This window comes from Furipterus horrens, unplaced genomic scaffold (genome assembly GCF_987537825.1).
Source record: "Furipterus horrens unplaced genomic scaffold, mFurHor1.1.pri manual_scaffold_5, whole genome shotgun sequence".
Taxonomy (NCBI): domain Eukaryota; kingdom Metazoa; phylum Chordata; class Mammalia; order Chiroptera; family Furipteridae; genus Furipterus; species Furipterus horrens.
This window is the reverse complement of record NW_028327175.1, coordinates 119099543-119167295: the sequence shown is the minus strand read 5'-3', so window position 1 is coordinate 119167295 and position 67753 is coordinate 119099543. Positions and strand designations below refer to the sequence as shown.

The 67753-nt window shown below is 52.7% G+C and overlaps 5 protein-coding genes and 1 pseudogene across 9 annotated transcripts; 3 read left to right on the top strand and 3 right to left on the bottom strand.

Moving 5' to 3' along the window:
- The first annotated feature begins 2107 nt into the window (after window positions 1-2107).
- LOC150009524 (U1 spliceosomal RNA) lies at window positions 2108-2261 on the top strand (annotated as a pseudogene).
- Window positions 2262-10941: 8680 nt separating this feature from the next.
- Window positions 10942-16634, top strand: LOC150009523 (mesothelin-like). The gene is given in 11 exon segments (XM_090279375.1): window positions 10942-11004; window positions 11006-11065; window positions 14060-14122; window positions 14228-14327; window positions 14600-14778; window positions 14875-15030; window positions 15132-15274; window positions 15353-15480; window positions 15803-15897; window positions 16168-16354; window positions 16431-16634. Coding segments are annotated over 11 exon segments (1263 nt in total). The 3' UTR covers window positions 16520-16634.
- A 407-nt stretch (window positions 16635-17041) lies between these two features.
- On the bottom strand, window positions 17042-25263 carry LOC150009522 (mesothelin-like protein). Its single transcript, XM_090277344.1, has 15 exons — window positions 25248-25263; window positions 24288-24408; window positions 23172-23292; window positions 21777-21862; window positions 21502-21628; window positions 21232-21422; window positions 20774-20864; window positions 20391-20542; window positions 19840-20023; window positions 19602-19757; window positions 19374-19501; window positions 18574-18704; window positions 18400-18494; window positions 17887-18151; window positions 17042-17445 (listed from the first exon to the last, which is right to left on the bottom strand). Exons 1-15 carry the CDS (start codon window positions 25261-25263, stop codon window positions 17159-17161), a joined length of 2151 nt encoding a protein of 716 aa, XP_090133470.1. The 3' UTR covers window positions 17042-17158.
- A 2970-nt stretch (window positions 25264-28233) lies between these two features.
- RPUSD1 (RNA pseudouridine synthase domain containing 1) lies at window positions 28234-31704 on the bottom strand. Of its 3 annotated transcripts, none has more exons than XM_090277339.1 (6): window positions 31433-31704; window positions 30612-30779; window positions 30390-30513; window positions 30195-30297; window positions 29936-30037; window positions 28234-29408 (listed from the first exon to the last, which is right to left on the bottom strand). In XM_090277339.1, the coding sequence occupies exons 1-6, from the start codon at window positions 31588-31590 to the stop codon at window positions 28981-28983; spliced, it is 1083 nt and encodes a 360-aa protein (XP_090133465.1). In that variant the 5' UTR covers window positions 31591-31704; the 3' UTR covers window positions 28234-28980. The 3 variants fall into 3 exon arrangements, with proteins under 3 accessions (XP_090133465.1, XP_090133466.1, XP_090133467.1); XM_090277340.1 differs by having other exon boundaries at window positions 30612-30802; window positions 31433-31485; XM_090277341.1 differs by lacking the exon at window positions 31433-31704 and adding an exon at window positions 31322-31424 and having other exon boundaries at window positions 30612-30802.
- On the top strand, window positions 31667-40737 carry CHTF18 (chromosome transmission fidelity factor 18). 2 transcript variants are annotated; one of them, XM_090277338.1, is made up of 22 exons: window positions 31667-31946; window positions 32174-32350; window positions 32432-32582; window positions 32765-32933; window positions 33314-33406; window positions 33500-33552; window positions 33690-33819; window positions 34323-34532; window positions 35036-35133; window positions 35429-35552; window positions 35631-35782; window positions 35933-36026; window positions 36381-36479; window positions 36554-36684; window positions 36947-37118; window positions 37989-38213; window positions 38302-38451; window positions 38547-38677; window positions 39360-39504; window positions 39621-39752; window positions 40179-40236; window positions 40308-40737. In XM_090277338.1, the coding sequence occupies exons 1-22, from the start codon at window positions 31856-31858 to the stop codon at window positions 40442-40444; spliced, it is 2922 nt and encodes a 973-aa protein (XP_090133464.1). In that variant the 5' UTR covers window positions 31667-31855; the 3' UTR covers window positions 40445-40737. The 2 variants fall into 2 exon arrangements, with proteins under 2 accessions (XP_090133464.1, XP_090133463.1); XM_090277337.1 differs by having other exon boundaries at window positions 33485-33552.
- GNG13 (G protein subunit gamma 13) lies at window positions 40715-42897 on the bottom strand. 2 transcript variants are annotated; one of them, XM_090277343.1, is made up of 4 exons: window positions 42873-42888; window positions 41534-41577; window positions 41075-41206; window positions 40715-40890 (listed from the first exon to the last, which is right to left on the bottom strand). In XM_090277343.1, exons 3-4 carry the CDS (start codon window positions 41170-41172, stop codon window positions 40785-40787), a joined length of 204 nt encoding a protein of 67 aa, XP_090133469.1. In that variant the 5' UTR covers window positions 41173-41206; window positions 41534-41577; window positions 42873-42888; the 3' UTR covers window positions 40715-40784. The 2 variants fall into 2 exon arrangements, with proteins under 2 accessions (XP_090133469.1, XP_090133468.1); XM_090277342.1 differs by lacking the exon at window positions 41534-41577 and having other exon boundaries at window positions 42873-42897.
- Between the last annotated feature and the right edge of the window lie 24856 nt (window positions 42898-67753).

Sequence of the window (67753 nt, the reverse complement as noted above, 5' to 3'; positions counted from 1 at the left end):
GCTTTCTGCCAGCCTGCTGCTGCTGCTGCCGCTGCCGCCGCCACCACACTGCGTCCTCTTCACCCCGGCTCCACCCCTCCTACCTGTCTGGATGAGTATTTCTTCTTTATATCTTTGTTTGTTGGATTTCCATGCAGCTTGATTTTCTGGAACTTCTGGTTGTGCCTAGTTTTGAGGTCATTGTATTCCTTCTTAGTTGTGGAGGGAGATGCAGCGTGTCTGTCTAGGTCTCCATCTTGGCTGAAAGTCCCAAGAAAACTTTAAATAAATGACTTAAATATAGTGGATGACTTACAGTCCATTATATGACACTTGAAGCCACTGTATACTTTTTGCTTTTGCCAGGTACAATCTATACAGTAATAATTTAATCTGTGATTTACTTTTAAAATGGGTGCCTCTTAGAAAGTTTTCTTTCTATTTAAGCATTTCCCTGTTAAATGAAACTCTTAAGGCTAGCTGTAGTGGGAGCCTGTTTGCTTACTGACATTTGAATGTTATTTATTTATTTACTTTAATTTTTTTCTCTGCCGAAAAACATTTAAGTATTTTGTTATCTTTCTGACTTTAAAAAATATTTAATGAATTCTTGGTTTACTCCAAGGGACAAGGAGGAAAATGAGAAACAATTAAGGATCTTTTTCTTACCTATATCTCATTCTTGTTTGGTAATGGGATGGATTGGGGTGGAGAGGAGAATAATATGGGTAAAATTTTGAACTGTTTACAAAGTAAAATGTTGCATCGTTTTGGTCAATTTGAAAGAAAATGAATACAAATGGCATTTTAAAAAGTCTACATGACCTATGTAGTTATAGAATATGTTTCCTACCAAGTGATTGCAGATGATTTATGAGGGCTAAAAGATATTTAGCTCTCAATGTAAGGATTTTTTCCCCTAGACCTGTCTAGCTTTTCACTGTGTCAATCTGAGCAATTTCTCTATATCATTAAAAAAATAGAATGACACACACAGACTGAAAGTAAATGGATTAAAAAAGACATTTCATGCAAATGGAAACAAACAGATGGCTGGAATAGCAATATTTATTTTTTAAATATTTTATTTATTTATTTTTAGAGAGAGGGGAAGGGAGGGAGAAAGCAAGGGAGAGAAAGATTAATTTGTGGTTACCTCTCATACACCCCCAACTGGGGACCTGGCCCACAACCCAGGCACGTGCCCTACTGGGAATTGAACCTGTGACCCTTTGGTTCTCAGGCTGGTGCTCAGTCCACTGAGCATACCAGCCAGGGTGATAGCAGTACTTATATCAGACAAAATAGACTTTAAAACAAAGATTACATAATAAGAGTAAAAGGGCATTACATAATGATAAAGGGATCAATCAAATGAAAGGATATAACCCTTGTAAATATTTATTCACCCTATATAGGAACATCTAAATATATAAAGCAAATAATGATGGACAAAAAGAGAGAGATGGACAATAATATAGTCGTAAAGAGAACTTTTAACACCCCATTAACATCAATAGGTAGATCTTCAGACAGAAAATCAACAAGGAAGCAGTGGCCTTAAATGACATACTAGACCAGATGGACTTAATTGCTATTTTCAGAGCATTTCATTCCAAATGCAGCAGAGTATACATTCTTTCCAAGTGCACATTGACCATTTTCCAGGATAGACCACGTATCATGCCACAAAACAAGTCTCAATAAATTTAAGAAGTATGAAATGATATCAAGCATCTTTTTAAACCACAATGGTTTGAAACTAGGAATCAATTACAACAACAACAATAAACCCCTGAGAACACACAAACACATGGAGGCTAAATAACATGTTACTAAACAATGAATGGGTTAACAATGAGATCAAGAACCAAATCAAAGACACCTTGAGGCAAATTAAAATGAAAAAACAACCACCCCAAATCCATGGGACACAGCAAAAGAAGGGAAATTCATAGCAATATAGGCCTACCTCAAGAAACAAGAAAAATGTCAATAAACGATTTTACTGTACACCTGAAGGAACTAGAAAAACATCAACAACAAAGCCCAAAGTGAGCAGAAGCAAGGAAATAATAAAGATCAGAAGAGAAATAAACAAAATAGAGTTAAAACAACAACAACAACAATACTTACCTGTCAGGAGAGATACCATGATCATGAAGGTGGATTTTCCAGGGTGAGGCTTATCCATTGCACTTTGGATATACTGACCCCAAATGTGGGAAACTTAACAGCATAATTTGTGATAGTGGGGGACTGAGTTCTTGCTCTCTCCCTTGAGGTAAAAAGAAAAAAAAAAACACAACAGTACAAAAGATCAATGAAACCAAGAGCTGATTCTTGGAAAAGATAAACAAGATTGTTAAACTTTTATCCAGACTTCATCAAGAAAAAAAGAGAGAGGACCCAAATAAAATATGAAATGAAAGAGAAGTAACAACTGTCACTACAGAAATACAAAGGATATAAGAATACAGTACAAACAACTATATTCCAACAAACTGGACAATCTGGAAGAAATTGGTAACTTTCTAGAAACATACAATCTTCCAAGACTTAATCAAGGAAAAACAGAAAATTTGAACAGATTGATTACAACCAACAAAATTGAAGCAGTAATTTAAAAAATCTCCCAACAAGCAAAAATCCTGGACCAGATGGCTACACAGGTGAATTTTACCAAACATTCAAACACCTATCCTTCTCGAACTGTTCCAAAAATTCAAGAAGAGAGAAGACTCCCAAGCTTACTCTATGATGCCAGCATTATCCGAATTCTAAAACCAGATAAAAGATACTACAAAGAAATAAAATTATAGGCCAACATCCTTGATCAACATGATCATATTAACAGATGCAGGAAAAGCATTTGACAAAATCCAGCACCCATTTATGGCAAAACTCTCAGCAAAGTAGGATTAAAGGAAACATACGTCAACATAATAAAGGCCATCCATATATGACAGACCCACAGCCAACATCATACTCAACAGAGAAAAACTAAAAGCATTTCCCTTAAGATCAGGCATGAGGCATGAGACAGGATGTCTACTTTCACCACTCTTTTAAAAAACATTGATTTGAGAGAGAGAGAGAGAGAGAGGTAGGGGGCAGGATGGGTGGGTGGGAGGGAGAGAGACAGAGAAGTATTTATTGTTCCACTTATTTATGCATTCATTAGTTGCTTCTTATATGTATCCTGACGAGATTGAACCCACAACCTTGGTATATCAGAACAGCACTCCAACCAACTGAGCTACCTGGCCAGGGCACTTTCACCACTCATTCAACATAGTACTGGAAGTCCTAGAGCCACAGCAATCAGAAAAGAAGAAGAAATAAAAGGCATCCAAATTGGAAAGGAAGAAGTAAAACCAGCATTACTTGCAGATGAGATGATATTATCTATAGAGAACCCTAAAGATTCCACCAAAAAAACTACTAGAACTGATAAATGAATTCAATGAAGTAGCAGGATACAAAATTGATATTCAGAAATCTGTTGCATTTTTATACACTAATAATGAACTATTAGAAATTGAAACTAAGCCCTGGTTGGTGTGGCTCAGTGGATTGAACACTAGCCTGCAAACCAAAGGGTCACCAGTTTGATTCCCAGTCAGGGCACATGCCTGAGTTGTGGGCCAGACCCCCAGTTGGGGGCAGCCACACATTGATGTTTCTCTCCCTCTCTTTCTCTCTCCTCTCCCCTCTCTAAAAATAAATAAATAAAATCTTTAAAAAAATTGAAACTAAGAAAACAATCCCATTTATAATTGCATTAAAAGCAACAACAACAACAACAACAACCACCACCAAGGGCCTGGCCAGGTGGCTCAGTTGGTTGGAGCATGGTCCTGTACTCCAAAAGGTTGTGTGTTTAATCCCCGGTCAGGGCACATACTTAGGTTGGGGGTTCAATCCCCAGCTGAGGCAGGTATGGGAGGAAACTGGTCAATGTTTCTCTCTCATGTTGATGTTTCTCTCCCTTCCTCTCTCTCTAAATCAATAAAGCATATCCTTGGGTGAGGATTTAAAAATACCTAGGAATAAATTTAACCAAGGAGGTAAAAGACTTGTACTCAGAAAATTATAAGACACGGAAGAAAGAAGTTCAAGAAGATACAAATAAATGGAAGCATGTATCATGCTCATTTGTAGGAAGCATTAACATTCATTAAAATGTCTACACTACCCAAAGCAATCTATAGATTCAATGCAATTCCTATCAAAATACTAATAGCATTTCTCACAGAATTAGAACAAATAATTTGAAAATTTATATGGGACCGCAGAAGATCCTGAAAAGCCATAGGAATCTTGAGAAAGAAGAACAAAGTCAAAGGTATCATGCTACCAGATATCAAACTATACTACTATAGTCATCAAAACAACATGGTACTGGCATAAAAACAGACACAAAGATCAATGAAACAGAATAGAGAGTCCAGAAACACATCTACACAGTCAATTAATATATGACAGAGGAGGCAAGAACATAAAAGGGGGTAAAGACATTCTATTCAATAAATGGTGTTGGGCCCTGGTTGGTGTGGCTCAGTGGATTGAGTGCTGGCCTGTGAACTTAAAGGTTGCCAGTTTGATTCCCAGTGAGGGCACATTCCTGGGTTGTGGGCCAAGTCCCCAGTTAGCGGTGTGCGAAAGGCCACCAATAGATGTTTCTCTCACATATCGATGTTTTTTTCTCTCTCTCTCTGTCCCTTCCCCTCTCTCTGAAAAATAATAAATTAATAAAATCTTAAAAAAAAAATAAATGGTGTTGGGAAAATTAGACAGATACATGCAAAAAACAAACAAACAAAAAGAAACTAGACCACTTTCTGGTACCATATAAAAGAATGAACTCAAAATGGATTAAAGACTTAGATGTAAGATCTAAAATCCTAAAACTCCTGGGAGAAAACATAGACAGTTAACTCTTTGACATTGCTCTTAGTAATTTTTTTTAAATGTCTCCTTGGGCAAGGGAAACAAAAGAAAAATATAAATGGGACTACATCCAACTAAAAAGTTTTCGCATAGCAGAGGAAACCATCAACAAAATGAAGAGACAACCTGCTGAATGGGGGAAGATATTGACCAATTATACATCTGATTAGGGATTAATATCTAAAATACATAAAGAATTTGTACAACAAACTGAAAAACAAACCAATCAAATTAAAAAATGGGCAGAGGAACTGAATGGATACTTCTCCAAAAAGAACATGGTCAATAAGCATATGAAAAGATGCTCAACGTCATTAATCATCAGAGAAATATAAATTAATGAGATATCACCTAACACCTCTTAGAAAGGCTATCTTCAGTAAATCAACAAACAACAAGTGTTGGCAAAGATGTGGAGAAGAGGGAACCCTTGTGCGCTATTGGTGGGAATGCAGATTGATGCAGCCACCGTGGAAAACAGTATGGAGGTTACTCAAAAAATTAAAAATGAAACTTCTGGGTATATATCTGAAGAAACCCAAAACACTAATTCAAGAGAATAATGTATCTCTATGTTCATTGCTGTGCTATTTATAATAGCCAAGAAATGGGAGCAAACTAAAGTTCCCATTAATAGACAAGTAGATTAAGAAGTTTGGTACATATACACAATGGAATATTACTAGGCCATAAAAAAGAATGAAATCTTACCATCTGCAACAGTGTGGATGGACCTAGAGGTTATTATTCTAAGTGAAATAGTCAGAAAAAGAAAGGTAAATACCATGTGATTTCACTTATATGTGGACACTAAAGAGCAAAATAAACAAACACACAAAATAGAAACAAACTCATGACCCAGAGATCAGACTGATGGTTGCCAGAGGGGGCGGGCCTTGGAGAGTTGGGTGACAAAAGGGAAGGGCCTAAAAAGTACAAATTGGAAGTCACAAAATAGTCATGGGGCTATAAAGTACAGCAGGGAATACAGTCAATAATATTATAATAACTACACATGGTGCCAAGTGGGTACTTGAAATATTGGGGGGGGGGGCGGAGACCACTTTGTAGTGTATGATTGTCTAACCACTCTGCTGTACACCTGCAATCAGTACAAAATAATATTGAATGTAAACTTTAATTAAAAAAGAAAAAAAAATGCCAGACAAAGCAGATCATATTAATTTGTACTCCCACCAGCTGTGTTTGAGAGTTTCAGTTGTTCCACATTCATGCCAACATTTGTCATTGTCAGTCCTTTTAAATTTAGTCATTCTGGGGGGTGCATAGTGGTTTTTCACCATGGATTTGATTTGCTTTTCCCTAATGAGTGATGACGATGTTGGGCACATCTCTATGTGCGGATTGGTCATTCACACATTTTCTTTTGAGAAATATCTGTTCAAATCATTGACCTGTGTTTTAAAAACAGCTTGCTGAGATATTAGTATACCATACAACTCACCCATTTTAAGTGTATAATTTACTCTGACTGGTGTAGCTCAGTGGATTGAGTGCAGGCCCATGAGCAAGAAAGTCACAGGTTCAATTCCTTGTCAGAACATGTGCCGGGGTTGTGGATGAGGTCCCCAGGAGAGTGCGTGTGAAAGGCAACCGATCGGTGTTTCTCTCCTGCCCTTCCCCTCTCTCTAAAAATAAATTTAAAAAAATTTTAAACTGTACAATTCAATGTTTGTCAGTATATTCACAGAGAAGACCCTCCTTTAATCTGAATTATCAAACACTGAATATCTTTGGGATTTAACATTTGCTTCAGACTCGATAATGCTTCTTAATGAAGACACCCTAAAATTACAAGGAAAAATAGCACTTACATACAAAACATGTAATGGATTACCATTATATTAACAACTAATGTTATACAAATCACAGATAACATGTTTTATACATTTCCTGAGCTATCAGAGTTAAAACAAGAAGTGAACTCTTCTTGCCCACGCACGTCTGCAGTGGTTGTATCTTTTGAGCTCAAACTATTGTTCTCAATGCAAGCACAAAGGAAATTTCCACATTTTAAAATCCATTTAACTGTGCAGTTGAGAAGCTCCCACTTAACTCTCAATCGGAAGTGATTGATCCTGTTATTAAGCCCACCCAGTGAATTTTTTTAAATTCCAGAGTTTGAATTTGTCACTTCTAAAATTTCCTGTTTTGTTCTTTAAAAAAATATTTTCCTACATCTCCATTGATGAGAGCTTATTTTCCTTGACCTTGTTGGATGTAGTTGCAATAGCCTATTTAAAATCCCTGTCTGATAATTCTAATAACTGACTGACTCAACTTAGCATTGGCCTCAGTTGATCCTTTTCCCTTAAGGATAGGTCACAATTTCCTGCCTTTTCATGTGCTGAATATTTTTGGATTTCCTCATGAAATTGTGACTATTACATTGTATAGACGTTGAATTGTTATATTCCTGTGAAGACTAGTTCTTCTTTTGTTTTGGTGGGCCATGAACCTGGCTAGACTATAACTGGATTCTGCCACTCCAGAGGTGGGCAGAGATCAAACTCGGCCCATTTTACATCTTTGGCTGAGCTGTTTCCAGTATGCCCCGCACACACATGATTCAGGGATCAGCAAGAGACTCAGGTAGAGTCTGAGCACTCACATTACTGTGGCCACGCCTCTGGCTGTCTCCAGGGCAGAGTCACACACACAAAGAGATAACCACACCGTGCTGGCATCTTTCCCCAAATATCAATTCCCCTCCAAGATCTGACTTTTGTTCACTCCACAGGACCCTTGGGGAGTGGGGTTTTCACATTTTGTGCAGAACTTTGCAGTTGTTGTCTGTGGACAGGACTTTTTATTTTATTTTAAGTATATTTTATTGATTATGTTGTTACAGTAGTCCCAATTTTTTTCCCTTTGCTCCCCTCCACCCAGTACCCCCCTTCCTCAAGCAACCCCACCACCCCTCCTTAGTTCATGTCTATGGGTCATGCATGTAAGTTCTTTGGCTTCACCCTTTCCTATATTAGTAACTTCCCCCTGTCTATTTTGTACCAACCAATTATGCTTCTTAATCCTTGCACCACTTCCCCATTTCTCCCCCCTGCCCCCACCCAGCTGATAACCCTCCAAATGATCCCCATACCTATGATTCTGTTCCTGTTCTGGCTTACTTAGCTGGATTTTGTTTTTATTTTTTAGGTTCAGTTGTTGATAGTTGTGAATTTGTTGTCATTTTAATGATCGTAATTTTGATCTTCTTTTTCTTAAATAAGTCCCTTTGACATTTCATATAATAATGGCTTGGTGATGATGAACTCCTTCAGCTTTACCTTGTCAGGGAAGCACTTTATCTTCCCTTCCATTCCAAATGATAGCTTTGCTGGATAAAATAATCTTGGTTGTAGGTCCTTGCTTTTCATCACATTGAATACTTCTTGCCAGTCCCTTCTTGCCTGCAAAGTTTCTTTTGAGAAATCAGCTGGTAGTCTTATAGGCACTCCTTTGAAGGTAATGCTCTGTTTTCTCTTGCTGCTTTTAAGATTCTCTATCTTGAACCTTTGGCATTTAATTATGATGTGTCTTGGTGTGGTCGTTTTTGGGTCTAGCTTGTTTGGTACTCTCTGTGCTTCCTGGACTTGTATGTTTATTTCCTTCAACAAATTTGGGAAGTTTTCCTTCATTATTTTTTCACATAAGCTTTCAGTTTCTTGCTCTTCCTCTTCTCCTTCTGGCACCCCTATGTTTCAGATGTTGGCACGTTTAAAGTTGCCCCAGAGGTTCCTAAGCCTCTCCTCATGTTTTTCAATTCTTGGTTGACTGTTTTTTTCTTCCTTATGTTCCAAATCATTGATTTGAACCCCGGTATCCTTCCTTTCACCATTGGTTTTGTGTGGATTTTCCTTCGTTTCATTTAGCATAGCCTTCACTTCTTCCCTTATGCGTTTGCTGTACTTAAGGATATCTGTCAAGTCTGTGAGCCTCTTTATCACCAGTGTTTTGAACTCTATGTCTGTTAGGTTGGCTATCTCCTCATCGCTTAGTTCTCCCACTAGAACCTTGATCCATTCCCTCTTTTGGGTCATACTTCTCTGTGTCCTCATCTTCACAGCCTCCTGTGTATGTTTGCCTCTGTGTCTTAGGTAGAGCTGTCACACCTGTTACGTTGTACAGGGCAGAGCCTTAGGTATTCGTTAGTACAGGCGACCCATTTCACCACATTGTGATGCTGTATGTGGGGGAGGGGTCTGAGAGGGAACAATGCGACTTGCTCAGCACTCGCCCCTTTTTCAGGCACTTCTCCCACTTCCATAAGGAACTGGTGCCTCTAACTGTAGCCCTGGCGGTCATTCCCAGAGTGGGTGAGTCTGCGGGTGTTCTAGGGCTGTGGGGGTCCTCTAAACAAATGCACTCTGCTGAGAGACTGGCAGTTTCTTCCTCCACCCCAACCCCACTGGTTTGCACAGTCAGAAGAAATGAGGCTTTATTTTTCCTGGTGCTGGGACCGTGAGCTGCTCAGTCTGGTCTGATGCTGGGAGCACTCCGAAGGTGTCCCTCCCCATTTTTTAAAACGTGTGACTGAGCTTTCTGTAGGCCTGCCACTGCCGCCGCTGCCGCCACCACCACACTGCATCCTCTCCACCCTGGCTCCACCTCTCCTACCTGTGTGGATGAGTTTTTCTTCTTTATATCTTTGTTTGTTGGATTTCCATGCAGCTCGATTTTCTGGAACTTCTGGTTGTCTCTAGTTTTGAGGTAGTTGTATTCCTTCTTAGTTGTGGAGGGAGATGCAGCCTGTCTGTGTAGGCCTCCATCTTGGTCGATGGACAGGACTTTTTTTTTTTCATTATATTGTTACTTTAATTTTTATATATATATATATATATATTATTTATTTATTTGTTTATTTTTTTAATTATATTTTATTGGTTATGGACAGGACTTTTTTAAGGCACTTACTCCTCTATTAACTTCTGTAAGTTGATTCTTGTACCCTGCAGCCTTGCTGAAGTTCATACAGGCACACATTGAAGATATTGCGAGCTCAGTCCCAGACCATTACAATAAAGCAACGCATAATCTTTTTGCTGGTAAAGGGTCTTGACTTCAATTTGTAAAATGAAGCAGCATCTGTGAAGCAAAATAAAACAAGGCATGCCTGTTTAATTAGCATTTGGTTTAACTGCATATAGCAGAAAACCCAGCCCACAAAAAGGGATCAAGATGGGGCAACTGTACATACTCAGGGCAGCAAACAGGTATGTAACTTCTCTGAATGTATGTATTTCAGAGAAGTTCCACACAGGAAATCCCTGTTCACAAAATAATCAGAAGGGTTGCAGGGAAGTGAAGGAGCTACCAGGGACTTCGGCTTCCAGGTCATGCCACGAAAGCTGTGGTCTAAAGTCAGGAATTGGTGAGCGGGCACTGGAGTCAGGCCACCACAGAGGTGCATGTCGTCCACACCCAATGGCCAGCAGCCACAGCATCAGGGAGGCGGCCTCCTCCTCCCTTCTGGGAGACAGCCAGTGCCAGACAGAGGGGCCCCCACTGGCCCCACCATCACGGAGGGCAGTGCTGTGTGCTCACTGCGGCTCGCTGGGTTGGATTTGTCTCCCCAACCGCTGGACTCTTGCAGTCCCCCACCCAGCCACTTCACCCCTTGGTGATGTCCACACTATATTCCTATGAGCCCAGAACTCACTCGAAAGAAACCACACTGAGCAGCCACCACAGAGAACGGCTTGGTGGGGCGGCCTGTCGAGACCCCACCAGAGCACCACTGGGAGACCACACCCTGGCTGTGCTATGCAGTTTTGGCCATTCAATGAGCCTCCGTTTCTCCATCTGAGAAACAGGAGAGTAAGATTGCAGGAAGCAAGGACTTGGCTTGGACACATACCTGGTACAGGATGGTCAGCCAGGAGCTTCCACCCACGCCCACCAAGGGAAGGGCTGAGGAAGCTCTCCACCCTGCACCCCTCCTCCCTGGGCGGCCCCTCTCCAGGGTCCCCACCCATGCATTCCTGGAGCATGAGCAGAGCTGCTCTCAGCTGCACCAGTAATGCCTCCTTTCTTTCCCTGACAGACCTGAGAGGCTGCTGGCCTCTTGACCACCCACTTACCAATTGAGGAAACCAAGGCAGAGGAGGTTCAGGTTTGGTCCATCACCCTGGAACATCAGAGCCACCATAGGCAGGGGCTGCCCGGGTCCTGGGGAGGGACCTGGGGACACCAGGGTTTTTTCCATGGGGCTCCGGTACCCATCTCAGTGTTCAAGCTCATGGGGGGCTGACCACAGCCTCATCCATTGGGGTTGAGGGGTGGATAGTGGCCCAGTCAGGATCTGAGTGATGTGCGTGGTCATGCCTAGGGGGAGGCGGGGGTGAGGGCCAGGAAACCTCCAGCAGCGCCTTCTGGAACTTTCAGCCAAGCAGCTCTGGGTGGGAGCAGGGATTAGGCTGAGGCTGGTACTGGGACCTAGTCAGGAGGGGCTCCTGACCAGTCCCAAAGAAGAGAGCTGGGGGGAGGTCGGGCAGCCATGGCCTCTGCCTCTGTTGGTGCCCCCTCCCTAGCCCTCATTGCACTTGGGGAGCTGTCCTGAGCCCATAATCTGCTTCCCTGCCCACTCTCTCCAGAGAGACCTGTGGTTGGCAGGGAATGTGGTCTGACTTCATATTCCATCACTTGAGGGCCACACCTTGGGGACCGAGGTTGGGCTGGGGTGGGAGATTCTGCAGGTGGGTGGGACAGGAGGGGCAGGAGACAGCCTCTGCCAGTGTCCTGCAGCCAAGCACCTGCCAGAGGCTGTGAGCTCACGGGTGGGGGAGGAACCGGCCATCCCTCTATCATAGACAGTCACCTTTACCTCACACTCTACTCTGAGGAGTTTATGGTCCACTCAGATGGCTGTGGCAGGGGCAGGGACAAGAGGGCTAGGGCAGGGCCAGCCCTCTCTGGCCAGGCCCCACGTCCAAGGTCCTGGACAGAGCCTGAATCTTTTCTATTCTGGGGCCAGTGCCCGAGCAGGGCTCAGCAGGCAGTAGGTGCTCAGTGAATAACAGCTGACCAGGTTGGCAGATGTTGGTCTTAGAGGACTCAGGGTGAGTGATGCTCGGTCCTATGCTGTCTTGCACCCACTGTGGCCCACTAAACTATCTGGGAATTGTTTCCATGCCACACATAAGTACCCACACCCTGGACTGGCTGAAACACCATGACTCCTGCTTGTGGCACTCTGGCCAGTTTAGAAGCTGCAGCCTTAAAACAGCCGAGGTATCTCTGTGGCCCCAACCTGGCCTTGGGTGGGGAGGGAAGGATGCTGATTCCAGCGCCTGTGGTGGCTTGCAAAGGCTCCCAGGGAGTCTCAGCTGGGATGCTGGTGGCTGCTGGTGACATGGTGCTGGTTGGGGGCTGAGGGGAGAAGCAGGGGGAAGTGCAGCTCTTACCTGGTCCCACTCACTGTCTATTTTCTGGTCTGGGGTCTGGTTTTCTCCCATCTCCTCTGGGGCCTGGTGCAGGGAAGGGAGAGGGAATCTCTGGGGCCTTGCCACTCCCCAGCACATTTCCTGCGGGCTGGCTCTTTCTTTGCACAGCTGAAAGGGGTTGTTGAAGCATGAATGTGCCCCTCCCCCAATTTATGAGCCAGGGGTGGGGTGGGGCTGACACATGTCTGGGCAAATGTTGGGGGCAGGGTTGACTCTGCTCCGTGGGGCCACAGGCAGCCTCCAGCTCTGGGCCTCCCTGGGAGGGGCAAGTGTAGAAGATATCTTGGTCTTCTTCGGGCCCCACCCTACCCTGGGACAACCCTCCCCACCCAGCTCCCCACTGTAGAAAGTGCAAGGGAATCTCCTACCCCGACAGGAATGCCTACCCGCTCACCACCCCAACCAAGGGCCTGGCAAGTGGGAGGCAGCATCGCCCTCTGGCACCCACCCAGGCCTCTGTGTTCAGAAGGACATCAGAAGGGAAACCAGGAAGTAGGCCCCACCCAGCTTTGTCTACCTGTCAGGGCCCTGGGTTTAAACAAAGGCCAGCGCCTGCGGCTGTGGGTGTGGAGAAGCAGATGGCCATGCCCCAGGTTAAGAGGGGGCACTTAGCAGGACCCCCAGCCCTGAACTGCTTAGTCCCCCTGGTGCGAATGGGGAAATTGAGGCCAGCCTGAGCCAGCAGCAGCCCTGCCTCCTTCTGCCTGCCCTGCCCTGTCAGGCTGTCAGGTAACGGGGTTGGGGCCAGCTGTGTGCCCCCACCCCCCAGCTGGAGGCAGGGTTGACTAAGACTCCACATCCCCTGGCAGGAGGGGCCAGTTTCTTGAAGCCGGTAGGCCAGGTGGGGATTTGGTCACTAGGGCAAGGCTGGAGGCAGCACAGATACTGCCGCAGGCTCCTGAGAAGGTTTGACCTGGGGTTCTGAGACCGCTTCACTGGCTGTGGGCAGGGACGTGGGTGGGTGAGTGGTGGGGGCGTGAGAGTGGCTGTCCTCCACAGACCATGGCCTCGCAGTGTGCTCTAGCCCCGCTGCGGTCCTTCAGGATGACCACCGGGGGCAGCTTCCTGCTTCTGCTTACCAGCCTAGGTGAGTAATGGGAGTGGGCTGCTTGTAGCAAAGGGTTGGAATGTGAGAGCGCTGGAGGGCAGCCAAGGAGTCTGTGGGGACCAGGACCTTCCAAAAAGCTCTACCTGCCCCATGCCTCCTCTCCAGTCTGTGAACAGTGTTCCCTGTCCCTGGCAGGTGGCTCAAGTTCTGACAGGTGTCACAAATCTCAGCAGGTGCCTGAGTTCCAGGCAGGTTGTCAGTCATGTTTCTTCCTGCCTTGCCCCACGGGGTTGAAGGCTGAACCAAGGCGGTGATATGATGGGGGCTCAGGCCAAAGTGAGAGTGTGTGTGGGATAAGTGTCTGACTTCCCTGAGCAGTGGGGTTGCAGGAAAAGGATTGTGGGAGGGTTGGGGTCCCTGGTGGGTTGCAGGCCCTGGCCTGGGGTGGGGCATGGCGGGCTGTGACATCATGGGGTATAGGAGCCTAACCCTGTTTTCACACCTGTGGGGTGTGTACAGGGCTAGGGGCCAGGGAGAGGCTGCCTTTGCCTCCTTCCTCTCCATGGTAGGGCCTGCAGGAGGCACACCCAGAAGCCCCTGTCCACTCCTCTGAACTTTGTGTTCCTGCCCTGCAGGGTGGGTGCTACTTTCTAAGGCTCAGACTGCAGACAGAGGATGGGTAAGGACCCTCTGGGGAGATGGGGGAGGGTTTTTTGGTCTTTGGATAGGGGTTCTTGGATGTTGGACCACACATGGCTCACTCACAACCCTGCTCTATCCTCAGGGTGTCATGACTCCATGGCACCAACGCACGTCTCGGGACCTGTCCTGGCAGCAGCCTCAGCGTGCTGTCATCCTCGCGAGGGCCCTGCAGGGCACAGAGAGTGAGCACAGGGTCCTGCCCCAGCAAGTGTCAGATCTGAGGGTGGGGGCTGGCTTGTGGGATCTCACCTGCTGACACTGTGGCTCTTTCTGGCTGTTCAGCTCATTTAATTGTGAAAACCTTGGAGAGTGGACAGAATCTCCCCATTTTGCCAGTGGGTAAACTGAAGCCTGGAGAGGGTCATGCTTTGCTCAGGGTCTTAGCACGGGTGTGGAAGGAAGAGGAGGGTGACCAGAAAAGCCCAGCCCCCTAACCCCCTGCCTGCCCCTGTAGAGAAGGCCTGCCCCCCCGGGAAAGAGGTTCACACGATAGATGAAGACCTTGTCTTCTATGAGGACTGGGAGCTGGAGGCCTGTGTGAGCGGGGCCCTGCTGGCTGAGCAAATGGACCGGGTGAATGCAGTTCCCTTCACCTACCAGCAGCTTGACATTTTAAAGCACAAACTGGACCAGGTAGTTCACGACTGGGGCTTCTGCCTGCTCAAGGTGTCAAAGCCTTCCCCAGCTAACTGAAGTGGCTGTGGCCCTCACTGTCAATTTCCCTGGCAGTTCTACCCACAGGGGTACCCCGAGTCCTTGATCCAGAACCTGAGTTACTTCTTCCTTGAGGTCACCCCCGAGGACATCCATAAATGGAATGTGACATTCCTGGAGACAGTGAAATCTTTGCTTAAAGTCAGCAAAGGGCAAAAAATGGATGCTCAGGTGACCACCTGTTAGAAGGGCAGCACAGGGTGCGGGTTGTGCGGGACTGAGGGGGTACATCTCTCCCTGCCCCAAGGCACCTCACCGGGCTCCTTCCACAGGTAGCTGCCCTGATTGCCCGCTACGTGGCGGGAGGGGGCCAGCTGGACAAGGTCACCCTGGACATGCTGGCGAGCTTTCATCCTACCTACCTCTGCTCCCTCAGTCCTGAGCAGCTGGGCTTTGTGCAACAAGGTGTTGTTTGGTGAGTCTCAGGGGTCTGCCGGTGTGGTGGGTGTGCCATGCTCCAAGCTCGCTTCCCAGCCCCATACTGCCTCTCTAGGGAGGTCAGGCCCCAGGACCTGGATGCGTGCCACCCACTGCAGATGGATGTTCTCTATCACAAAGCCCGCGTCGCTTTCCAGAACATGAGCGGGTCCACGTACTATGCGAGAATCAAGCCCTTCCTGGGTGAGCCAGGAGGACATGGGGTAGCGGGTACCTGAGGTCCCCATCAGTGCTGCCGGCTTCTCACCCCCTGGCCTTCCCTGTAGCGTTGTGACCAGGGATCAGGGTGCCCTCCATCTTTCCAAGTGTGTGTAGGTTCAGGTCCTGTGAGTTCTGACCCTTGCTCAGGCACTTGACCACCTCCAGGGCAAACCAGGGGCCAGGAATTCCTCAGGAAAAGGGAATCTCGGTATAGGAAGTAGGCTTCTCATAGCTTGTGTTCAGAGGGTAAGAGTGGGGGAGTGTTGTGAGGTCTCATGCTTAGGGCTCCTCTCCCTGGGCACAGGTGGGGCCTCAACGGAGGACTTGCGGGCTCTCATTCCGCAGAACGTAAGCATGGACATGGCCACATTCAAGAAGCTCAGGAAAGAGGCCTTGCTGGTATGGCCACCAGAGGGGCGGGGCCACTGGATGTTGAACCCATGGGAAGGGAGGGGCCACGGAGAAGGGCTTGTTCATGGATGGTCAGGGCCACTGAGAGGGCGGGGCCTTGGGAGGGGCAGCGACTGAGCTAGGGCAGCTCCAACGTGTGGAGGTGCTGAGGCAGGGTCTGTGGGCCAGGGAAGCACGGGGTGGTTTGGTAAGGGCGGAGTCCAGCAGCCTTCTGGACAGAGGCAGGGAGACCCTGATGGTGCCTGGGGGCTCTGGCAGCCACTGACCATTGCCGAGGTGCAAAAACTTCTGGGTCCAAACCTGGAGGGCCTGAAGGCAGAGGAGGGAAACAGCCCCGTGCGGGACTGGATCTTCCAACAACGGCAGAACGACCTGGACAGCCTGGGCCTGGGGCTCCACGGTGGCATCCCCAACGGCTACCTGGTCCTAGACCTTAATTTCCGAGGTGGGCTGGGGTGGCTGGCTGGGTGGGGCTGGGACAGAGTGAGGTGGAGGGTCTGAGTTACCCCCTCTCTGTGCAGAGGCCCTCTCGGGGGAATCCCACCTCCTTGGACCTGGATCTGCATTCATTGTGATCCCTACTCTGCTCCTGGCTTTGATCTTAAACTGAGCAGGGTGCTCTGGATGCTGAACTGGGCCCTGCTGTGGAGAATCCCGCCTGGCTGATTCCTGCCCCACTGTAGGAGACTTGAGCTCAATAAAAGATAACATGTTCCCCCTCCCCAGAGGAGACTTGTGGTGTTCTGGGGACAGGATGGGAGGCCCTTATGGCTATGGTGTTCTGAAGGGCAGGGTGGGGACTGGCAGCTCTGGTGTTCTGGGCCCTAATTGGCTGTGGTGTTCTGAGGGTTGGGGACCTGAGGGCTGTAACTGTGGACATGACTCCCTGACTTGCAGCCTCTCCAGTTTGGTTTTGGAAAGGGAGGCAGGGCAGGGACTCCAAGCAGGGGTTGAGAGAGGGTTGGGGCCTTCCTGATACTGTTCAGTTACCCTTGTCTCTCCTGAGGCAAGGTCAACAAACCCAGGGTGGCCTTGGTGACTTCCCAGGAGATGGCAGAGGAGAGTCCTGTTCCTGGCTAAGAAGGTCTTTGTGCCCTTCCTCGAGCCCAGAGCAAAGGGACTCGCACAGGAAGACCACCTTGTCCTTTATTAAAATCAATGAAGTGCCACGGAGCCCCATTTCTTTGTCCTGAAGGAGACTAGAGGGCCTGAGCAGTGTCTCCTTCAGCTGGCCCAGGTGACCCGGTAGTCACAGCTCTGCCCAGGCCTTCAGACCAGCTCTGGGTTCTGAGGGGCATGGCCAGGTTCCCTGGGCCTGGGGCTTGCACCTTGGCCTGGGCTGGCATGCAGCTCCACCTACCAGTCCCAATTTTCCTGTATGTGGTGCCAGCACATTGCTATCTTCGCAGGCCATTGTGCAGGTGCCCTGCGAGCAGTCCAAACCGGGCCCCAGGGTGTCCCAATACAGCATCCACAGCAAGCTAGAGGGCAGGGCCACCACAAGTGACAGATACCTCAGGTGGGCTGGTGGGCTGCCTGTAGGTGGAACACAGAGGAAATACCCATCAGTCCTGGCTGGAAGCCATACCCAGGATTGCCTCGGCAGCTCCTGAGCAGCCCCCTTTCTGGGCTCCAGGCTCACACGAGCCCTGTGGCTGGGAAAGGCCATGTGTTGCCACTCTTCTGGGCCCCAACACAGATCTCAAAGCTTCCCCCTTCCTGGCGTTTGCCCCCTACTTTATGCAGCCAGCGGGGTTTGTGGGAGGCAGTTGTGTCCTTCAATACTCAATGGACAATGCAGGGTGAAGCATGTCACCCAAATGTCATCCGAGAGGCAAATGGAAAAAGTTGGCTAACAGAGTATGATATTGGGCACAAGTAGCAGTTTGGGGTCCATAGAGGCCCTGGGGAGACAAGGCCAAGCAGAGTCAAGGGAAGGTCTGCCAAGGGGGAGGCCTGGGTATGATGAGGCTGTACCTGCGGTGGGGGCGTCATTCCCAGACCCGCCTGGTGTGGCGACTAGATGGGATGCCCAGGGGGTGGTTTTGGGATTCCCAGTGGTTGAAGGGACTGGCCCGGTGGGGCTGGCAGGGCTGGCAGGGTCTGTGTCCAGGCCCAGCTTGTCCAGAGCCAACCTGTTCAGGCTGTGGAGCCAGGAGCTGATGGTTGGGTGGCTGCGTGCTTTCTGCAGGTCCCCTACGTTCGGGCCCAGCAGCATCGTCACATCGTCGACACTTAGGCTCTTTGAGGGAAGTGAGGGGACATGTGGGGAGGGACAGAGAGTCATGATGAGGCCCAGCTTTGGGGCCAAGAGAAGACTTGGCAGGGCATTGCTTACCCAAGGAGTGAGCACAGGGGTGAGATCTGGCAGAATCAGCCTGGAGAAGCAACCTGGGGCCCACTTTCAGATGCCCGTGGACCTATGGCCTAGGGCTCCCCTGGCTCGGCCAGCCTGCCCTGCTCCCCCCAGGCGCAGCCCCCAGAACCCACCTGCAGCACGAGGGGGTTCAGGTCGGTAAAGGTGTGGATGTCCATGGAGACATTGGCCTGGGCCAGGTGTTGCAGATCCTCCAACGGTGCACCACCTGAGGGGTGGAAGCGGTGAGAGGGGGAAGGGTTTGGGTCCCTAGAGGAAAGGGGTCTGCACAAAGGCCGGGGTCTCACCAAGGTAGGGGCGCATGAAGTGGTAGTAGGCAGCCATGGTCCTGGCGCTGCCGATGGCCTCTCGGGCCTTGGAGTAGAGCACGTCCTTCTGGCTCTGAGGGCAGGAGGAGATATCCAGGGCCCCGGCCAGCCTGCAGAGGGGGTGAGGCTGATGGGCAGGCTGGGACCCCCTGGTCCTCAGGTTGGCTGCGCCTGGCCCTCTCTCCCTAAACCACAGCGGTCCTGTTGTCCTCTGTACTGGGCTCATAGTGTCTCCCCAAAATTTATGTCCACCCAAAATCTCAGAATGTGACCTGATTCAGAAATAGGGTCTTTCCTATTTATATACGTCATCACAGTAAGATGAGGTCCTACTGAATTAGGGTGGGCCTTAAAATCTAATTCCTGGTGTCATAGAAGAAAGGAATTTAGACACAGGCGCAGGCTTGGGGGGAGACGGTCATGTGATGATGATGGAGGCAGAGATGGGGTGATGAGGCCAGAAGCCAAGAAAGGCCAAGGACTGCTGGCAGCACCAGAAATTGGTAGAGAGAAGGAGAAACCTCTGCTACAGTTTCAGGCGAACCTGGCCCTGCTGACCCTTTAGTCCCAGACTTCTGGCCTCCAGATTCTGAGAGAATACAGCTCTGTTCCTTTAAAACTCAGTCTGAGGTACTTTGTTTTGGCAGCTGTAGGAAATGAACACACCTGTGGTAGTCTTGCCCAGACCATTCCTGAGCCTCAGTCTCCCCTCTAATTCTCCTTGCTGAGCAGTGGAGCTGACCCCGAGGTGCAGTGAACATGTCACTGGTTGGGCTCACCGGAACTCCGAGGGCCGGATAGCCTGGATCTGCTGGGGGCTCATCCAACAGAGGCGGGAGCCCCCAATAGCCACAAGCAGGGCACTGGTGATGTTGCCTTTGTGGTCCAGGAATTTCTGCAGGATGATCTGGGGGCAGGACCAGTGGGGCTGGAGTTTTTGGGACCAGGGTCAGTGGGCTCTCCTACATCCCTTCCTCGCCGCCCTGCCCCATCTCTACTGCCCTCACCTCTGTCTGGTTCTCCAAGGCCACGTCCGAGGCCAGCAGGGCCATGACCGTGTCCCTAGATGTGATGTTCCACTGGTTGATCTCCGTGTGAGAGTAGAGGTAGATCAGTGAAGTGATGAGCTGAAGCTGCTCTTCTGGGACGCTGCTCGGGTAGATCTGAGGTGGGCAAGAAGGTTAGGCCCCACCCCTAGTGCCCACCGCCCACTGCCCACCTGCCTCCACCCAGTCCTTGGCTCACCTGAGCCAGCTTGGCCTTAATGACACGCTGGCACTCGGCAGGTAGTGGGTGCTGCAGCAGGGGGTCCAGGTTGGCCTTGAGCACTTGGCTGCCCAGACAGGACTCAAGCTGTGAGCAGTTGTAGCGCACCAGGAAGAGATCATCCTGTAGTGTGGCTGCTGTGATGTTGCCTTGAACGCAGGGTCTCGCTGTGGCTGGGGGTGGGGTGGGGTTGATGACCCAGCTGCTCAGCTATGGCCTGAGCTGGCCACTGCTGCCGACTTTGGGCTCTACCTTGCTCCTAACCATGACCCACCCTTGACTCTTTCCCCAAGCTTGACCTCTAGCCAAGAACTTGGCTCAGAGTAGACAGAATCAAGCCTGATCTTGACCTTGACTCCCAGCCAGGCCCTCGCCCAGAAGTCCAGCCTCACCAACTGTGACTGCCTGTGCTGGACACAGGCCCCTGGGCCAAGCTCAGGAGGTATGGCAGCAGGTGGGGTTGTGGATTGGGTGCTCCTACCCCAGAATCAGGAGTACAGATCAGTGTCCCCAGGCCACAGTGGCCACACTGACCTGTGCTCCTCTTGGGCCGTGAGGACATCGACTTTGCCTTGGCTTCAGCCTCAAGGAAGCTGGTGACAAAGCGCCTGGTGTCACTCTGGCTGAGTTGTCCTGCCCGGTACGCGGCCACCATGCTGCCAAAGAAGTCCAGGCCCACAGCCTGGCAGGGGGTGCTGGAGACTCCACACCCTGGGGCCACCTGGTTTCTCTTCCCACCCCACAGATAAAAACCTTGTGACAGCAGTGATTGGGGACACCACTAGAGCATTGGAGTGGCTAATTGGTCAACAACCCTCAGGCCTGAACAGCTGGTGAATGGTTGCCTGGACACTCCTCCCTATGCCTAGGGCTAGTTCTGTTCCCCCTACCCTACCCCAGAACACCATCCTACCTCCTGCACCTGCATCCACAGGCCGGGGCTGATATAGGTGGCCAGCAATCCCAGAGCCTGCAGTCCCTCCAGGGTCCAGGAGATAGGGGGCCTGGTACATGGAAAGAGGGTGTTGTGTCTGGGTCTGGAGCAGCACCCCAGCCTCTGGAGGCTGCCTGCCCTTCCCTGAGTGCATACTTCCCAGGGCCTGACCTGCTGGGACACCTCGCCTACCCAGAACATACTCTACCCACCAGGCTTCAGGACAAGGGGATTAAGAGGCCCAGTGGGCATTGGTAGCAACCCCAAACCTGTGTTCCCCAAAGGCTGTAAGGTCAGAGAAGGGCTGTGAGCCGCTCAGAAGTTGGCGGTTAACAGGGCTCTGGAATTAGGCAAATTCCAGGACCCAAACCCCAGACTGCCTCTTGTCTCATCTCCAGGAGGGGAGGCCTGGGCAGAGGGGATGGGCCCCCACCCACCCAAGCATGGTCCTCCCACTGGCCAGTAGTGTGTTAAGAGCAGCCTGCTGGGCAGGGGTCAGCCGGGGGCAGCGCTGCAGGTTCTGCAGTACATGGGGTTCTGAGGCCATGATGCTGGATGCATCCATGTCGCACACCAGGATCCCAAGGAGCAGCAGGTCTGAGGCACTCAGCTGTGGGTAGGGCCCACCCTGTAGAACAGCAGGTTAGAGAGCCAGGTCCCCTGGCCCTTCCACCCATCCTGCCCAACCCCCTCCTCCCAGGGCCTACCAGGCAGGCCAAGGCTGAGTGCTGCAGGGCGGCCCTCTGGTCAGGCAGGTTGGCTAGCAGCTCAGTGTCCCCCTGGGCGGCACGGTGAGTGAAGGCCCGACAGTCGGCTTCCCTTACCTGCCCCAGGCTGCAGGCAGGTGGGGGACAGTTGGGAGGGTAGGGCCAGCCAGGGGTCCTCTGGGGTGGTGCAGGTGCCCCTGAGGAGCTGGGGTTCCCGGGACCCAGAGGCATGCTTGGTCTGCTGGATGTTGGGTGGGACGGTGGGGGGCACTCACTTGTAGAAGAGCAACAGGTCGGGCGGGTGGAGCAAAAAGTCATTCTGGAGGCCATGCAGGGCGGCCAGGTTGGCCAGGCAGCAGAGCTGGGCAGGGTGTGTGGGCATCACTCCCTTGCCCAGCCCCCTTCTCTCTGTCATGGCACCCTCCCCATACACCCATCCCCACATCCACCCAGTTTCCTCCTCCCACCTGCCTGCTCTGTGTCACCTGGACTTGATGTCTTCCTCTGCCTGCCTCAATCTCCACATCCAAAAGGCCTCAGAATGGGTCCAACCCAGCATGAACATTACTGTCCCCTCCACCACAACCCCTACCCCCCACTAGTGTTCAGGCCCTCTGCTTATCCCACCACCCCATTGCACCATGGAAGCTCATCCCAATGCCACCTGCCCAGACTTCTTGTCCGGCCTGGCCTATTTTGGGATCATTTCAAATTTGTTACTAGTTTTGCCCTGACCAAATGGCTTAGTTGGTTGGAATATTGTCCCGTACACCAAAAGGTTGCAGGCTCGATTCCCAGTCAGGGCACATATCTAGCTTGTGGTTTTGTGCTCTGGTTGGGGCACATATGGGAGGCAACTGATCAATGTTTCTCTCTCACATCAATGTATCTCTCTCTCTCTCCCTGTCTCTCTCTCTCTCCCTTCTGCTCTCTCTCAAATCAACGATGTAAAACATATCATCGGGTGAGAATAAAAAAAAAAAAATTACTATTTTTTTTTCTTCTTTCTTTTTTCTGTTTTTTCTTCTTTTTTGTGGATGTGTATCTTCCTTTTATTACTAGTTTTATACTAACTTTATAATGAGACAGAATGACTTCCTTCTTTTCTTCCTTCCTTCCAACTCAGGGCAGGCTATGCTTAAGTCAGCTGTGAGTCAAGGTGAGCTCAACTGGCCCCTCTCATGGCCCAAGTTGGGGAAAGGCCAGCAGGCTGGAAGATCTACTCAGGGGCCCGAGGACCTCAAGAGGGCACCATGTGCCAGTTGGAGGCAGGAAGGGGCCAGCACAGGCCAGGTGGACAAGCCCTCACCCATCCAAGAACAGGAGGCTGGGGTCTATGGGCAACTGGCTGAGGAGTCCTAGAACTGATCCAAAGAGGAGCATACAGGAAAACTACGCAAGGGGGTAGGCAAGCTCTATCACCTTGGAATCAGCCTAAGGCCTCTTATGTGGCTATGAAATTGGCAGGTTGGCTTAGAGGCAACCATGTGCAGCATCTCCAGTATGGCTCTAGTGCTTTCGATGAGCATACTCTTTCCCGACCTGGCCCTTGGTGACCTGTGTCCTCTGCTGCGGACAGTCCCTTTATACCCATCTCCAGGCCCCTTTTCCCAGGAGCCTGTTCTTGCCCTTGACAATGCAATCCACTCATGCCAACCAGGGCTTCTTACCTGCCAGGCTTTGAGGAGCAACTGCTGCATTGCCATCCTTCTGATCAGGGCTGAAAGCTGTTCTCGGGACAGCTGGCTGGCTGGCTGACACCAGAAGCCTTGCAGGAGGGAGGCATTAGCACTGAGCAGAAGGAAGCAGGTGATGAAGGGTGGAGGTGGGGGCAGGAGGGGCAGTGCAGACTGCAGCATGCGGGATGGAGGTCAGACTCCCAACACCAAAGGAGTGATACAGAGCACGTGTGGCAGGCAGGTCGTAGACACAGGCAAGACTCCTGCTTCCCTCCCTCCCTCCCTCCCTCCCTCCCTCCTCCTCCTGTAAGCACTCAGTTCAGGCTCTGAGCTATGAGCAGGGGTGTCCCCTGCCCAGAGGCTGCATCTTAGCTGCCTCCTAAGGCCAGTCCCAGCAATGGCGGAGGGTTTGGAGATGTGCAGGCATGTGTTGGGCCACCGCAGCCAGTTGCATCTCCTTGTTGAGTCTTCCTCATGGTGAGTCTAGTAAAGTTCATGCATGAGGAGAGGGTCTCTTGGGACTTTAACTTGGGCCCAGCTGGTCCACCTTGGGCCTCCAACCTTGCCTGGTCAGTCAACTGATGGATCAATTGACCCCCAACCCCCCGGGAAAGGAGAGGACAGCTGAGCCTAAGCACGAAACCCCGGGAAAGTGGGCGGGAACGATGCAGAGTCTGTTTGGGGCTTGAGAGGGCAGCAGGTCTCAGGGTAGAAGGAGGAAGTATGAAGACTTAGGATGAGCAGTAATTGTCTGCTGGGCCAAGGGGAGCAGTGTGAACATCAGAGGGCTCAGGAGGGACCCTAGCCCCAGCCAGCTGTGATGACCTAGGCACCGGCTGTCAGCCGTGTGAACATGACTCTGATGCAGGACCCCACATTCTGGGCCATCGCAGGGCCAGGTGGGTGAGGGACCCAGACAGGCAGGCCTAGGTTCCCCAGTTCAGAGCTGGAAGTCAGCGGCCCTGCCACAGCCACACCTGGGCCATCATGTGCAGATCCTGGAGGTAGTCCCTCCTTTTCACCCACCCCCACCCCCAGGCCTGCCAGGGAATCAGCTGTAGGAAATGGTTTGTGGACGCAGAGCCTGCAGGAGGAGCTGGCACTTACTTGGCCCACAGATCAGCCCTGCTGGCTTCCAGCCCTTCCTGGGAGAAGCCCTCGGCCTGGGGACAAGAGCAGTAGACAGTGAGCCACACAAAGAGGATGAGACCCGGGCTCACCAGGGTACCTAGAATAGAATAGGTGTTAAACAGCCACTAGCCCCTTGAGAGGCTGAGTTCTGCCTGAGGGGGAGCACATGTATGAGGGGATCCCCGTGTCTGGGTGGGTCTATCACTGCCCCAAAAGGTAGACCTTGAAAGCTGTATGGCACTGGTCTTCTGTGTGTAACAGCCTAGGCCTGAGTAGTGTGTGTGTGTCTGACCAGGTGAACATGCATGTGACAGTGTGTCTGGCTATATTTGTGTCTGTCTGACACTATATGCATGTGTTCCTAATAGCATGTATATATGATGTGTACATGTCTGTGATAGTGTGCTTGCCCAGCATAGTATACCTATGTATCTGGTGGAACGACAGTGCACATGCGTGTGATGATGTGCACCCATGTGTAGCTGGTGGTGTGTGCCTGTTTGTGCCTGGAAGCATGTGCACACACATGTGATGGCCTGTATGTGTGCCCACCAGCGTCCACAGATGTGTGATTATGTACATGTGTGACATGCAGTGTGTATCCATGTACATGTCCCTTCTATCCTGTGGCTCTGTCCTCACAGTCTGAGCCCTAAGACCCCCAAGTAGAGGGATAGGGGGTCAACCACCCCTCTTCCTGAGCCCCTTCTAGCCATAGCCTCTCTTGTTCCTGCCTTGTCCCTTCCTGGACCCTCAGGCCCAGTGCCCTGCCTGCCTTTCTCCTTCCCTTTCCTGACTCCCAGATGGCCGTAGGGGGGCACTCAGGGGCAGGACCCCTGAATGCAGGCTCAGGAGGACACGGTGGCGGAGTGTGAGCACTCCACCTCTGCCATCGTGTTGCCCCAGGAGCCCCTTCCATGAGGGGAGTCATCACACCTGCTCTGGGGTCCATGGCCATGCAGTGTGCAGAGGTTTTGCTGGCAGGAAGGTGCTGGGGTCACAAGCAGCGGGTTCAGAACAAGCTGGAGAGGAGACAGGAAGTGCTGAGGCCGGCCCCACTGTCTCCCCCAACCAGCCTTGGCCGAGGGGCACAGATGAGGAGGGTGCCATCCAGGGTCATGCAGGATGACTGCCTTGCAGGGCAGGCAACCTGAGCTGGGCTACAGCTGCGTCTCTCCATCTTTGGGGAGGTGCACAGCCCCACAAACGACACATCTTTGGAATAAAAGGGAGCTGTGAGAGGGGGAGCCAGGCCCTTCTTATCACAGGTTGGGGCTCAGGGTACCCACAGGCTGTGGCTTGGGCTGTGGGGTCTCCAATGAACAGATCTCCTGACAGTTACAGGGAAGGGGGCAGCAGTGTCAGTGAGTCCCCACAGGCAGCTGTGGGAGAGATCTGGTGGCTACTCAACCTTCCCTGGAGTGGCCATGGCTTCACCCCCACATCTGGGCAGCCCAGGCAGCTCTCTGTCCCTCTGGGCCTGAGACCTGGCCCCAGACACAACCCATGGTGCAGCCCCCCAGGCATCCCTGGCTGTGATGGAGACCAGAGTTCTAAGGCTTGGGGACACAGGTCCTGGGAGGTGAGGGGCACCAGGGAGCCTGGCCCACATTGCTCACTCCTGGGCACAGCCTTCCAGTCTCACAGCCTGGGGTGCCTGTGGGCCTCTGGTTTCCATTTGACCCAGGAGAAAGACAGGGAGGTTACCACCCCACACTGGAGGCTCAGATGGGGCTCAGGTGCCTGCCCAGGGTTGCAGAAACCAGACTAGAAGCCTGACCCTGTGGGTCTAGCTAGTAAGAGCCCTCATTCTGACCCTGACCCCTTACCTGAGTACAAAGACCTTCTGTGGTAGAGGATGGTGCTCCAGGACCAGGCGGCGGCTGTCGGATGCAGAGTTGTAACCAGGCGCCAGACACTCTAGACACTAGCAGCCCAGCCCACTGAGCATGTCAGTCCCTGCAGCTGAGCCCTGAGGTGCAGGAGTGGTGCAGGGTTGGGGCACCAGGGTCCCCAGTCACCTCCCTTCTCGTGCAGCCACCTACTCCTGCAGTGACTTCTGTCAGGCTGAGGTGTAGGGGTGGGTCTGAGGTTGTGCCAGGTGATGCCACTTGTCGGCCCCTGGGACCCCAGCACAGCAGGCACCTGCTCCCCAGCCCCAGGAGAGTGGGAGGTTGAGTGTATGGCTGGCAGCTACCCAGCATAACCCCTTCCCACTGAGGTGTTGTGCCCAGAGGGTTGTTTGTGCATTCATACATGCGCACCCCTGTCTTCATTGTGTGTGCTGGTGCATGTGCACACAGGTGCCTATACATGTACACCTGGGAACACACACATCTATGTGCATGTGTGTCCTCTGCAGGGACGTTAGGCATTCATGGACTCATTGCGGTGCATAGGTTTATTGACATGTGTGGTGGTGTTTCTTTTCTGTGGGTGCTAGGGCAGAGCCAGGCACCAGTGGCCATACACCTGTGTGCCAGGAGCAGGGAGGGCATGTGGACACCAGGCGGGCAGCCTCAATGGTGGAGAGTGTGCCGCACAAACCCTGGGGCCAACCCACCAGGCAGGCTCTGAAGCTGAGCCAGAGGGGTGACTGCAGGAGGGACTTCCCGACCTGCCCATGGCACAGGTTCAGCTGCTGGATGACTGCCATCTGCACCACAGGATCGTATGTGCCCAGCAAGCCAGCCTCATGGCCAAGCAGAGGAATTGACCTGAGCCTGGGGGTGAGAGCTGGAGGGACCCGTGAGGATCGCTCTTGGCCCCTGCACAGGTTTTGGCTGAGGGCTTGGCTAGGGCACTACACACTGAGGGATTTGTGGGGAGCAGAATGTCATGTGGTCTCTACCCACCCCAGGGCTGGAGACTCCCACAGTTCAGAGGGGACAGGAGCAGGAAGCAGGCAGTGAGCGCAGGAGGCCACACACTGGTCTGCCCGCTGCAGGGCAGCCCCAGACCCAGGCCGGACAAGTGACCCCAGCAACAGAGCACTTGCTGGGCTGTAGTCACATCCTGCCCTGGCTCTTCCGCACACTGCCTAAGTTGGCCTTGGCCCATGGCACAGCTTTTGTGCCCACTTCCAAGATGAGGATACTCAGGCCCAGAGGGCTGAGCCACTTCTTTGTGGCCACATAGAGTGGGGAGCATGATCAAACCCTGTGAAGAGGCTGGGCACCTGTGTGTGGGGACAGGGGCAGACAGTGATGGGGAGAGGTGGGACAGGGCTCAGCAAGTGTGAAAAATGGAAAACGCAGGGTATGCCAGGATGGGGACTGGTGCTGCTACCCCTTCACACCCCTGGCCACTCATGCTGAGTACACCACAGAAACCATCTGGGCTACCAGTACGGGCATCCCATGGGCCCCTCCCGTTACAGATGAGGAAACAAAGGTGCAGGGACTGGAACCCGGGTCTCTGCAGAGGCCCTATGGCGGCTGCTTCTGACTCCATCCCAGCTGAGTTCCAGCTGTGATCCCAGGTAGGCCTAGCCCAGGAGCCTCAAAACAGGACCTGTCAACTGGCAAGAAAAGTCTGACCCTGCCAACTGCAGGGACATGGCATGTGACCTCAGATTGGCTGATGACCCAGTGACAGCCCTCCCATAGCATTCTGACACAGTAGAGGGCCCTAAGGCCAGTTTAATAGTAATCGGGTAGTGGTTCTATCGGGGACCCTGGTGAGACTACACAGATGCTCCAATGTTTTTGGCTGGGAGGGTTGGGGATCCTCCAGCTTTTCCCCAACCAGGGCAGGCGAGGGCTTGCAGCATGGGGGTACAGCTCAGCAGCCAGGACCACAAGGTCAGTCCTAGCTGTTGCAGGGGAGTTTGGAACAAAGGTCTGCCTGGTGCAGGGAGGCGGGCAGAACTCTGGGCTCCCCTGATCCCCCACATTAGAATTATCCATGGTTGTTCACAAGGTTAGTCACTGAGATTTTATTCTAAGTCCTGGAGCCCAGTTGCAGCTGGAGTGACATGGGCATGTTGTGGGGGACAGAGGAGATGGGAGCTGGGCTGTCCCTGCTCATAGGCTAAGGTCTAACTGCCTGTGGCTGTGTGGGAACACCCCACAGAGCAGTACTTATGTCAGGCCAGAGGGACAGCTCAGACCCACCCCCATGTGTGATGATCAGAAAGTGTTTGGAGGCAGGAGGCCCATGGGCAAAGTTTGGCAGAAGCCAAGGCACAAGGCAGGACTGGCCAGGCAGGGGACAAGACAGGGTTTGCAGGTGGAGGTAGCTCAGCAGAGCTGGGGTGACAGCACAGACAGTCTGAGCAGAAGGAGAAGTAGGGTGCTCTAAGGGTGGACTAGCGGCTCAGGAGGAGCCCACTGGGCAAGGGCTGACCCAGGTCTTTTTCTAGGTTGACCCCTGGGCAAGTATACAAAACAGGTCCTGGGGGTGAAGCTTTGGAGCCAGAAAGGCATTTCGGGATGGTAGGCAGGCCTAAAATTCCCCTGGGGAGCCCTTCCTCTTCCATAATCATGGCTGCCTGGTTCTCCCTGCTGGCCCTGTCCATCCCTCTTCAGGTCTGGCAGTTGCAGTTGGGGTGGAGCCTCAGTCCCCAGTGGCTGGGACACCTCTATCTCAGTAAGGGTATAGGGTTCTGACCCACAGCCCCTATCCACCTGGAAGTTCCAGACTGCATCCCAAAACTAGGCCCACAGTCTCAGTTGTCCGGCTCCAGTGTCCACTCTGACAGCCACTGAAGGCATGAGGCCCGCTGTGCCTCTGTCTCAGGGGGAGTGACAGTGGGCAGTGGGGACTGGCCTGGCCCTGGCAGACATGTGGTAGGGCTGCAGGGCCCAGGGCCCCCTTCTGTGGGTTCAGGGTCATGGGAAGCCCGCAGGACCTGGACAAGCTGGTCTAGCGGCTGTACCAGGGTATGGGGGCTCCAGCAGGCATCAAGGGTGGGCACGAAGGGGTCCGGTGTGCAGGCTTCCACACACTCAGACTGTGTGGGGATCCGCAGGTAGAAGGCATGCAGCATCATGCGGAACGGTTGGTCCTCCCGACCCGAGGCCTGCCCATAGGTCAGGTCCCCCACAATGGGGTGGCTGAGGGCACTACAGTGCACGCGCAGCTGGTGTGTCCGGCCTACGGGGAGACAAAGCCAGTGAGACAGGGGTGCCACTCCGTGATTACCACCCACCATTCCTGTCACAGCTGGTATTGATCCCAGCTGCCAACTTAGTGCCTCATGCAATGTCTGGGGACAGCACTCTCTCTGCTTCTTGCTACAGACAAGGACATAAAAGCTCAGAATAGGAGTCAACTTTTGGGGTCACATCTGGTGAGGGCAGAACCAGGGTGACACTCAGTACACTGGAGAACTCAGGCCAGCCTTCTCACTGCTTCACCTCGAGACCAGCAAGACCACTGATAGAGCAAGAGCTGCAGCGTGTGGAGTTAAGTGTGTGGAAGAGGATCAGCTTTTCTGGCAATGGCTGGGGTGGCCCCAGCCAGGCTACTCTGCCCCTGTGGCTCACTTTCCCTTCCTGTGTATCAGGGAGGCTGTAGTGCACCACTCAAGGAGATGCCGACACCAGGCATCCACCATGCTGGGGCAGCACGCTGACAGTGAGAGGCCTGGAAAGCTTCCTGGCCCCTGCTCGTGAACATACCTGTGAGGGGCTGCAGCAGCACTTTGGAGACAGGGTCACCTGAATACAGCCCGTGTTCTAGGACCACCAGCTCTGTGAGGCTTGGTTTTGGGTTCTCACAGCCTGGAGAGGAGAAAAGGAGGCTGTGAGGGTTGTCCAGGTCAGCCCTGGGACCCTAGTCCATGCCAGCACAACTCAGTTGCCTGGGGTTGGCCTTACTCACCCACGGTCCCCTTGGATGAAACATGCCCCGTGGCCCCTGCCCTCTTGCCCACTGTACCCTGGGTGCCCTCGATGCACATGGTGTGGGCCCGACCCTCTGTGTTGTTCCTGCCGATGGCATAGCTGATGGTCATCCGGCTCTCCTGGATGTGCCCCCGAACCTGCAAGACAGGGGAGTCCACCTGACACTCAGGGCCTGCTGAAGTGGGCTGAGCACTGGAGTTCCCATGCCCCAGGACTGGCCAAGCCTTACCAGAGCCAAGTAAGCCTTTGTGACACGCCGCTCCTTGAAGCACTTGTAAGCACGGCCTGCAGCTGCCTTGTTTAGAGCCACACAGAGTGCTCCGCTGGTGGAGAAGTCTAGCTGGTGGCAGAACCTGGCATGGAGCAAACAGACAGAAGTGGCTGTGTTGGGGGCAGCCACTTCCCTCCAACGGAGGCTGCCTTGAGCTACCTGTGTTACACTCCCACATACCTGAAGCCATAGTAGGTGTCTGGGTCAGCCAGCTCAGGAAAGCGGTGCCGCAGCTGCTTCTGGAGGGTTAATGTCTCCCTCCAAGTCTTGCTATCGATGCGCACATCCCAGTGCTTGTTCACCACCAGGAAGTCATGGCTCTGGTACAGGATGGACAGGTTCTCCATGCTGCCTGGTTCCATGGCAGGGGCCTGCAATGCAGGCAAGTGTATGGAGTGGTGGTTCATGGGGTGACCAGCCATGTCAGGGTTCTGCCCAACTGGGGTTGACAATCCCTGCTCTCCATAGCTCTGGGTCCGAAGCCACAGAGGCTATATGTCAGGCAAGCATGTGCAGCTACCATGTGCCTGCATCCACTGGGCTCCTTACTACTCTCACTCCTGAACCAGGTAGGAGAGTCAGATGGGGTGGGGGTGTGGCCAAGGTGAGGGGAGCCAGTGTTGCTCTGACTGTGCGGCAGTCCCGCAGTACCGCCCAGACCCAGGCCTTGGGAGAAACTGTCCTGCTCTCCAGCCTGCTCCCACCCACCCTTCCCAACAGATCAGGAGCGCGTGATTGGGACCTTTTCGTGAGTGGAGAGGGGCTGCTACGGCCCCCCACGGCCGGTGGCGGCAAAGGTCAGCAGGGTGCAAGGGTGGGGGACGCTGGGTGCAGGGGTGGAGTCTACCCTCGTCCACCTACATTCCACTGCACAGACACCCATCCCGTACCGGCTCTCCGCAGAAGCTCCCACCTCTTGCGTGTGTGTGCACAAGCCAAAGGATTCTGGATGAACCCCGACCGCGAACCCCTCCTGCGACCCTGCCCACTTCGGAACCGACCTGCAGTCGGGCGGCGCCGTCCGGGCCCCCGATGCCGCTGACCTGCCCTGGATCCAGCCCCCGCGTCTCCGCGTCTTGAGACCCAATACCCCCGGACCTTTAGTTCGGACCACAGAGCCGTCTCTTCGGGCCCGGCAGGCCCGCTCAGAACCGCCCATGCCTCCAGACGGGCGCCCGTGCGGGCCAATGGCGAGCTCCCAGGACCTGCCGTGGTGATTCTAAGCATTGACTCAGTCCCTGTCGGCCTGCGCACGCAGCCATGCTTACGCCCCCAAACCGCCCGCTGACCAATGGCGAGCACCGCCGGGTACGCCGGCCGTTGATTGGCGGCGCCGGGACGCTGGGGGCGGGAGCGACGCGCGGCGGTGGCGCGGGAAGTTTGGAGCGGTGGGTGTCTGGCGGGTTCTGCAGGTCGGCGTGGCCATGGAGGACTACGAGCTGGACCTGCATGGCGTCGAGGACGAGTTCCACAGCCAGTTCGCTGCCGAGCTCGAGGTGCTGGCCGAGCTGGAAGGTGGGCGCGGGTTCCACCGTGGCCTCGTCACCACTAGCTCAACGGGGTCCTTGCCTGTCTCCGGGAGTCCGGGAGGGCTTTCCGGAGGAGGGCAGGCGAGCGAAGGCTGGAGGCAGCTGCGACCAGAGGCGGGGGGCACATCGGAGAGAAAAGGGCCTTGCAGCGTCGCTGGCTGTATTGATGTCGGTTGCCCTGAGACGGTTGCTGTGAGTCTTCTCTCCTTGCAGGGACAGTGGCCGTATCACCATCCAGGGAACGGGTCCGGCTGACGTTTGAGGAGGCCGTAGCTGGAGGGGACGCTGCAGCTCCCAGCTCTCCTGTTAGACCTTCAGGGAACCTGAAATGCGGTGCCAACAAGAGGCAGCTGACCACCGACGTAGAGAGGGACAGACCCCTGCCCCTCGGTATGTCCGTAGCTCCCACAGGGTTGGGGTAAGGTCCACGGGAGGTGCCTCTGTTCCATTCCAGAGTGTGTGTCTTCCCAGCTCCCAAGGTCAAGCGGCCCAGGCTGGAGGTGGTCAAGAGGCTGAACTTCGGGCGGGATGAGATGGAAGAACTACTGCTTCCTGACTCCCCTCCTCAGGACATCACCCCTCCACCAAGTCCTGAGGTCCCAGCTGAGCTGTGGGGCGAGGGGTGTGTGGCACAGGGCACAGGTGTCCCAGGGCCTTAGTAGGGTTTCATTCCTCCGACAAGGGTGCAAGGCTTGGGGCTGTAAGCCCGTGGGAGGGCTCTGTAGCAGAGGGTGGATATGGGCCCCCTTGCCTGAGAGTAGTAACAGGAGGCAAGAGTCCCAAGACAGCTCTGGTTTTTCTCAGAACTGTGGATGCTGGTGCTGACCCAGGCCTCATACGGGCCTTGCCGGCCACTCGCAATCCGGTCCTGAGGCGACCCCCTGTCCTGGAGGACTACATCAACGTGACCTCCACGGGCGGTGACCGGGCCTTTCTGGTGCTACGGGCTGACCCAGTGGGCACTGGAGTGCAGGTGGGTGATGTTTGGCCATGGGAGGTGACTGGGCTGGCCACAGACCCCTTGTGGGGTTGGCAGGCTTAGTGCTGCCCAGGAAAGGGTCTTGGGCATCATCATATCCACACAGGACCATGAGGACTGCTCAGGAAGTTCACTTGGCTTCCAGTCATCCATTTAGGAGGGACTCTCCCTCTCTTCTTTCCCCTTCTCTTCCTGCTCTACTTTTATTCTCCCTCCTAGAGCTGCCTCCCATCCAATGGTTTTTCCTCTTTGAGTACCTGGTTAGAGAGGGAGCTCCTCCATCTGTAGGCCTGCTGATGCTAGGGAATGCCACCTGGGTCCCTGAGCATCTAGGAGGGTGTCCACAGAGGTGACCGCTACTCTCCCTCCTCCAGAGCCCTTTCTTGGACATCCAGCTGCGTGGACATGGCCAGCTGGACTTGCTGGGTGTGCCCTTTACCTCTCTGAAGGAGCAGGTTGACAGTGAGGTGGGGTCTGCTGGGGTGTGCTGGGAGGGGAGGGGTAGCTCTAGGGTGACTGGCTGTCTGATCCATCCTGATCCGAAGTCCTACTGTGCACAGCGGCGGCTGCGATCACTTGAAGAGGCCCAGCGGCTCTCAGATACACTGCACAGGTGATGCAGTGGGTCCTTTTGTCCCTGGGACTCTCGTCAGTTCTTGAACTATTGACGCTCAGCTTGAATTCTGGGTGGGAAGGGGCTAATCCCTGCTGGAATTAAGGCAGGGGGGCTCAGGGCACGATGTTCTTCAGCCTCAGGACAGAGGAGGTGGAGAAGGAAGCCCCTGAGGAGGTGCCGGTCGACAGCCAAGATGACTCCCAGCACTGCCTTTGGGTGGATGAGTTTGCACCCCAGCACTACACTGAGCTGCTCAGTGATGATGTGAGGCCTTGTACTTGCTCAAGTGTGACTGGCTTTCTTGTTGCCAAGAGGGGAGAATTAAGGATCCAGCCAAATAATATAGTGCCAGCCCACAGGGGTGTTGGAATGGAGGGCAGGGCATTGGTCTACCCTGTGGAGTTGTAGGTGGAGAAACAGACCAGCACAGGGCCAGCATGCTGCTGGTCACCTATGACATGGGCTGGTGATCCAGAACATCCTATGCCTGGGACCTTTGTTCCTTTCCTCTCAGCAGCTGATGTCCCTGGGTGGGATGCCCCTGGGTATGGTGAGGGCTCCTGGAGGGGTCAGGACCAGGACTATGGGGATAGAGGCCCCTGTATGAACCCCACTCTGCCACTCACTAACAGGGTTAGTGGGTGTCAGTCACTTCTTACTCAGCCTTAGCTTCCGTGTGTTTGCCTTTGGGCTATGACAGCAAGAGGGACAGACTGGGGAATCCTTAGCACTGGTGGTCCCCCCAGGCAATGCCTCCCTTCCCATAGTTCACCAACCGCTGCCTCCTCAAGTGGCTAAAGCTGTGGGACCTGGTGGTGTTTGGCCAAGAGAGGCCGGCCCGGAAGCCCAGGCCTGGTGTGGAGCCAGCCCGGGTTGGCAAGGAGGCCACAGCTTCCAGCAAGTGGAAAAGCCACGAGCAGGTGTTGGAGGAGATGCTGGAGGCTGAACTGGACCAGAGCCGGCGGCCCCGGCAGAAAGTGAGCTCTACTTGTCTGCACTGCGCACACCTCTGAGCCTAGGAGTTATACTCACTAGCTGGTGCCTTTGCACCTCTGGAGGCCACAGGGCATGCACATTTACTGCTCCCATGGCTGTGGGCGTGATGATGTGTTGGTGTGGGGTGTCAGTGCCATGAATGAGACTTGAGTTCTTCTAATGACTCAGGTAAAGTCAGTGGCTCTCCAAGGACCCAAAGGATGATTGTGATGGGCAGTGGGTGCTTTCGAGGGGGTCAGTTACGTCAGTAACAGTTGCGTTCCTGTCAGGTCCCCCTCTCGCTTGCTTTATTCAGGGTTTTCCTCATTTTGAAGTGCTGCTTCTGAGCCATAAGCATGCTGGGGTTCTCATTTGGTAGTGGGTGAGGTGGGGGAACATTCCTCAGTTCCAAACTTCACAGGACAGGGTGATCAGCCTTGGTGGTTGGGCTGGGAAGTCCTAAATGTGGTGCAGGTTGCAGCATGTCTTCATGTCTTTGGTGCAGGTGGCACTGCTCTGTGGACCCCCTGGCCTGGGCAAGACCACCCTGGCCCATGTGATAGCAAAGCATGCTGGGTACTGTGTGGTGGAAATGAATGCAAGGTGAGTGGAAGAGAAGGTCCAGCCCCGGGGCTCCTGTCCATCCTGATACGTCTTGTTGCGTCTGGGGCACTGGTGGGTTAGAGGTGGGGCTGGGGTCTCAGGGACATTGGCAGTAAACTGGGGTTCTTGGGTCACTGGGATTTGGGGCAGCCATGTTGCAGGGTCTCTTATGGTAGCCTCGATGTGTAAGTGTGGCAGCCTGGCCCTGGGGGATCACCCTGCCAAGGACACTGGCTGCTGCCCTGGCCGAGGTCACAGCTGCCCTCATGGCCCTTCCCCTGCTTCATGGTTCCAGTGACGACCGCAGCCCTGAGGCCTTCTGCTCACACATCGAGGCAGCGACACAGATGGAGTCGGTGCTGGGTGCTGGTGGGAAGCCCAACTGCCTGGTCATTGATGAGATCGATGGGGCCTCCACGGTGGGCCTGGGTGCCTTACCGGTGGGTGGGTGGGCAATGAGGACTGTGGCTTATTGTACCCTCTGCACGTTCCTCCAGGCCGCCATCAACGTACTCCTCAGGATCATTGATCGCAAGGGCCCAAAGGAAGCAAAGCCGGGAGGCCTGGCTGTGCTGGCGGGTGAGGGGCGGCGGCTGCGGGCAGAGAGGGGTCTCTTGATGAGACCAGTCATCTGTATCTGTAATGACCAGTGAGTAGGGTGGGGCAGGGTCTCAGGGGTGGGGGCCTGAGGGTGTTTCACTGGGCGGGGCTTCCACAGGAGGGCAGAGGAACCCAGTGGATTTTGAGGCTGGGATTTGTCAGGACAGTTTTCCCCCCACACTCTGTGCCCACCCTGCAGGTTTGCACCCTCTCTGCGACAGCTGAAGCAGCAGGCTTTGCTGCTTCACTTTCCGCCTACATTACCCTCCAGGCTCATGCAGCGGCTGCAGGAGGTCAGTGGGGGCAGGGTGGGGTGGGTTACAGAGCCCAGGCTGCATGGCTTATGATGGGGTGGGGGGCCATGTCCCCTTGTCATGGTCTCATCTCCCCCCCCCTCCTGCATCCAGGGCCCCATCCCCTCTGTTACTGTCACTGCTACTACCCCACCCCATCCCCCCAGCCGGCCCAGGTCTTGAGGGTGAAAGCGACTGTATCGCTTTGATCGCTGGTGGTGGTTGGTCCCTAACAGGGGACAAGACCAGTTCATAGGACCTGCAGTCTTTGTCTCACCTGTTTCTAGGGAGGAAGTGGCCATAAGGTGGGGCTCTGGGGAGGATTGTGGATACCATTGTTCTTGCCTCCTGCAGATCTCCCTACGGCAGGGCCTGCAGGCTGACCCAGGTGCCTTGGCAGCTCTCTGTGAGAAGACAGACAATGATATTCGTGCCTGCATCAACACCCTGCAGGTGAGCAGGGGGCAGCTGGCTGCGGTGGGTTGGGGCAGGGGTCAGCTACCTCTCACCTCCCATACTCTGTCCAGTTCCTGCATGGGCGGGGCCAACGGGAGCTGAGCGTCCGGGCTGTGCAGACCACGCGAGTCGGCCTCAAGGACCAGCGCAAGGGGCTTTTCTTTGTGTGGCAGGAGGTCTTCCAGATGCCCCGGGCCCAGAGGTAGATGGGGTGGGCAGAATGAGTGAGTGGGCCAGCCTCTGCTTGGACATCTGTGGTGCCCCAGCCCTAGACACCAAACCCTGCCTGTGCAGGCTGGCCCCCCTTTGCCAACAGAGACCCAGGCCTGCCTGGGCCCTGCTTTCAAGGCTGTGCTTCAGCCTCCCCACTGCCCCTTCCTTGGGGCCACCTTGGGTTGGGAGGGTGCTGCCAAGGGGAATAAAGTGGGTGGGGCCTGCACTCCAGCCTCAGCACCCCTCTGCAGGCGACGTGTGGGCCAGGACCCTCCTCTGCCTCCCCACACGCTCCTGCTGGGCGACGGGCTCATGAGCTCAGGGCACCAGGCTGCTGAGACACCTCTGACCATGGCTGCACAGCGGTTCTACCACATTCTGCACGTGGCCACCTCTGCAGGCGAGCATGAGAAGGTAGTCCAGGTAACCACACTACCTGAACCTTCTTTGCAGGGTGTAGGGTGGGGGGAGTGTTCCTTTGTTCCTAGTGAATAGGAAACAATTCAGATGATGCGGAGCTCGGAGCTCGAGAAAAAGTAGGTGGGGTGGGAGTGAGGTGGGGCGGAAATGGCATCCAGGAGACTCTGAGGCCTATGAGCAGGGCATAGGGCCAGAGGAGGGGCTGGCCAGGGCTAGCAGGGGAATGGCCACAGCATGGGCTAGGAGAGAGGCAGTGGGCTGGGGATGGGGGTGTCGTTTGATGGGCTCACTGGCTGCTGGTTGGGAACCAATGTGAGGGACTGCAGCAGGTGCTGGGCAGCCTGATCCAGTGACTGGGAGGGGCTTGATTCTGCACTTGAGCTGCAGGAACAGGGACATGTGGGTTAGAGAGCAGGTAGGGATTTTGGCCTGAGAAGGTGGCAGATACAGCCCCCCCCACCCCCTACCCCAAATGTCTGACTTAAGCTGCTTGTCTCCCTAACTAAGCTGCTTTGGGTTAATGGTCAGGGATCCATGCAAATCCAGAAATGCACAGTGAGGAGGGCAGAGTAGTAAGCGGGAGCGGATGGGCCTTCCTCGTGGAAGGAGAGCGGGGGCTCGTCCCTCAGTTCTGGTGGACAGAACTTCTTATAGGGAGGGGTGGGGGTAGAGGATTCTTTTCTGCATATCTCAAGCCTTGGTCAAACCAGAGTGGGGGCAGCAGGTGGGCCCTCCTGGCTCACCACTGGTGTTTGCTGCCCTCCCGAGACCCTGGACTTGGCAGGGCAGATGGTCAGTGAAGGGTCCTAGTGGGAGGTACTTGTGCTGTAGGGGAGTCATGCTGAAGGGGCTCAGGGACCTACCACCCCACAGGGCCTGTTTGACAACTTCCTGCGCCTGCGGCTGCGGGACTCCAGCCTGGGCACCGTGTGTGTGGCCCTTGACTGGCTGGCCTTTGAGGACCTGCTGGGCCGGGCCGCCTACCACAGCCAGAGCTTCCAGTTGCTGCGTTATCAGCCCTTCCTGCCCGTGGCCTTCCACCTGCTGTTCGCCTCCAGCCATGTGCCGAGGATTGTCTTCCCCAGTAGCCAGCAGGAGGTGTGCCCTGCACCCTGCCCCTGTCTAGGTTGGGCCCGGGATACTGGGGTGTCCTGGCTGACCTGGTTCTGGTTTATCCTTCACCCAGGCCCAGAACCGGACTAGTCAGGTGCAGAACCTGATCCAGACACTGGTGTCAGGTATTGCACCAGCCACCCGCAGTCGAACAGTGCCCCAGGCCCTTGTCCTGGACACCTTCTGCCTGCTCCTGGACATCCTCATGCCTAAGCTTCGCCCAGTGAGTGCCTCACCCAGAAGGGGAGGGTGTGGCTTCTGGTGGAATGGGGTTCTTCCCTGTGCTCAGTGTTCCTACCTGTTGCCTGCTTGCCCCAGGTGAGCACACAGCTGTACAGCGCCCGTGAGAAGCTGCAGCTGGCTAGCCTTGTGGGCACCATGCTTGCCTACAGCCTGACTTACCGCCAGGAGCGCACACCTGATGGGCAGTATGTCTACAGGCTGGAGCCGTGAGTCTGTGTACCACCTGGAATGGGGGCTCTGGGGGCTGGGCTGGGAGTCTGAAAGGATGGCCTTGGGTGAGGCATGTGAGTCTCAGTTCTCCCATTTGTCAGAGGTTGGGGTGGGGTGTGTCAGTTCCAACTCAGCTCTTGCCCACATGGCGACTGTGAAGTCGGGCCCTTAGGTTGGGCATAGCCCCAGGACCTGAGGTTTACTGCAGAACCTCTGGCTGCCCAGGTGTGCCCAAGGGCTTCCCCAGAGGATCCTTGCACTCCCTAGGGTGTCATTTCCTTGTCCTGAGATGGGTGTGGGGATGGAGCACCTGCCCTGGGGGCCCTGCTGCCCAGGAGGGGCCCCAGTGTGACTGCGACCCAGATGTTCCTCCATGTTGATGACAAGGAGGCGGTAATGGTGGTTCTTGAGCACTGAACCCAGCCTGAGCTCGGCCTTGCCAGGTGGTCTCATTCCCTCCCTTGTGAGGTAGGAGGTCCCTTCTCTTGCTCACTTACACTTGAGGAAACTGAGGTTCAGGGATAATCCCCCTGCTGTCCTGGGGTTGAGGCATGGCGAAGTCCCATCCTGCAGCTTTTGAATTCTGGCATTTGGTGTTATTGTGGTGGGTTTTCCCTTTCTCTGTCCCTACTGAGTGGGTGCCCGGGTGTCCTGCCCTGCCTTGCCCACCCTGAGCAGGAACTTGGAGGAGGTCTGCCGCTTTCCTGAGCTGCCTGCTCGAAAGCCCCTCACCTACCAGGCCAAACAGCTCATTGCCCGTGAGATTGAAATGGAGAAAATGCGGCGGGCGGAGGCTTTGGCTAGAGATGGGGACAGTTCCCAGGTGAGCTCACTTCTGGTTTGGGGCAGAGCGGGGCCTGGTAGGGCAGTGCCCTCTGAGTGGACACTGCCCTTGGAATGACCCTGCCCAGTCAGTTCTCATCACACCCACTTCTGCAGGTGGACAGGAGTCCCCCCAGGGCCAAGGGTCCACATGGGGGTGCTGGGGAGAAAGGGGCACCGTCACCCACTCCACGCAGCCATGAGGAGCGGCTGGAGCGCATCCTGAAGAGAGCTGCCCTGGAGGACCAGGTTCGGGGACCAGAAGGTGGCCATGTGGGCGGGGCTGTGTGACCTTGGTACAGGCTGTTCTAAGCTTTGAGGGACCCACATAAAGGTCCAGCTCCCTGCCACTCAGCAGGGTAGGTTTCACCTGGGCTTAGTTTCCCACCTGGGCAGGAGGGTGGGTTCTGCTGGCACCTCCTGCCCTGGCCCTGACCGGGAGCAGGCAGCTGTGAGGGTGGTGGTGGACAGAAGGGACACTTGCTGAGCAGGTCAGCACAGAATGAGGGGAAGGGGCTGGGAGAGGTGTCTATTCCCCAAACATGGGCCATTGTCCAGAAGTGCCATGAGACCCATTCTCCCTGGGAGAGCTCCCCACTTGTGGCAGAGAGTGTCCTTTGTGTGTCTGTCCCCATGAGCATGACACCCCCCCCCCCCCCCCCGCCATCACTTCAGACCGAGAGGGACTTCTTCGGCCGCGTGGTCATCAGGAGAGCAGCAGCCCTGAGTGCAGGTGTGTGGGGGTGGGAGCTGTGGAGGGAGGGGCAGGGGTCGGGCAGAGGATCAACCCTATGGTCCCTACAGAGGACAGAGCCCCTGAGATGGACACAGTTGAGCAGCGCATGGGCACTGCAGTGGGCAGGAGCGACGTCTGGTTCCGCTTCAAGGAGGGTGTCTCCAATGCCGTGCGACGCAGCCTGCATATCAGGGACCTGCTGTAGCTGGGTCACACCAGACATCCCAGGGGCCACACTCTACTCCCCGGGGTTACGCCAGATGCCTTCGTCCACATTGGACACCCCAGATCCCTGCTGATGCCCCAATTTACACTGGATGCCTGAGTGCTCACCAGATAATCTGATGTTTAAGACTGACGCCAGATCTACACCAGATATTCTTGGGTTGTGCTGGGCATCCCTAGATCCACACCGGACACCCTGGCATTGCTTTCTGTATTAGAAAATGTACAAAAGCACAGATACGCTGGAAAGTCTTGATAAAAGTCACACCTTTACAGAGTTGTCCTCTTCACAGAGGCATGAGCCTGGGAGTGTGGGGGTCTCACAGGATGGCGCACTTGCCCTTCTCCACCCACGGGTTGTTCTTCATGAGATCAGGGTTCAGAAAGGGGTCCTTGGGGATTCCATCCTCAATCCACTTGAGGAGCCTGTGGGTGGAGAGATTTAGGTAAGCAAGTGGGCACTGGGCCCCTCAGAAGTGCTGCCCAGTGACTTTGTATGATGGTTCGGTCTTGGCTTATGCAGATGAGTGCAGGGCAGGGAAATGAGATGCAAATCAGCAACTGGCCCTGGGTGGGGTGAGGCTGAGGCTCTGGGGTCCTGAGGACTCACTCAGGGATGCTCTTGGATGACATCTCCCTTTTGAAGGCCAGCTGGTACTTGAGGCTCTCAACCTCCTTCTTCATCTGGGGCACGTCCCATTCCTCCATGGTGTCTGGGGTTTCGGAAGTTGCCAGCCTGGGGCTGGAGGACACAGGAAAAAGTAGTAGAACCCCGGATTGTCAGCTTTCAATCACCCCCAGATATTCCCTCCCCACTGGTGAGACGCCCCCACACACAAAAGAAGGGAAGGACCCCTATCCTTGTCCAAACCACTGTCTAGGGAGGGCACCAGGGGCCACACCAGCAGCCCCGGCGCTTCCTCAGCTCCACACAAGTAGTACTGGGGTACAGGGGTATGAGGCCCCACTAATGAGGCCCCATGTGTCTGGACTGCCCCTCCCCATGGCTAATTAACTGCAGAGGGATCTTCCTACCCTTAGTGCCGCATTTCAACCCAATCAGCCTTACCAAGGCTGGGCCTCTGGGTTGCAGGGGGATGGGCACTGTCCCTGCTGGGGAGATAGCAGAGCTGGTACACAGTACAAACAGGTTCCCACGATCCTATATCAGTGCCTACCCACCCTCCAGCTGTGAGGTCCACTTCCCACTCCTGGTTGCAGAGGTGTAGCCCAGACTATCATGTAGGGGGCAAGACCCTGCCTGGTCCCCTCCCTGTGCCTCCCCCTGCTTTGCATGGGCAAAACCCCCACTGAGTGCAAGTTAATCCTGGGGATAGGAGGATTTGACTGCATTTTGCATCTCTAGCTGGGGGTTGGGGTTGCTGAGGATCTTGGGGGTCAGCAGATCCTGGAGTCAATAGCTGCAGTCTCCTGCTACCCAGTGTCTCCCCTGGAGCTTCATGAACTGCATGGTCTACTTTGTGAACCAGCTTGGTAAAGCCATGCATTGAGACCTCTCAGGAGATCAGCCAGTTTGGGACACATGAGGGCAAGTCGCTCCTTGCCTCCCCACTCCAGCCGACTCCAGGGACCCCGGGAGTCTCACTGCTCCCCAGCCACTACCCCATCACTGAGGCTGGGAGCCAGGGAACTGGCTTTCTTAACCTTGGGAGGGTGGGCCCGGGGGGCCACAGAGCCTGACAGGAATATGATCCTGCCTGCTTCAAACTATGGATGGTCTCCATCCAGGAATAGGGTAGATGGGCCCTGGTGTTTGTGGTGGTTTGGGAAAGTGGCCAGACTGGGAGAGGTGGTGGGACAGTCAGCCAGGAGCGAGGGTGAGAACCCAGGGAAGCAAGGGGGTCTCTGAGGGCCAGCCAAGAGAGGGGTGCGCAGTGGCTTTTCTCCCAGATACCCCAATTCCAGCACCCCGGCCCCCAGAACAGGCTCTCATGTGGGCAGCTATGTGTGGGGAGGGCATCCCAGTCTAGACTGGGGGCAGCAGTAGCCCTGTTCACAGCCCCCTTCTCTGATGCTTGGCCCTACCTGTGCGCAGCTGAGCCCAGCCTTCCAGTCCTATGCACCCTGCCTGCTCCTCAACCAGCACCACTCCCAACACAGTGCTCGCCGGGCACTGTAAGTGGCATGCACGGCACAGGGACAAACTTGGCTCCCCTTCCCGTTGGCTGCTGTGCCCCACCCTGCCCCCAGACAGAGGAAGTCCTCCTTAACATCTGGCTTGGCCCCTTGGGATACTCAGGGCGGCTGCCCTCAGCTGAAGGACACACAGGCAGAGGTGTCTCGTCAGGTTAGGTCTGTCCAGGTCAGCCCAGTGAGACCTGGGCAGGTCTTGGAACCCTGGGCGTCAGTTCCCTGCTCAGCCTAAGAGACCATTTCATCAGACCTACCTTGGGCGGTGATGGTGAGAGAGAAGTGATGGCAAAGTGCTGAGTGACGGACGAGTGAGGCTGGCACACAGGCAGGCAGAGCCCAGCAGGTGCCCGCCCACTCCTGCCACCTGGGGCCAGGCCCTGGCCCCGCCCCTACCCTCCACCCGCCCTCCTCTGCGCTGAGCTGACTGGGGACCTGGCCTGGCCCTGCCAGCCTCCAAGGGTGGGAGATGCAGTGTGAGGTCAGCTCTGGCCCTGAGAGGTGCGATCCTCCTGCCCAGCCCTTCAGCTCTCAGGGCAGATGCCATCAGGACCAGAAGTGCATACCCTTCTCAGACGACGCCCTGGGTGTACCCAGTGGGCCCGCTCCTGTGTCTCACTAAGGGAAGTTGTGCCCCCAGGGCCACTGGGTGATGCAAGTGCCAGGCTGTATCCCAGGCAGGCCTCCAGGTAGCAGGACCCAGCTCTTCAACCAAGGTCTCCAAGAGGCTGGACACAAGGCTCACCGGTTGGGGGTGGGGAGGCCTGGACCAGGCCCTTAGCAAGTACCCCTGTGGTCTCCCCTGTGACTGGTCACTCTGCCCCACCTGGAAGGCAGGATGGGCTGCCCCCTGTCCCTTCAGACACCCAGATCCTTCCTGTTGTGATTCTATAAAAGGGGTGAGTGGTGCCTTTCCACCCCTTGAGCATGCACAAGATTACAGATCAGGAGGCACTCTGGAACTGGGGCATATCAGGGAAAGTAGGGATTATTTTCATGGATTTGGTGGGGGTGGGGACATAGAGCCAAGGCCATCCACATTCTCCTCAGGGCAGATGGTCACAGTGCTAGCCTCTCTCCACCCCACCCTGGTCCCATACCCCAACCCCCTCGGGCCTGTGCTCACGTGCCTGCCTGGCTTCTCTGGAGCTGGTGCCATGACTGGGCTCTTCTGGGACTGGCGGCCCTGTTCATATTGGTAGGAGGCTCAGGGCAGAGGTTCTTGTCAGTTCCCAAGACTGGCTCAAGGTTTGGACTGAGACCCAGTCTGGGTAGATTCCACTACCTTGTCACATCTTTCCATCTGAGGGCATGGGTAGAATTGTGCATCCAGGACCAGGCTGTGGCCTGACAGTGTCCCAAGAATCCCCTGGGAGAGAAGCCCTGCTGTGATCGTGCTAGGTGTGGACCACCATGCTCAGCTCCAGAGTCCAGCTTTGCATGTGCTGTCTGAATTTTCCACTGTGGAATCAGAAAGTTCTATGTGGTCACAGCTGAAGTTCACTGAGAACACTGGCAGGGCTGAGGCCCATACTGGAATTCACCTGGGAGTTCTCAGCACAGCATAAGCTGGGCCTGCAGGTGGGAGCTGTGTGAGCACGGATCCCGCACTTCCCCTGCTGCGTGCTGAGACAGTCTCTGGGCATCGGTCATTGTGCTGACTCAGGTGGACCAGTGTGATGAAGGCCACATCTGCACTTGGTGGCCAAGCTGGAGAATGTCTGCCTGTGCGAGCTCATGAAGCCCATCCCTTTGGTGAGAGTGGGGGAGCTCTGTGATTCCTATTTCTTACCTTCCTGGGAGGCGGACTTGAGGACCCCAAACACATCCAGGTCCAGGGCCCCTCTCACTGCAGTTGCTCAAAGGCCCAAGGATTCATGGGGAGGGGTGGGGGTGGGGGCGAGGCGCTCAAAGAAGCAGTGAGTGACGGCTTGTCCTTTAGCTGAGTGCCAACTCTCAGACTCACAGAGTGGGTCCAGAGGGACAGCCGGCTTTCTGAAATTAGCTCCACTAACTGGGCTGCTCGTGAGAGCCAAAAGAGCTCCTCGCTGGCCTAGAAACTGCTGCTGCAAGCTGCATGCCTGCAGAGGCCTCTCATGGGACGAGGGGATTCAGGCCAGGCCTCCCAGCGCATGTGGCAAGCATGGAGGGCAGGGGCAGCGAGACCCTGTGGCAGCGATGCTTTCAGTGTTCAAGAAGCAGCAAAAAGTGGTGTATGGGTTGCTCTGACACCTTCTGGGAAGGGTCCCCAAGGAGGGCTGAGAGAGGAAGGGGAAGAAATGCCCCAACCAGACAGGACCCACAGGTGGCTGCTGTCCCCGCCTGTTCCCAATGTGACACTGACCTTCAGCCTGTCTCTCACCAGGTCACCTCTGAGCCACCCAGTGCCACCCCAGCTGCTGCCAGCTCCAGCTCCATGTGAGGGCACAGTGCCACTTGGGTCCTCCAGAGACTGGGGGTGTCCTCTGCATGGTTCCCCAGTGAGAAGGGTAGGCAACCCCGGGAAGAGGTGATGAGGCCACAGTAAGTGCCATTTCCTGTGTCTGCAGCTGTGCTTCAGAGACCCCTGGGCTGGGGGCGATATTTATACCCTACACACAACCCTCCCAGGGTCACAGACCTGTCCTCAGGTGTGGAAGCCAAAAGACAAGTGACCAGTGCTGCAGGACCCTGACTGGCAGGGCACAGTGGAGGCCTGGTCTGGCAGCCCTCTTTCCCAGGGAGGGCACAGGAGTTATGGGGTTACCACAGGCCAGCTGCCATCCCAAGGCACAGTGACGACAGTTTTGCTGGCTTCAGGGAGACATGATGACTTGTTTTCCATCCCTGGAAACCAAACTGAGAAAGGCCAACGTGGGGATTGGAGAAACACCAAAGAAACCTTTTGTTTCACCTGGTTAAACAGAGCTCATATAAAACTATAGACAGTTTTTACATAATCTTTGATAGTTTGAAAATGACTTGCAAAAATAATTTAAGCTCTTAGACCCAGGAGTGCAAAATATACAACAAATTATTCCACAGAAATTGAAAGTGGGCAGCTGGCTCTGGTTGGCATGTCCTCTTGAGTGACAAAGTATCAGGAAAGTGACTCGGTTAACACGGTTTATCCTAACAGTCCTGTGGCCAGACCAGAGGGCGCAGCCGCAGCTCTGATGGGCTGGCTCTCCTCCCTGGGAATTCCTAATGTGGCTGAGTTCTCAGCGCCTCCGGTGTCATACATGGTAAAGAACTCTCAGAGCATTGACTAAAGAAAGCCACCAATTTTCTAATAGCAACACGAATCTTCTCAGTGGCAGGTGGTTTGTGGTCTCACGGGATGACCTTTGGAAGGTCTGTGGAGGAAGCGGGAAGTCTGTGCCATGTTCAGGGACAGGCGCAGTCCCTGGCATCACTGACTCGCTCTAGGCCTGTAGCTTTCACACACCCAGGCTGCTGACTGTCCCACACATCCCACAAACCCCAACAGGACCCTCTGGTTGCAGGACCTGCCTCCCCTCCCACAGGGGCAGACACTTACTATGAAATGACAAAAGTTAAGTAACCTTGCCCAGGGACACCTAAGGAGTGAAGACAGGGCTTCAGTGAGGAAGCCAGGCCCTTGCTGTGACTGTGCACTTACATCTTCAGGGCTTGTTTCTGGCAACTTAGATCCTATGTGGTTCCCTCCAGCATGTTGAAGAGGACAGTGGTTTCATGTGTGAGGCCTTCTAGAAGCAGCTTCAGTGACTTGAAGTTTTTCTACAAGAGCAAATGAAGGGGAGGCCTTCCAGGATATGTTGCTCCATCCTGCACCCAGCCACCAGCTTCACCCCGAAGGTCAGGCCAACATCCAGCCACAACGTCAGCCAGGACAGCTCTGTGAGCAACACATGGAGAGCAACCTGGGCACAGAGCAGCAGGCAGGATTTGAGGCTCAACTGGTGGGCAGATAGGTAGTCTTTTGGGAGGCCAGGCATGAGCCTCCCCATGAGTCCTGAGCCATGCCTGTGAAAAGAAAAAGGGGAGAGTGAGGCAGGCTGCACACTCTGGGGACACCGGACGATGGGGCAGGAAGAGGTGAGAGAGGTGCCCTACACAGACTTACCACGCCATAGAAGGGGTTTGAGGGCAGGGAGGGCTGTGCATGCGCTCTTGGCTACTGTAGGATGCCATGGGCCACACGCAGCACAATCTATGCTGAGGCATGCCATGCGTGAGCTGTGCAGAGATGAGGGGGCCCACACTGTAGGGCTGCAGCCTGGACGGGTGTCTACTATTGTGGGGCTGTGCATAGGGAGGGGTGATCACAGGATGGGGCAGGTGGTCAGCCACATCTGAAGCTGTGCAGCTGGGGGTCAGGGGGAGGTGGGGGTGCTCTACCAGGCTCCAGGGTGTGTGGATGTGGGCAGCTCCCAGGCACATCCCCAGTGAGTGCAGCAGAGTGCAGGGTGGGTGCTGAGACAGGCTCTGGAGGTGGAGTGGGAGCAGAATCCCAGGAGGGGAAGGGCCAGCGCAGGCACCTCATGCCTTTGTTGAGAGGTCCTTAGGGATGGAGGAGTGACCCAGGGGGCCAACTGCCACAGCCATGGTCTGACCCCACATGGTCCACTAACCCCAGAGGTGCAGGGCCTGGGTGCCTCCCAGTGCAGACGCCACATTTGCTATAACTGGACGCTGGCTCGAGGAGAAGCTTACCATCTGGAAGTGGGGCGGAAGTACCTTCAGGGCCAGCGAGGTCAGGAAGCCACTCAGTTCCTGGATGGGGCTGCTGCCACAGAAAAAGAGCAGGAGGCTCCGGCACTGCCCCTGTAACACAGGCACTCAGTGGGTGCAGCCCTCGGAGGCCCTGCCTTTCTTCCGAGTGGATGTGTGAGCTGCATCTGCCTGGCGATGCAGGAGTGTGTGCAGGGCAAGCACTCAGTCTCTGTACAGGGACAGGCTCCTGTAGCATCCCCATCGGGCCTGCTTCATGATGACCCAGTGCTTTACTGGGGCCTTGGGACAGGGAACCTGAGTCAGGCTTGGTGGGAAGGGCAGGGGCTCCCCTTCCCTGTACACAGGTTGGACAGACACATGCATGGTCAGAAGCCAGAGTGCTGTTCTGGGCAGCTCCTCAGCTACACTGACCACCCACTGGTCATGGCCGTAATGGTCATTTCCCATAGTGACGCTGCTTGTCCAGAGCATCTTCAGGTAGCTCTGGAAGTGAATGGGCATGAGCTGCAGGCGATGCAGCAGGCCAGGCTGTTCATGGGCACCGGTGGCCTGGAGCCAGCACTGGCGAAGTCCCTGCACTTGCACAAGTAGAAGGGAATCTTGTCACAGAGCTCACGCAGCCTGGGGTGGAGGGAGGCAGGGCCTCTAAGGAGGGGCACACACATTCCTGCATAAGCCACTGGGGATTTGTTGTGACAACTGTCACTTGGACTCCAAGGCCATGTAAGCTTGAGAAGAAAGGGACATGTGGTAGAGAGAAATCAGCTCCTTTCTCACCCAATGGCATCCTCACACCTCATGGCTTTCAAGTAGCAGATGGGGTCTTTGTATCTAAACTCAGACAGGAAGAGGTAACCCTGTCACCAAGACATACCCCTGAGGATCCTCCTGGCTGCTAGGTGGGCTTGTGAGATTTGATGGCCCTCATTCCCTGCGTGTAAGACAGTGAACAGGAGGAGACCCTCCGGCAGATACCAGCCTCTCACCCTGAGGAGTGGGTGCTGTGAGTCCAGAGTCGCCAAGAAATCAGGAGACAGCAGCAAGCTTATAGCAAAGCAATTGATTTATTGGGGAGACTCTCCAGCGAGAGGGGGAATTAGTCAGATCAGGACCAATTCCCACCTGAAAGGGGCTCAGATACTGGGTTTTAAAGCAACAAACCGCACTAGGGGGGAAGTGCATGTTGTATAAGTTTCTGTTGGTTACTTTCTATATTTTAGTGAGTTGTGGTTCCCTTATTGGCTAGGGGGTTTCACCACCTGATTCACCCTCTGCCTTGTATTCTTTCTGCTCCTGGAATGTGTTTTGTTTGTTCTCAATGTTCCATAACCGCTTTTCTTTTTTGTTTTTGCAGTCATTCTGTTCTTTTCTGTCCCTTCCTGTTTTTCTGTTCTGGGTTGTTAATTCTGTTACCTATCATTCGCATCTTTTAATTTTATTAACATTGGGAAAATGACATGGGGGTAAAGTGAAAGAGAGAGAGAAAGACATTGGGGAAGAGGGTGATCGATTTCAGTCTGCTTCAGGCTGAGAAAAGGTGGAGTATTCTATGGGCGTGGTAGCCTCTCTCTCTGGTGAAGTAGTTGCCTTGTTGGATACTGGTTGGCACCCTCAAAGGAGAAGAAGAGTCCTGGGGGTTTCAGCTGTTGCTGCTTCTACTAGTTTGAGTGATTTTAACCTTTAGATCTCCCATAAGGGTACAGGCTAGAGAAGGCATTGGTGGGGGTCGTCATCCTCCAGAATTGGGGTGAGCTGTGAAGACTTGTCAGGCTCGTCTTTCTCTGTGGGCCCGGTTGATTCAGAGGAGTCAACCTGTTGTTTGAGTTTGAGGCGGAAGAGATGCACCCAAGGGGTGTTGCTGCTGGTGGGGGGCGTGGGAGGCAGTGAGAAGAACTAGGTGTGGGCCTGTCCTCAGTGGGGAGAGTTAAGGGGTTAAACAGTGGCAGCTGTTCCCTGGGAGGGAGTTGAGAGTGTAGAGTGCCTCCCCTTCCTGCTCTGAGACTAGAGAAAGAGAAAAAAATTCATTCTTGGTGAATACTGCATTCTTTCAGTGTGCTCAAAAGTAGGCTGTTTCATTATTCAGTGACCCTGACAACTTTCACAGAGGCCACAGAAGAGGCAGGGGAGAAAGCAAGCCTGGCACAGCTTGCTCCTGGGACCTTAGCTCCTAGGTCTAAAACTTACAATGTTTCAAAGACTTATATGTTTACTTTTGCTTCTTATTTCTTTTTCACTTACATTTCCCTTCTTGAGTTACCCATTCCAAGTCCTTTCTTCCCACGCCATGCACAATCTCTTTCCATTATCCCTTCTTACCCTTCTCCTTCACAACCCTTCACCTTCTTAATTCCTCCTTTCTCCTTCCTTTCCCTTCACTTTCTTAATTCCTTCTTTTTTCTTTCCTCCCCCTACACAATCCTTCTTCAACTTGCACAGACCATCTCTGACTTATTCGGACTTTCTGCAACATACGTAATCCTTCTGAACTCCACATTCCAGAAGAAACATAGTAAATCCTTTAAAACTTAAGCCCAATTAGGTTGCTAAACATTTGACCTAGGGAGTATATTATGAAATAAAGAGGGGGAAATTTATGAATGAAGCAAATTTGAGCGAAGAAAAGAATAATGAGGATGCAAATTGAAGTGCTAGAGAAAAGAAATGCTGCAAGAAAGCCACCTGGGGGACAGGGCTGCAAGAAGCCACCAGGGGTAGAGAGATGCCTTGAGTTTGGTCAGGATATCTTGGCCTAAAAGAGGAGCTGGGCACGAGGGCAAGACGAGGAAAGAATGTGTAAAAATGTGATCTCCAATGTGGCAAAATAGGGAAGGGATCCCCTGCGGTTTGGTTAGCCTTCCATCTATTCCAACAACAGAGATGGAGGAAGGAGTTAAAGGTCCCCCAAATTCTGGCAGGACTGAAAATGAGGCTCCCATATCAAGGTTAAAGGAGATGGGCTTACATGCCACTTGTATGGTTACCCTGGGTTCAGCAGCAGTGCTGGTGAAGGTTGGGGCTCCTGAACCTGGGCCCCATCAGTCCTCCATGGCTAGACCAAGCAGGTCCAGGATGGACATGCATACTCCGCACATATGTCTCACACTCGTGTATCCACACATGACTCATGCGTGTGCCCTCACACAGCACATGGAACACATGCCTTGCACACACGCATGCACACATCCATGCCTCATGCATGCACACACATGTGCACCCTGTAGGACAAGAGCACAGAGATTCTAACTGCCCAGAGGCTGAGGCGACTGAATGTGTATAAACTGAAGTGTGAGCACTGGCTGTCCTACAGAACACCTGGTCGCATCTCAAGGCCAGAAGGGAAATCTGGAAAGGTCCCCTGCTCACGACTATAGCGAGCCACCTGCCTGGGAGTCTGGAATTGGCCCTTGAGGCTTGGCCTGTGGCCTCGGTGCCAGTGGGAGCTGCTCTAGGCACCTTCTTGGATGGAGAGTAGGCGTGGCAAAGCCATCTTAGGCCCTTGGATTTACTTGGCCCTGAGCACAGGTACTGCCCACCTGAGACCTGGGGCTTCTAGCATTCTGTTGAGGCTCTGTGAAAGGACACACTAGTTACCACTTGTGGACATAAGCATCCTTGGTGCCCGGCCAGTGGCCAGAACATACAGGGGAAGCAGCGCAGTGACTGCTTACAAGGAAGGGTCCTTGCAGTGTGATTTCCCTAAGGGCGCCCAACAGCATTATGGCAGATGCCTGGTGGTGCCTGGCTTACAAAAAACAAACCCCAGATTACCAAGAGTTAAAAAGGTGCCCAATTCCTTTATGTCAGGTGTAACTGAAAACTGTAAGTTTATATTTACATGCTTTCCAACTTATATATTTATTTTTAGAGAGGGGGGAAGGAGAGAGAAAGAGAGGAAGAGAAACATCAATGTGCAAGAGAGATACATTGATCAGTTGCTTCTTGCACACCCCCAACTGGGGACCTGCCTCATAACCCAGGCATGTACCCTGACTGGGAATTGAACAGGCAACTCTTGTTCACAGGTCGGTGCTCCATCCACTGCGCCACACCAGCCAGGGCTACGTGCTTTCCAACTTAAGGAGACATTAGTGATAGAAAAAGAGGAGCACCATTTCAGCACCCCAATTTCTGGATGCTAAATGTCAAACTGACCCTCGAAGTTGAGGTCAGCTGTCAGGACTGCTCAGAGCCTGTCCTTGATCCCCACCTGTGAGGTCACAGTTGGTACTTGCTGGGGAGCCCTCCCTACCAGGCAGCAGTGACCACCGCCTTCTGCTCTGGACCTCAGAGGCAGAGTCTGTTTCCATGGGCACCCACTGGTCCTGACACATGGACCCTTGGCAGCCACCCCCTGGGTGCACAGGTTCCTGGGGCTGCTGGTGGAGAGGGCACCATCTTGAGTGTGGCCATGACTGACACAAGCAGGCCCGCGAGTTCTGTATTCTCTCCGCAGAGGTGACGTGTGTACAGCACAGCAAGCTCCTGCCCAAACTGCAGCAAGACACTCTCCTGAAAGGGACAGGGTGAGGCCAGCTGCCAGCACCCTGCAGACACCTGGGGCCCAGGCTCTGTTGTTCAACCCCACGCCACAGGTCTCTGTTGATTTCCAAGTTGAAGGTGACAGGATGCGTGCCAGTGGCAGACTGCACTGCTCCATCCAGTCCCTGCTCTTTTTGTGGGCATTGCAGTAGCACTGGGCTGATGTTGTCCAAACTGGTGTTGGGCGGTAGAGGTGAGAACTCTTGACAGATCTCCATCACAAGCACTGAGCTCAGATGGGGCTACAATTTGAATCTGAACTCAAGCTGCCTGTGAACTTTCCCACAATGCACACAGAAGCTGTTTTAGTCTTTGTGAAGAATGCCTCTTGCTGGTAAAGGTAACATACTTATAAAATACCATTTCCTGAGCCCTCTGAGGAGGTTGGGGGACGAGAGCTGAGTCAGACCTCCTTGATCTTTACTCTGGACCATTCTGAAGTCTGAAACTGCACTTCTGCCCTGCCTTGGGTAAATTGTTACATCAGGCCCAGAAGTCTAAGACAGCGCTCTTGTCTTGCTGCTCCCCTGGGACATCTGTGTGACCTGGCTTCTCGGAGGCCACCTCTTATCCTCTCTGAGGACACCACCAAGTCCATTTCTATTGGTTTTGTGTCTTTCACATTAGTGGCTTTCCTCAAACATCTGGAGACTTGTCTGTCTATTCTCTTTTCATCAGAAGCTGATGGGAAGTTCCAGTGACCACACAGCCCAAGTGGTTGAATGGGGACCCCAACTTTCACAAAAGTCTCTTTTCCCAGACAGGACTCCTGTTCTCTGCTAGGGGGCCAGGGTTCTCTATGGGGACTGTGGACTTTCACCAACTCCACTCTGCCCCGGCCTGGGTTCAGTGTGGGGCTCCCTCTGCCTGCCTGTCTGCCTGGGTCCTGTCTGCCTCCTTCCCGATGCAGCCTGTGCTCCATCCAGTCCCTGCTCAACAGAGGACAGCTCCTCTGTTGGTTGGGGTGGTGAACTTGGTCTCAGAGGCAGACACTAGATTTTCAGGAATCTGGACCCCCCCACCCCCTCACCCCAACCGCCACCACTTCCAATTAAATCTCCCAGGGAAGGTGTCTCTGACACTGGAGAGAATGAAGTTGACTGGAGTCCCTGCAAGGAGAAAACTCAGGCCTGTGGCCTCTTTCAGACCATGCCGCAGACAGCAGGGCTTGCCTGGTGGGGTGACAGGTCGGCCCTTCCCCATGTTCATGGTCCTAAGGTGTTCCAGGCTTGCTCCACAGCTTCATCTAAAACTAACCTGTTATACTTTGGAAATGTCACCTGAGCTTCAGAATGACTTGGGGAGCAGTACCGAAGTGAGCCCCAGTTCCTCTGAGGACTGCTAATCTGAACTGGGAACCACATCCCACTGGAAATGAACCCACTGCACCAGGCAAGGACTTCCCCGTCAAGACCTCCTGAGCCTGCAGCAGCAGACCCAGAGACCCTGCGTTTGCCTCGCGCCTACACCCTCCTTGGAGGAGCACAGCAGGAGTGCAACAGGAGCACAGGCTGCACGTGTCCAAGTTGTGGCCAATGGGAAGGGCCATCTCACTCTCGGTCGGCCCGAAACATGCAGAACTGAATTTGTGGACCACACACGAGGCCCGACCTACACCCTAATTCAGTTATTCTTACAACTATTCCTTAAGGCAGAAATTTTGGCAGAAAATCCCAATGCAATAAATGCCATTTTTTCATTTTTAAAAATTATATATATATCTCACAAAATTTCTGTAAATTTATTATGTTTTTATTTATTGAACTTACTGGAGTGAAATTAATAAAGTTATGCAGGTTTCAGGTGTATACAATTCTGTAATACATCATCTGTAACAAATGCCATTGTTAAAGTCCTCTATTAAACAAGGGTTCCTAGGACAGAGATTGACAGTCCATTTTCTCAGAGAACTTAGTGCCAAATAAAGGTTTCTGGCATTCTTTGTAATGATGTTTTATGTCATGGTGCTTATCATAAAGTATTTTTAATTTAGAAAAGTCTAAAAACATGCAACCCCAGTGGAAACCACACGGAGAAGTCACGAATGGAGCTGGCATGACTATCTATCTACAAGATTTACAAATCAAGAAATGGCTGAGTGAGAAAAGGCCCCTCTACCAGGTTCTAGGCCCCTCAGTAGGTCTGGCCTTGGCAGACCTACTCAAATATGTGTCTTGAGTGGGGCATCACACTTCCTCTCCTGCAGAAAGTTGCCCCAAGTTCACATTCCTTGTCTACAAGCTCCTCAGGTGGCCTCTCCAAATCAGCTGGAAAGGAGACAGAGAACATGCCATGTCCGCAAATGTCTGTCAAACATGCCAGGACCCTCAGGGAACACCAGACTCTGTGCTGGGCCCTCTCTCACCCTGTCCGGCCTCTCTGAAGTTGGCCTTGCAGGACTGTGCTGTTTAAGTGAGTCTGAAGTGTGCCCTCAGTGTCCTGAGTCTCTTGGAGCACTGCTTTATGAACATGCTCCTGGTGTTTCTGGGAGGTTCCCTGAAGGGCACTCTTGCCCCTCGGATCCACCCAGCTCACCAGCCTGGCAGAGGTGCCTGTCGAGGTAGCTACTAGGTTACCTACAACTTCACAACCAGGGTGAAACGAGCCTGGCTTACACCACATACCAGAACGCTCCACCAGCAGGATGCAGTTTCCAAAGCTGTGTTCACATCTGTGTCATCACCACTGATCCAAATCACAGACTTGTCGAGGGTAGTGTCTTTGCGGGGCCCCATGGTGCCTGTAATCAGAGGCCCAGCACCTATCAGTGTCCAGCCAGATGGCAAATGCCTTACGTTGGATAATCAGGCTGGCTTGCCCTTATACAAACACTGGGGACATTTGCCAAGGACAGCCCAAACCAGCAGGGGCTGAGAGACCACCTATCCCAGAGAGCATGTGCTAGGGCACTGTGTCCTCAGACCCCTCCCCCTTTCCAACCTCAGATTCACCAGGCACAAAACTTGAGGACCAGCAGCTGTGCTTAGTGCACCTTTCCCAAGCTCTAGGATAGGAAATGGCCCCACTCAGCCAGGGTAAGGGCGGAAGCTACTCTGCAGCAGCTGCAAAACAGACTGGTCTTTGGCACCAATTCAATGCCAACAGGAGTCCCTAATTTGGGGTGTGGTGAAGGAATCTTTATTCAGTGCAAAACAGCTCAATTGTGATAAAACACAGCTGTGAGGAGGCCCTGGGGGCCAGGCCCCTCCCTGACTAGACAGCTCTGTTCTGCATCTTGCTGGTATACTCTGCCCTGGCGACACATCTTCAACTCCAGCAAGAGAAACCACACTGCTCAATCTTGGGAGGAAAAAGTGTGCTCCAGAGCTAGAGTGGTCCTCAACCCTGGGCCCTGATGGGCCCGCCCTCATATGACGATCTCCAAATCTTTGCAGTTTGATTGGCCCAAAAGGCACTATCCTGATTGGCCAGAATGAAGCAGCTTTGATTGGTTGGTGAAGGTGATGGAGAGGGTGCTAGGAGAAATAGCTGTGCAGCTCCCACTGGGTGGGGAAGCTTCAGTCCTATTGGTCGAAGTAGGATTCCGGGAACTCCTTTATAAGGGCTGGCTCAGGTGGCAAAACTTCGGTGCGGGCAGGCAGTTCAGTGCAGGAGACCGGCAGTTCAATACAGGCTTCTCCCTGACCTGTAGTTTGCGTGAGAGGCTCTTGTGTAGAAATGGCTGCTAGGCTCTGTTTTAAAAAAAGAAGAAAAAAGTCATTGTTAGCTCAAAGGCTTTATTAAGACAGGCCCAGTCCCTGCTCCAGCTACAGAATATTTATAAAAAGAAGGTACAAAAGCTGGAGAAGAGGGAGATGTAGGGTCTGTGTGTATCTGTCCACACTGCAGGGAGGCTGGAGGAACCATCGGTGTCTCCGTTCTCTTCCCCAAAGAAACGGCAGAGACGCCTGACAGCTCAAATGAGAGACAAAACGCGGGACTTCCGGCTCCTCGGGATCCGCCCACGAAGGCCAGCCGGCCCCCGCCTCACCTGTCACCCCTGCCCTACCCCGTCCCACCTGCAGACGCACCCTGCAGGCAGTTGGGGGATCCGCCTGACTACGACGGGACTCTCCTTCAGTTTCCCCTTTCAGGATACTGGCCCGGCCCCGCGCCCACCAAGCTGAGCCCGCGGGTCCACTGCAGCCTCCACCCGAGAAGTCCTATTTTTCAATTGCTCTACGGCCCTTGTGCGCTCCCTCCGCTTTGGGAGACAACTTCCGGGTCAAAGCCCGAAGGGGCCCCAGGGGCCGTAACCTGCGCATTACGTCTGAGGCAGCCATCTTGGAGCCTGGCAATGGTGTCAGCTGGGGTGGAAGTGGGGGTCCTTGTTGACAACTATGTGACTTTTCAGAGTATTCCCTTGGCTTTGCTTGGACACAGAGATTTTCCAGGCTTGTGTTAAATTTTGACAAATGGCCTTGGAGGGGGCCATGCATTTCCACCCGTGGCCCTGGTAAGTGAGTTGGGGGCTGTGAGACTCCGTGTAAAATGGGGCGGTGTTGGAGATGACAGAGCCCAGCAAGGCCACACCCAGGTCTCCCACTCAGGTCTCCCCACCCTAGGTTCCCACTCCAAGTCCCCTCACCCTAGGTCCGCCTCCTCCCCCGTCCCCCACTCAGGTCTTCCCACCCACATCTTCTCACCGATGCGCCCCTACTCAGGTCTCCCACCCACTCCCCACATCAGATCTCCTCACCCAGGTCCCCACAACCATGTCTTCCCACACAGATTTCCCCAACCCAGGTTCCCACCGCAAGTCTCCTCACCGAGGTCTCCTAGCTCATGTCCCCCACTCATGGCTCCTCAACTCACGCCTCCCCATAGAGGCCCCCACACCAGGTCTCCCAAACCCAGGGTTCCCCACTCAGGTCTCCCCACTGAGGTATCCTCACCCGTGGTGCGTCTTTAGTGGCAAAGCAGTAGACACCTTTCTCTTCTCCTAAAGGGCTGTTCTAGAAACCTGGGCGAGCTACATAATAACTGTTTACAATTAATTTTTGGAAGATCCGCCTCAGAGACATCAGGCACTTGAGTATGCAAAACTCACATGCTGGACAGGTGGGTAGGCAAAACTTATCGTCCAACATTTCTCGATCCAAGGGCTTCAGGCGATGTCCCTGAGGGTCTGGTGGCTCTGGACACTGAGGAGTCAAGTTGTGAGGGCAAGGTTGCTGGCAAGCGGGGAGGTGTGGCTTGGAGAAAGAATAGTGTAGTCAGGCACAAGAAAAGGAGCTGTGGCATTTGCACCCCGTGAAGCCTGGTCTGCCCGTGACCCACATCCCATCCTGCCCCGGCACCATCTGTGCCACCGTGTAGATGGTGATCTGGCCTACAGGAGATCCTGGCAAGGTCTGGATGCATTTCTGCTCCTCACGACTGGAGTGCTACTGGCCTCTAGTGGCTGGAGGCTGGCGTGCATCTTAACACCCACGTATCCAAGGTGGCTTCACCACTGTCCTATTCTGCGCAGTCCTGAGTCCCTCTATGTCGCTGCCTGTCGGTATGTACTCACACATGCCTTTCTTTCCTCCTTGAGCCTCTGTCCAGGCTATGGGTGAGGTCATGGATGTGCACGTGGCAAAGTCACACCTTCTGGGATCCCTATCTAATGGGGGTGAGGGGAGGATGCGCCATTGTGAAAAATGCTCTCCGCAGTATCTGTGGGAGATTAGCAGATATAGCAAGGGCTCCGGCCAAGTTATACAGGGGCTGGATCTTGGAGGACGATCCCAGCAGCCCTTTCTGGATAGAATTTGAAAACAGAATTTGAAAACCCTTGAGGTGGTGTGACGTTTGGGTGTCTGGTCAACTGGTGTCCCCGCTGCCTGGCTCTCGCCTCTAGGTGGAGCTGCAGGCCCACGTCGTCATCACTCAGGGTTTCTAATGACTGTCGGCCCATTCACTGAGAAACTCAGGGCCCCTTAACGATCCCACACATTTCAAGCTTCTGTTTTGTGGTGACATTTAGGGGTATATGCTGTGTTAGAAATAAAAATGGAGAAATCTGTTACATTTCTATTTTACACTTAAAATCAACAATAATAAAACCATTACACATGATCATTACATTTTAATGACAAACAGCTATATTTTCTATTAAGAAATTTAGAGGCATTATTTTGTATTTATGTAGATCTCTTAAAGAAAGAGCTGCATTCTCCATCCTATTCTACCTTCAGTCTGTTATGATGCTGTGGACTTGGGAGCATCATACGCTGTCAAGAGAATGGGAGTGCAGTCCTATGACCATCATTTTGGCTCTACAGACCTCGCTTTCCTAGATCTGCCCTGAGAACTAGGCATGGCCGTCTCACTCCCTTTTTTGATGTTCTGTCCACATTGATTTTATACTTTTTGATTCCTTTTGTTGAAGACAAGGAGGGTGAGATGCAAACTATTGCATATAATTTTATGGGGAGAAATGAGCTTGCAAAAATTGGATTTGTAATCAAGGTTATTCTGGGCATTAAGAAGCTGCCCCCTTCAGTCTTGCTAAGATGGGGCCAGATACCCTCAAGCTCCTGGTGGGAGGCCCTGGTGGGAGTGCCAGTGAGTGAATCTGGCTAGAATCACCTGGTAGGAGGATCTGGTGGGAGCATCTGGCAGGTGGATCTGGCTGGCATCATCTGCTAAGAGTACCTGGCTGGAATCACCTGATGGGAGCACCTTGCAGGAGCACCTGGCGAGGACCACCTGGAGGGGAACGCTGTAGCTCCCCCCACTCCCCCAGCTTGGGGCCTCATCTCAGGGGGAGCAGAGGCTCTGCTTCGGCAAGGGGCTGTCCAGTCCCTGGTGGCCAGGCTCTGTCCAGGGAGCACAATCCTCCAGGCCTCAGCTCATCAGTTGCCCAGGATCCAGTCTGTGTTCCTGCCTAGCCAGGCTGACTTTTCTAGGGGCTTCACTCTGGCTCTGGGGGTTTCTCAGGGCCATGAGGTGCTGCTTTCATCTGCTTTATTGCTCAGGACTCAGGTGAGGGTTGAGGACCCTGATTCTGCTGGTGCTCACAGCCCACTGCTGCTCATGGGTGACTGGTTCCTGCTGAGGGCGGGTTCTGCAGAGCAGGCAAGAGGGACGATGGGAAAGGGGAGAGGGGGGATTGCATGTGAACAGAGATGAAGTGACACTCTGGGCTGAGTGGCTTGAGTTGGACTTGGAGGTGGGGAAGGTGGCAGGAGAACTCAAACGTTGGGAACGCACCTCCAGGCCATCCTCTTCCCATGCTTGGCACTTGGGTGGGAGCAGCCTAGAACCCCATGGCCAACTGGGCCTCATACCTCGCTGCTCTTGGTGCAACTGGTTTGTGACAAAGCCTGTTTCCTTCTCAGAAAAAGTGCATTTGGTTCCACTCTTTGCTGACACAGCCTTTAGCTGACTGACGGTGGAGGTTTCTGGCTTTTAATAGAAGTTCTTAATGAGCCTCTATTTCCCGTTGTCCTTCAGATGCTGGCTGATGAACGGTTTTATACCCCCAACTACAGGACCTGCAGCTGCAATGCCTTCATGGGCCTGGCAGGATGTGACCACAGCAGTTCTCGCTGCGTTTACTGAGAGTGCGTCTTGACCCTTCATTTCTGTCAAGTCACAGCTTGTTCCAGACTCTGCCTTTCTGCGCTCCTTGCCCCATGGCCTCCCCAGCTGAGGTTTCCTCAAGCAGTTAAAGCAGAAACAGAGCACTGCTCCCCAGAAATTGAACTTTTGTGGTTTGTCTTCAGAAAAGCAAACCAAATGTTGAATGGGGCTCCTGTGGATTGCTTCATGTATGGATGAATAGGCAGATCTTCCCATTTCAACATCCACACACCTCCCTTCTTCCTTCCTGTGGGGGCAGAGAGCTTTTCTGTGCATGACATGGGCCACCATTTCACTGTCTGTGAGCTCGAGCTCTGTGTGTAAGACAGGAAGAGTGAGAGCCAGGAAAGCAGGATGGTCCCTGCTCGCCATGTACCCACATGCCTCTGGTGCCTGGGAGCTGGGCTCACAGTTGCCTGGTGTTTCAGGGATAGGCCTGTGTTTTTTGGAAGGGGAGGGGAATTTGTTCATTTTGTACCAAGCGGAAGAAACTCCAGTCTGTCAGGACAAAAATATTGACTTGTTTCTGTCACGGTAATTTATCAGGTGCCCTGAACACAGCCACGGTTTTACTGAAAGAATGAACCAAGGAGAGATTGGGTGCTGGGGGTGAATGGAAAGGCAGTTGACATCGGTAGGGTGTTCAGTGTCATCAGTGTAATTGGGGCTCCAGGAAGCCATCAGCTGAACAGTTTTGGTCAAGGGATGTTCTTGGACTGTTACTGACTTTCACTGGGCTCTGCTAGCGCCTTCGTATAGAGGAAAGAACGGAATGGTTCCACCCAACCGTGACTCCTGTTGGCCCAGGAGGACTTGGTTACAGTGCTGGGTAATGGGACAAATATGTCATCAGGATTTGCCACCCTAAAATATATCACTTTGACATGAGGATTATTTTGAGCTGAAGGCAATTGAGAATCAACAGATGCAGAAAGAAACCTTTTAGGAGCTTCCCTTGTTGGACTAAAATCAACTTCTGGGAAATAAGGCTGCTGTAAATTTCTTCTTGACGGCAGTTTACTTCCAGTGGAGAGATGGTGAAAAAAAACCTATCTCAAATCCCTTCTCTGGGGGAGTTTTATGGCCCTGAAGGAGATGGGAAGACCACTTATACCTGGATAGGCAAACATTATCACACACTTTCTTATGTCTCTGTTGTTTTCCTAAAACTTATTTGTCTTTCCTAAAGAAACTTATTCTTTTCATAAGAATCATTTTCTTCCCTCTCCCTTATCTTTATTAATGTACGTAAGCATCTAATTGAAACCATTTACTCAGCCAGCTATTATACTTTGGTTAGCTACCATGTGCATATGAATAAACTTTTTTCTTCTGTTAATCTGTTGTTTGTTTAGTCCACAGCCTCAGTCACTGAACCTAAGAGGGTAGAGGAAAAAGGTTTTCCTTCCCCTACAGCCTCTTTCACCACAGAGGCTCCCTTACCTGGATGGAAGAGGGGGTGGGGTGCTGGGATGGGGAGGGAGCAAGGGAGGGCACTGGCCCTGAGGACCTCCACATCCTCCATCTGTTCCCCCTCCCCTTAAGTGTGGCATCATGTTCATAAAACTTTGAGTGGAAAGATCAAGATTGCTTATGATCCCCTTGACAGACAAATGACAATTTTTCATCAGGAAAAAAACATTTTTTTTTTGTGAAGGCAAGAGGGGGTTCTGTGGAGAAGGGACCAGACACATGCTTCTGTGGGGCAGGTGACTCGTCATGGTCTTGAGTAGCTACAGATATTGGAAAACTTTTTTTAAAAATTAGTTTTTTTCTTGATTTTGGTATTAACTGAACTGAAAATGTCCCACATAGGAAATGAAAGGGGCATTTGCTGCGTGCCCGCACTGTACCCAAACTTGTCAACTTCTTGTTATTCAGAGAGAACCACGAGTCCATTGGCTTCATTGCCTGGGCTATCAGGAAGTACAAGGGTCTCAGTCAGCTCCAGTAAATGTCTGATGTCAGGAGGACCTGGGAGTAACCCTGCATACAAGCAGCCATTCACACCTCCTCCTGGCAGCCTCACTCCTCCGTCTTATGGGGCTGAGGTATGCTGACGTGACTTAGAATGCTTACCATCAGAAGCTTTGTTTTCACATTGCTAGTGTGAGGGGTCCTTACCCATATTTTCATATAGATACAGAAAAACATGGTTTCTGAATTTTGGGTGACTCCTTTTAAATTAGGCTGGCTTTTCAGGGAGAGACACTTCAGATTTAAAATGCGAAGTGTTTAACGTGGCTCTTGAATATCTCGTGTACTTAGAGAACATCTGTTGAGAATTACGTGAGCCTTGCTTTGGTCGAAATGAGTCCAAATTGCCTGTTTATCATGGGCAGAAAAATTAAAGAAACAGTGAGCCCGCCGTGCAGGGAACAGACTTGGTGTCTCAACTTTGAAATGGTAGAGGCATCTTTTGCATTTGACATTTGCCACTGTTTTAAGTTCACTGGTGACATCTAGTATCACTCCGGATTGTTTGGCTTAAGCATAACATTTTCTCCCCTTGCATGGGCGTGCATCTTGGTTCTTAAAATCCTCCCAGGATTTAAGGTTGTGGTGGGCTTGCATTTTGACGGTTTGGAAGCACTGGTGGCTGTTTTACTGGCTGGAGGTGTCAACCTGGCCTTTGGGTCATTCCTTATGCTTTGTGATAATTGGGACCCTTTTCTTCTCAGGAGAAAGTAAAATATACTAGGCAATAATATCCTTTGATCAATTATCCTTAACAAGGAAATACCCAGGAGAATGTGAAAAGGCTGAGATCGCCCCTCCCACCTGTTTTCAAACATTGACCAAAGGTAGCTGCCCCCTCAGTCAGCCTGCAATCCTTCAGGGGGTGGGCTGTGCTGGGGGGCCCTGCAAGCCTCTCACTGAACACCAGGTGTCCCACCCATATCCTGACCCTGGGAAGGGTCGCCCAGAGCCTCTACATTACAGGGGCTTAAGAAAGAGGAGTGGAAATAACAAAAAGACAAACACCCCCAATTAATGCACCATGGACTTGAACAGACATTTCCCCAGAAAAGATAGACAGATGGCCAACAAGCACCTGAAAAAGATGCTCAGCAAATGCAAATCAAAACCGCCATGAGATACTACTTCACACCCACTACCGTGATTATCACACAAAATGCAAAGTAGCAAACGCTGGTGAGGACATGGAGAAATGAATCTTTGTTCATTGCTGGTGGGAATGTAAAATAGAGCAGCCACTGTGGAAAAGAGTCTGGCAGTGCCTCAAAAGTTAAACATAGAATTACCATATGATCCAGCAATTCTCCTTTTAGGTATACACCTGAGAGAACTGGAAACCCGTGTTTATTTCAGCATTATTGACAATTGCCAAAAAGTAGAAACAACTCAAATGTCTATAGACGGGTAAATGGATAAGCAAAATGGGGTCTATCCGTACAGTGGATATTATTCAGTTGTCAAAAGAATGAAGAACTGACACATGCTATGATGTGAGTGGACCTTGAAAATATTATTCTAGGTGAAATAATCCAGACACAAAGGGCCACATATCAGTATAACTCCACTTATATGAAATGTCCAAACAGGCAGATCCATAGAGATAAGTGTATTAGTGGTTTCCTGAGGTTGGGGGAGGGGAATGGTAATGGGCCCAGGGTTTCATTTTGGGGTAGTGGAGATGTTTGGAACTAGATAGAAATGGTGATTAGAGAGAAGTGGTACTTACACATCAGAGAAGAGCAAACCTCCTTCCCCATCTTTGTCTGAGTGAGGATGGTGATGGGGGTGGTGTCATGGTGACAGTGTATGGCTCTGAGGGGCTGAGCCAAGAATTTGCCTCTCCTGTCCTACCTTCCCACCTGGTTTCACAGACTGAGAGTTGTAAACTGAGGTCTGGGAGGAGACCTAAAATGAGTGCATCTTGGCCTGCTTTGTGGGGCTGTTTCTTGTGAAGGGAAGGGACACAGAGGTCCGGCACCGCATTTGAACCCCACAGCTTTGCATGCAGCCCTTCTCTCGGCAGATTCGGCTGCTGTGAGTTTTGTGAGGCTGCTAGACATCTTCCCAACAGAATCCCCAGAGAGTTCTAAATTTCAATCACACTCTCTAAATTTTCATTAAGAGCTTTCACCCGGAGAAAATGATGGATTAGATTTTATTGTTGGAAAGAAGCCAGATAAAATTAGATGCCTCTTAGTCCCCACCGCCCACCCCTCACTCCTCTGCTCCGTTCGCAAGCCTTCACTTCTTAGTTCCCGGCAAGCAGGCACTCGAGGGTGTTTATTCATTAAAGTCGGTGATGTGCCTGTGTCTCCTTTAAGCCTCTGCTTTTATTGCATGTGTGATTTTGCTTTTACTTCAACTTTCAAGTTAGGACAGCTTTGGACCTTGGGCTCTGCATCGGGTGTGTGTGTGTGGTTTTTCTTTTCTTTTTAAAGCTTTCAGAATTTTACAGTTGTAAGCTGGTAGAACATTGTGCTGAACAAAAGAAGTTAATCTGATTCCTTTTCTGTCTCTTCTTGTCTCTCCCAAGTTCTCACTCTTCTTGGCAAAGTTAACTAGCTGTCCCTTCCACCTAAATAAGAATTAAGAGTTTACCTCCCAACCAGCCACTTTTTAGCAAAGCCAGTTTCTGATAGGCAGCTATCTCCTGTCACTATGCGTGGATAGTGAATTTTAAAAACAGCTGTTATTTCTTATTGCATCAGTGCAAGGAAGGAAAGGTTACTCTGCATGAAAACTGGGGCTTAGATCCATAGGAGGGGACTGCTAAGGCGGTCATTGGTGGCAGGGGGTGTGAGGGTGTGAGGGCAGCTGATGTCTGCATTATTCATGTGAGGGCTGGCAGTATCTTTAAATTAAATTCCATGTGGACTTCAGCAGAGACCTTGAGCAAATTTCAGACAGCCTCACCCCGACATGTCGCAGCATCTTAAATTAATTGTGTTTAAAGATCAGCATTACAGAGGCAGGAGGAGCCTGCTTGCTTGCAGCAAAGGAGATTTTTGTGCTGTATTCAGACAGCGGGCAGACGCCTTCTCCAGGCAGATCTGAAGTGCACGTTCCCCTTGAGTTGAGAGGAATGTGCGGTCAGGGGCGTGTTGTGGTCAGATGACCTGGTCTTAAATGAGCTGACTTTCCCAGGGATGGAAACCTTCTTGATATTCTCTTAGCTGGTTTCTTCCTGCGGCATGTCTTGGCAGTCACTGTAGACACATAGACACCCACTGAGAAAACGTTCCTTCCACCCCCTCCCCGAATTTTAATGTTGTCCCAAAGGGTGTCCCTTGGCAGCTGAAGGAAAGTTTAGTGGGCAGTTTCATTGGTTTCTTGGTGCCATTGCCCAACACTGGAAATTTTTGGGAGCGGGGACACTAGTGAAGCCCCAGAGGCAGAGGGCCCTGGAGTGAGGAACTCAGCAAATGATGTGTGGTCTGCCTGGCTGCCCCTTGGGCTCAGGATGAGACACTGCAGCCTAGCTGCCCATGATGGCCGTTCTTTTTTCTTTCTTTCTTTCTTTCTTTCTTTCTTTCTTTCTTTCTTTCTTTCTTTCTTTCTTTCTTTCTTTCTTTCTTTCTTCCTTCCTTCCTTCCTTCCTTCCTTCCTTCCTTCCTTCCTTCCTTCCTTCCTTCCTTTCTTTCTTTCTTTCTTTCTTTCTTTCTTTCTTTCTTTCTTTCTTTCCTTTTTACTTTAAAGAAAGGTAAGTTTTTCTTTCCTTGTTTCACAAATAAAGCTGGCTGAACTGGTTTGCTTATTGGTGATTAGTCAAAGAGACGAAATTTCATATCCTTGTTTGACTCCTCTGACTCTTCCTTGGCTTCCCCCTTGGCTGGGGCTGTGGTAGCAGCCACAAGTGCAGATGCATCAGCCGAGAAGGCCTTGACCTTTTTCTGCAAGTGGGAAGGTGTCATTGGTCTCTATAGACAAAGCCAGGATTGGCTTGTACCTGTTCATGATAGAATGGGGTACTGATGCAATAGTTGGGTAACCAATCCACAGACATACGTTGGCAACATTGTGGACACTCTCCAGGAAGCAGGAATGCAGAGTTTCTTCTGTGATGTCAATCACTTCCGGGTTGTAGATGCTGCCATTGTGGAACACCTACGGGATGATCAGCCCAAGGAGAATGGAGAGGTGCTCAGCAGTGTGGTTTCACTGCCGCCCACTCTGTCTCCACATTCCCTGGATATAAGGCAACACTTTCTCCAGAGAAACTGCTGGGTTGTTTTCCAGATGCCCTGATGGCTTTGTGCATCATGGTGTTCTTGCCCATCAGCCCCACAGCCTTCTCAGGAGGGACATGCAGGTCTGCTGCATCTGCTTGGAGCCACACGTCTGCTCCCACAGTGAAGCATTTTGGATAATCATCCAGAAATTGGATGATCTTAAGGAAGTAGTTGGACTTCCAGGTTGACCTGTGTTCCCTAGAAATCACAGTGGGGAATGCATCAGGGAATGCCACACAGGGTTTAAAGATGAGTTTCTCTCATGAGGACGCCTGGCAAGAGCCATGATGGCCATTCTGACAGTTATTCTGTCAGCCACCTTGTCATCACTGGCGGGGCCAATGGTGGCCATGCACTCTCTTGTTTGGTTGTTGGGTCAACCCAACACTATCCATTCACTGTCCCCTGTGCCAGGCATGTTAGGAGGAGCCGGACACAAAGCAGTGAGCAGAGATGAGCTGCCTCCTGGAGTCACACTGCCCACACGGTACCACTGGCCGCACATAGCCATTGAGCCCCAGAAAGGCAGCTGATCTGGACTGAGGCACTCTGAGTGTGAAGCACACACCTGATGGGAAGACTCAGCACAAAAATGATAGCAAATTAATAAATTTTTTATTCCTCACATGGTGGAATGGTGATGTTTTAGATGTCAGTTTAAATGAAATGTATTAAGATGAATTTAAACTGTTTCCTTTTACTTTTTGAATGTGTGTGGCTAGTAGAAAACTTAAAATTAGACCTGTAGCTTACACGCTCACATGCAAACACATGCACATGCATGTGCACACAGATATGCACACATGTGAACACATGCAAAACACCCACACACAAGCACACACAAGCTGACCCTGGGCCCAGGGCCTCCTGCACCCGAGCCTGTGTTCTTCAAGTACCTTTTAGGACCCCTGCCTGGCCCACCCCCTCACAGTCAGGACAGGCTGGCTTCCTGCTGATGCCTGGGTTGTGGAGGCCTTGCAGCTCCAGGAAGGGCAGGGAAGTGACAGACTTGCAGCCTCACAGGGAAAATGGACTTGTCCCCTATCCTGATGATCTAAGTCAGCCATGTGTCCTGAGAATCCTGCTTGCAGATTGTTAAACCTGTGTGGGAACCAGCACACATCTTCCCCTGCAGGAGCCTCCTTCCTTGCATGGTGACCACAGAAAGGATGTGAGCCACACCAGCCCCCTTCCACCCCCAGCTCTTTCTGCTGCCACCTTTCCATGATTCAAAACAAGTTGATTTTTACCAGGTTCTTTTCTTTTTTAAAATTGAGATGAAATGCACATACCATAAAATAAAGCATTTTAAATTCAGTAATCCAGTGGCATTTAGCACATTTACAATGCTATGCAACCACCTCCACCATCTAATTCCAGAATATTTTCATCATTTCAAAAAGAAACTGCATACTTATTAGATCAACCCCCACTGCCCCACCCCCAACTGCCACTGTTCCCTGTCTCTGTGGATTTGCCTGTTTGAGACATTTCATATAAATGGAGTCAGTCACACACTATGTGGTCTTGTGCATCAGGCTTCTCTCACTCAGCACAATGTATTCAGGGTTCAGCCACGTGGTAGCAGTGCTTCACTTCTTTTTTTAAAAAAATCCCACCCCCCACCCTTCCCCTTTGACAAACATCAGCTTCTTCCCTATATCTGTGTGTGTTTCCCTTTTATTTTGCTTTTTTAGATTCCACATATAAGTGAAACCAAATGGTGTTTGTTTTTCCCTGTCTGACTTATTTCATTTAGCATAATACCCTCTAGGTCCATCCGTGTTGCCACAAATGGCAAGATTTCTTTCTTTTTTGTTGCTGAGTAATATTCCATTGTGTGTGTGTATACCATATCTTCTTTATCTGTTCATCTCTTGATGGATATCTAGGTTGCTTCCATATCTTGGCTGTTATTGGTAATGCTGTAATGAACATAGGGGTGCATATATTGAATTAGTGTTTTTGTTTTCTTTGGATAAATACTCAGAAGTGGGATTGCTGGGTCATATGGTAGTTCTATTTTTAGTTTTTTGAAGAACCTTCATACTGTTTTCCATAGTGGTTGCACCAATTTACAATCCCACCAGGATTTCCTTTTATCCAAATCTTTGCCAACA

Excerpts from the sequence above, each read along its gene's own strand:
- LOC150009522 (XM_090277344.1), bottom strand. Across the intron at positions 20,024-20,390 it reads CCCAAGAGGAGCACAGGTCA|ACCCTGCGTTCAAGGCAACA; the intron begins GTGTGGCCACTG and ends AGCCACAGCGAG. Across the intron at positions 18,495-18,573 it reads CTTCATGCGCCCCTACCTTG|GTGGTGCACCGTTGGAGGAT; the intron begins GTGAGACCCCGG and ends TCCACCCCTCAG.
- RPUSD1 (XM_090277339.1), bottom strand. The coding sequence starts at position 31,590 with ATGGGCGGTTCTGAGCGGGCCTGCCGGGCCCGAAGAGACGGCTCTGTG. Across the intron at positions 30,780-31,432 it reads ACGGCGCCGCCCGACTGCAG|CATGGAGAACCTGTCCATCC; the intron begins GTCGGTTCCGAA and ends GGAACCAGGCAG. Across the intron at positions 29,409-29,935 it reads GCTGCTGCAGCCCCTCACAG|GCCGGACACACCAGCTGCGC; the intron begins GTATGTTCACGA and ends GTCTCCCCGTAG.
- CHTF18 (XM_090277337.1), top strand. The coding sequence starts at position 31,856 with ATGGAGGACTACGAGCTGGACCTGCATGGCGTCGAGGACGAGTTCCAC. Across the intron at positions 38,452-38,546 it reads TCATGCCTAAGCTTCGCCCA|GTGAGCACACAGCTGTACAG; the intron begins GTGAGTGCCTCA and ends TGCTTGCCCCAG. Across the intron at positions 40,237-40,307 it reads AGCAGCAGCCCTGAGTGCAG|AGGACAGAGCCCCTGAGATG; the intron begins GTGTGTGGGGGT and ends TGGTCCCTACAG.
- GNG13 (XM_090277342.1), bottom strand. The coding sequence starts at position 41,172 with ATGGAGGAATGGGACGTGCCCCAGATGAAGAAGGAGGTTGAGAGCCTC. Across the intron at positions 40,891-41,074 it reads TCATCCAAGAGCATCCCTGA|GCTCCTCAAGTGGATTGAGG; the intron begins GTGAGTCCTCAG and ends CTCCACCCACAG.